Consider the following 72,089-nt stretch of genomic DNA (forward strand, 5'->3'; position numbering starts at 1 on the left):
TTTTTTGCTTACCGGTGATTTTTTCTTTTCTTTTTTTTTTGTTTTTTTACCTTTATTGGACAAACCTCTCCTTCCCCATGGGACAATGTGCAAAGCGCAAATCGCCCAGAGATGCGGCGAAGTACATTATGCACTTTGTCCCAGGTGAAAGGAGAGGTTTGTGGCAGCTCTGTGTGAAAGGGCCCTAAGACCCCTGTGTGCCTGTCCTGTGTACGCAATCCCTATGCTAATAGTGTACCTGAGTGTGGAACTTGCGGAAACACTCCCCTATGCATAGGGCAGGCTGGTCAGGACAGTCAGGACAAAAAAAGGTGGTGTCACGCCTTATTCCACCCCTGCTACAGACACGACATCTTTTTCTTGTGGAACGTTGAGTTGGGGTACCAGGATAGACAGACGGGAAGTGTCTGCCATGTAGCCGGCTCACTACATCAGGGCCTTGGGGCACGGACCCTCCTGGATACAGGATTTCCGAAATGATCTCTTCCTGGAATTTTAGGAAGGATCCTGTTCTCCCAGCCTTACTGTAGAGAACAAAACTATTGTACATCGCCAATTGGATCAAATAAACAGACACCTTCTTATACCAGCGTCTGGTGCGTCGGGACACTAAATAGGGAGCCAACATCTGGTCATTGAAGTCCACCCCTCCCATCTGAAGGTTATAGTCGTGGACAGAGAGGGGTTTCACAATGACTCCAGTTGCCCGTTCAATTTGGACAGTCGTGTCTGCGTGAATGGTGGACAGAAGGTAAACGTCCCTCTTGTCCCTCCACTTCACCGCGAGCAGTTCTTGGTCACACAAGGCAGCCCTCTCCCCCCGTGCAAGTCGGGTACTAACGAGCCGTTGGGGGAAGCCCCGGCGACTAGGTCGCGCGGTACCACAGCATTGAATTCCGACTATATGTAAGTGCCGAAAGAGGGCCACGCTTGAGTAAAAATTGTCCACGTATAAGTGGTACCCCTTGTGGAATAAGGGTGACACCAAGTCCCAGACAATCTTGCCACTGCTCCCCAGGTAGTCAGGACATCCGACCGGCTCCAGTTTTGAGTCTTTTCCCTCATAGACCCTAAAACGATATGTATAGCCTGTGGCCCTTTCACAGAGCTTATACAGTTTGACCCCATACCGGGCGCGCTTGCTGGGGATGTACTGTTTTATGCCAAGGAGCCCGGTAAAATGTACTAGGGACTCGTCTATGCAGATGTTTTGATTAGGGGTATACGCATCTGCAAATCTGGATGACAAATGGTCTATGAGGGGCCGAATTTTGTGGAGCCGGTCATAAGCAGGGTGGCCTCTTGGATGACAGGTGCTATTGTCCGCAAAATGCATAAAGCACATGATGACCTCAAAACGTGCCCTAGACATTGCAGCAGAGAACATGGGCATGTAATGTATTGGGTCTTTAGACCAATATGACCGCAATACATTTTTTTTTGTTAGACCCATGCTGAGGATAAGGCCCAAAAAAAATTTAAACTCGGAAACAGTGACTGGTTTCCACCGGAAAGGCTGGGCATAGTAGCTTTCCGGATTGGCGGTAATAAACTGTGTGGCGTAGCGGTTGGTTTCAGCCACAACTAGGTCATAGAGATCCGCGGTGAAGAACAGCTCAAAAAACTGAAGGGCCGATCCTAAATGAGCCGTCTCCACGCGAACTCCAGACTGGGCGGTGAAAGGGGGCAATACGGGTGCGGCGGAATCAGGGGATTGCCAATTAGGATTTGCCAGCACCTCTGGGAGACTAAGGGTTCTACAGGCCTGTGAACGCGGTGGCTGCGACGGGGGAGTTATTGCACGTGCCACCGTACCAGCTGGAACTGCCCTTCTGGTGCTCGCCACTTCACCAGGGACTACGGCAGTGCTGGTAGAAGGTCCAGGCTGTGCTGCGCTGCTGGTGTATGCCGCACCATAAACAAGATCAGCGCTAGCACCACTCTGCTGCAAATGAGGATCATCATGCAGGGTAGGCAGAACTCTTACATGGGATCGGGTACGTCTGGCCGTAGCAGGGACCTCTACCTCGTCATCCTCACTAGCCGTTAGAGTGCCACTGCTGTCTACAGGTTCATATTCTGAACCACTGGATTCAGCGGATAAGGCGTCCCCATCGCTTTCATCCATCACGGTCAGAATCCTGTAGGCCTCTTCAGCGGAATACCCCTTGTTTGACATTTTGGGTTCACTAAATTTAGGGGGTATTCCTCTGAGACTACCCAGGAAAAAGAGCAAACCTGCTTAGTAAAAAGGAGTGCTTGCGAAGTAAAGCTGCGATCGCTAATAAAGATCCAAAAAGCTCAAAAGTGATCTTTTATAGCGGCGCAGCGATTTTACGTTTTTTGCAGTGATCAGAAAAAAAAAATTCTGTCACTGCGGTGGGGCGGACTGAACGCAAGTGTGCGCACAAAATCAGGCCTGATCGGGCGAACACTGCGTTTTTTGTAGAACCTAAGGTGACCCTAATGTACTTATATAGATCTGATTGCGATCAGTATTGATCACTTACAGATACTATATAGTACTAGTGCTGATTAGCGACAGCGATGACGCTAATCAGCGACTAATCGGTGACTGCGGTGCGGTGCGGAGGGCGCTAACTACCTAACAAGTAGCTAACTACCTGGCGGTGATAAGGGACCCTAACAGGGGGGTGATCAATGACAGGGGGGTGGATAAGGGGGTGATCAGGGTGTCTAATATGGGTGATCAGGAGCTAAATAAGGGGTTAAATAAATGACAGGGTAATATCTAATGTGTAGTGTGGTGTTTGGTGCTACTTACTGAGCTGCCTGTATCCTCTGGTGGTCGATCCAAGCAAAAGGGACCACCAGAGGACCAGGCAGGAGTTATATCAGACGCTATTTTCAAAATAGCGTCTGACATAACCATTTCATTGGCCGATTCAAAAATCCACAGCCTGCCAGCCAATGATCGCGGCCGGCAGGCTGCAGATGAACTTGTGAACTGTGGAATCCTGTGAACGCACGCTCCTGTGAGCGCGCGTTCACAGGAAATCTCGGCTCACGCGAGATGACGCCAATCGGCGTTAGTGTGACCTGGCAGCGCCGCAGCATTGACGCCTTTCGGCGTTAGTGTGACGGCAGAAGGTTAAAACTAAAAGATGTATGTTGATGTACCAGTGATGGATTTGACATTTAAAGGGATTGTCACATCTCGCCTTAGTAATGTCATTGAGACTAAGTGACAATCCCCAGGTGACTGGGAAATAGTGGAGCTGGAAACACCATAGCTTTCTGTGCTCTGCTTTTTTTGTAGCTCCAATGCGCTGCAATGGGAGTTACTGAAACAGCAGAGCAATGTCCCTTTCTGCTGTTTTCTGGCCACCTGGTGCTGAGTCACTTAGTCTCATCTCAGTAATGGCGAGTTTGGACAATGCCTTTAAAACTGTTTCTAGTGAACTTCATTATAAATTGTTTGTACCAAGATATAAAGATATATCCTATCTAAAGGAGAGGGGATAAGGATCTGAACATTGGGGGTCTGACCACTGCGACCCTCACCAATTGCAAGATCCATTAAAGATAGTCGAAAATAGCCCAGCATTGTATTTGGCTAAGTCCACCCATGCTTGACCATCAATATTCATTGGGAGGACTCAGGACTCGCATTCTTGTTATAAGTGGCAATCCCAGTGGTTGGATCGCACAACAGATGTTTATTCTTTAACCTGTGAATAGGGTATAATGTTACATAAACATCACAAGACAAATCTGCAGACATCATGTTATAGAGCATTAGAAGCTGAGCAAAATGATATATAGTTTTGTGAGAAAAGATTCAGTAAAACTTGTAATTTATATATTAAAATCTCTATACTTTTTGATCTTACATAGGGAATATGTTATCAGTGTCTGACAGCTATGTATACACAAATACACAGATACTGTTATCAATCACTGCTTACACCTACCCCATGTACAACTACCAGTGACTGACAGCTATCCATGTATACACACACACTTACACAGAATGTTATCAATCACTGATAACACCTCCCCAATGTACAACTATCAGTGATGACAGTTATATCTGTATATACACTTACGCAGAGGATGCTATTAATCACTGATGATACTTCCCCATATACAGATACCAGTAACTGACAGCTATCTATATATACACACACGTATACAGAGAATGCTATCAATCACTAACAACACCCCCATGTATGGCTATCAGTGACTGACAGCTACCTCTGTATACACACTTACACAGAGAATGCTATCAATCACTGATAATACTTCCCCTGTGTACAGCTATCAGTGATTGACAGCTATCTCTGTATACACACTTACACAGAGAATGTTATCAATCACTGATAACAGCTCCCCTATGTACACCTATCAGTGATTGACAGCTATCTCTGTATAAACACTTACACAGAGAATGTCATTAATTACTGATAATAGCTCCCCTGTGTATAACTATCAGTGACTGACAGCTATCTATGTATCTATGTACTTAAACAGAGAATGTTATTAATCACTGATAACACCTCCCATGTACAACTAAAGTCAGAAAGTGGAGAGATTTAAATATATAAATAAATAAGTTTCGCTGAATTTTATCCCCAAAAACGATATATCAATCTGCTCAACTTCTCCTGCTCCTCTGCCTGTAGACATTTTGTGATGACAAGTTTGCTTACATTTTTTTAAATTACTAAGTAAGGTTTATCTATGGTCCCATAGGAGACTACTGAAGTAATCATGGTATATTCAACACTGTATCATTTATTTTATTTATTGTTTGTTTCTTTTTCTGTTGCTTAGATAGTACCAACATATTGTGTATAGCTCTATAGAGGTTGCCATCACATATCAGAATCTAAGTTACTTACTAGGGACAATTTTATAGAAAGCCAATTAACATATGAGTATATATAGTAACATAGTACATAAGGCCGAAAAAAGACATTTGTCCATCCAGTTCGGCCTGTCATCCTGCAAGTTGATCCAGAGGAAGGCAAAAAAAAAACTGTCAGGTAGAAGCCAATTCCTTCCCGACTCCAATCAGGCAATCAGAATAACTCCCTTGATCCCTGGATCAACGACCCCTCTCTAGTAGCTATAGCCTGAAATATGATTACACTCCAGAAATACATCCAGGCCCCTCTTGAATTCCTTTATTGTACTCACCATCACCACCTCCTCAGGCAGAGAGTTCCATAGTCTCACTGCTCCTACCGTAAAGAATCCTCTTCTATGTTTGTGTACAAACCTTCTTTCCTCCAGACGCAGAGGATGTCCCCTCGTCACAGTTACAGTCCTGGGGATAAATAGATGATGGGATAGATCTCTGTATGTCTTTGAAAACTGGAGCACTTTGCACATATATGAGTAGAACACAAAATCCATGCAGATAATGTCCTTGGGTAAACTGAAATCCACGGCACCAGTGCTATAAAGCTGTTCTTTGTTGTGTTAAATTTTGTATATACTGTATTTAGATAATAAATGGGCAAAAATATTTACAATGAAAACAAAAACTAAAACTAAATAATTTTCCCTATTGCCCAATACCATTATCTATTTTCACATTAGAACACTAGTTCTACTATTAAGGCTTTATGCAGATGACTGTATCCATATTTTGGTCCGCAATCCAGGGATTCTTAAAATATGTATGCCTTTTGTGAGATTTCCTTATTTTTCTCACTCCCATCAATAGAAAGGACTATTCTTGTCTACAATATGGACCAGACTAAGGAATGTTCTATCATTTACGGAATGGCTACCTTGATCAGAAAAAATATGGATGTGTGCTGTTCAGTGTGTTATTTGTAAAAATGTTGGTAGCACACAGATGAAAAATACAGTAGTGTGTTAGGCCTTATAACTAGAACCAGATGTTATATATGTACTACAGGATGTATGAACTGGAGAGAATGTTTTTTTTTTTATGTCAGATGGACCACAGTGATGAGATGTGTCCTTATAATTATTTAAATTTTGTTTTTGTTTTACATTTGCTGCACATTTCCTTGACCTATAATTGAGATTGATGATTTTGATGTACAATTAAAATCTAATGTGTTCAATAATTCTGCCTCGTCTAAACATCAAGCATTTTATATTTAGACCAAAAGAGCAAGTGTCTTTGACTAGAAGAAAAACTGTATAATCAATTGAGTGATTTCCAGATTCTCTCATATAACTTAATTAGTTACTGTCTCTGTAGAAGGCCTAATTTTGCCAACTGTGTACCTTATTGTTTAATGGGACAATGCCAAGTTACCCTAGCGGCAAAGTCTTTGTACTTGTTCTGTGATCAAGAGGGAGCTGAAGGTGAAATTGAGAAAAGGAGCTTTTTGGCACCGTAATCTGTGGAAAACTAGGTGTAAAAATTCAGTCTAAAATATTTGTTTTATGGGATGGCTAATGAACAGTGTTCTGAAGGTGAGTCCTCCTGAGATATGTTGGGCACCATGCCCTCTTCCTGCTGAAGAATAGTTAGCTCCAAACCATTGCTGGCAGGCATTGTGAGACAGATAGGAAACAATGCCAACCTCTTATGGCTAAATAATTTGTGTAATAGGATAATGGATCCAAATGATGCTAAACGATCTTATATTGGAGCTATTCAAGTACAGTATAATCCCCAGTCCCATTCTGAAACAAGATTTATTTTGCTTGCCACAAAATATTATCAATCAGACAGATTTACTATTGAAAATTTTCCAGCATTCTGCTGTGATTTGTAAAAAACAAACAAAAAAAATGTGTACATTCCTTGCCGAAAATTATTACTTATTTTAGACACTTTTTCCCACAATGCACCGATGAGGTACTTATTGGAAAGTAGGTGTGGGTTCACAGAGACAGGCAGTGGTCTAACTGGGACACCATACACCAAAGAATGTGCCAAAAAGTTTGGCGCATTTTTCTTTATAATACACTAAGCCAACAAATAGGTGGTGTAAAGTTAGACTAGAGAGTCTATGCACCAGACAAAGTTTATATTGTCTTAATTTTAGACCATGTCAGTAAATCGGCCCCTTTGTATGAATACAGATGGTCCAAAATGGCATTTATTTCTAGAAAAACAACTTGTATATTTTCCGGTCATAATCTGTCTTACCGTTTAGGTACCTACAGCAGCCAATCACATAGCTGCTCTTATAGTTAATGTGTCTTAGAAAAATATAAGTTCTAAACTGCTTCAGTTTTGTTGAGTTACATCTGCCCACTGAGTTAACTCTCTAATTTTGTTTTAGAGTCCACCCTGTAAAATTATTCACAACTGATGATCAAAATAAAAAAAATGATAAGAAAACATATCAATAATTATAAAATGTAGGGAGCACAAAAAAAAAATGCTTGTCAAGTTCAATATTCACAGTAAACCAGTTATTTTCATTCTGGAGCATCAATAAAGATCAATAGGTATTCAAGTCTGTTATTGTAACTAGTTGCACTCCCCATGTAATAATAATTCTGGAGCATCTATTCTTATGACTCTATGTTGTATAATTTCTCTATTATTCCTACTAGAAATTCCAACAGTCATAGGTTTTGATCTGTGAGAGTCTGAGTGCTGAGACCCCCAATATTGCTACAATGAGCTGCAAGGAGAGAAATTGCGCTGTGGGAGTGCTTCTTTCCTCGTTCTAGCCATTGGTGGGGGTCTCAGCACTCAGACTCTCACTGATCAAAACCTTTGATATGTTGCTATGACATATCCAAATTATCTCCAAAGTATAGGCACACTTTAAAATGCCATTCCTAGTTGTGTTTCCATTCTATTAACCTCTTTCTACCTGGATGATATTCCATTTTTGCATTTTCATTTTTCACTCACTGCTTTCCTGGAGTAATACCTGTTAATTTTCCATTCACATACCCGTTTGGGGCTTGTTTTTTGTTTTTTTGAATTATACTGTACATGCAATATATTGGACATACAATAAAAATCTTGTAAGGTTTTAAATGTACATGACATTCAAAGTACTGTACATTTTCCTCTATGGTAGCGTAATTTGCTGAAATTCTTTAAATGGCACAGTTGAGAATTCTGGCTTAAATCAGCTCAGCGGGCTAGCCACACACATTTTCCATCCCACTTTTCAAAATTGGAGTGGTGTAAAAAATTAAAACGGCAGAAAGTTTAAAAGTTTTGGAAAGCTTATTTTTTGACTTTTTAAGACAGAATGCTTGAGTTCAGGGCTTGAAAAATTCCCACCATCGTTTCAAAATAAGATTTAAACAAAATGAGTGAATAGAGTTGGTGATCACACAAACCTCAGTAAGCCATGAATAAATCTCACATAGTTATGATGATTTACAGTGCATCTCTCTCTTTATTTATAGAATATATATCTCCTATCTATCTATATGTTATTGTCTTTTTTTAATAATTGTATGCACACATTGAACCTGGTCCTTCTTAAATATTGTGCCAAGTCATGTTTCAGTACTTTTGGCCGTACACCAGGAATACACCAAGTTTATTAGTAGCATGGGACGCACTTCAGGCAAAACAGGAAACTGCTTTGTTGCCTGTATATTTAATACAAACCATTTGTACACAGCAGCCTATTAATTTACTGCAGATTTACTTATACCCATTTCATTACATTCCTTCTTTTATCCTTAAGTCTAGTTTGTGATAGAATTTTGCAATCTTAAAATTCTACATACTCTAGTTAGAAAAACTTGACAAAAGATTTTTCTTCATTTCTTTCATGCCAATCACATAAAACCTATACATTGTCATTTCCATGCCATCTTAAACAATTTATGTCCTCATACATCATGTGCTGCGTACTCTTTCTCTAGCGAAATGTCAGGTTTGTTTGTTTTTTTATTGTTGCTTTTGTCAATGTCAGAGGGAACTCGTTAACCATTGAGTGCATGCAGTATGTAATCTAAAGTATGTTGATCCAGTTCTGCATGTGCAAATTTATAAATAATTCATTCATTCTACAGCGTAGGTTGTTACAGAATTCCAACAACCAACTGTATAGTTTTAGAAGTTTGATTAGTGTTTCTAATTATTTATATTCATGTATTTTTTAACTAAACTGTAAGAAAAATATTGTGCTTAGTCTTTTTAGTTTTTTTTTTTAAGCACTATATTTGGTCATATTTATAATTACATATTTTACTTTTTTTTTAAGTCTCTTTAGGGCACCTAAATCTGTATTTCAGTGTATTATGCAAGTAAGTGTTACACTAACAGGCAGCCTATTAGATTCTGCCTTTGAGCAAATAGGCACCTGTACATGACAGACATGGCAATTTGTTAAATCTCCATGATCATGTAGCAGGGGTGCCAACAGGCTCAAAGAAAGACCCCATTAGATATTACTATAAGTATTGATCACAGTGTATTTAAATGGTGGGAAAGGAGTTAACCCCGATTCTGGCCATTGCAGCAGTAAGTCAGCTGTATTTTACCACTGGCACCTTGTACATTAGACCTGTATGTTAAAGCTGATACCTGCAATTTGGCTGCACAGTTTTACAGGTAAAAGCTCTGTTTTCTGGAAAATAATATGACCATTTAGGATTTTAAAAACTGCTGCAGCTATATGCCACTGCCACCATGCCACTGCTGCCCCATGTGGCCTTACCACATTACTGCAATGATCATGATCTAGAATGAACTAAACCTCCAGTGAGAAAAGTTTAAAAAAAATTGGATTATTTGATAACTAACACATACGTTATGACTTTGCTGGGACAATGATTATCAATGAGGCAGGGTGCTGATTTCATTGTTATTGTTATTATTGTATAAAAAGTGTAAAAACAATTAATATACTCATATGTGTACATAGCAAATACGTATGATTTTAAAAGTTTTCCAGTTCCTGTATTTCAAGGGTTTTACCAGTGGGAAACAAATTAGTGTCAGTGGTCTAAGAGGGATTTAAAAAGAATAAAAGAACTGATACTTGCCTAAATGATCACTCACCTCTTCACAACTCAGGTTCCTGTTGGTCCTATTTCAACACACAGGAATGGCCTGCTTAGCCAGTCACTGGCAGATACTGGTCACCACTGCAGCCTTTGGCTGACTGGGCAGTTCAAAGAACTTCCTGTGCATCTAGACAGGTCCAGATAGATGAGACCATAAGGATCTCATTGGTAGCGTTGGAAGATTGCTGAGGTGATTAATATCTTTAATTACCAATTTTTGTCCTGCTGGAAAATTCCTATAAGAAAAACAAAGGTCATGGTTAAAGTGTAAAACAGGAAAATAGAAAGGTATGTTTCACAATTTCCACTTTTGCTGATACCTGGATAATAAACGGGCCATCAGAACGTTTAATTAGCGTTTGGAATGTAGAAAAATAATTTCATTTTTCTGACTATTCAATATAAGCTGATTTTCATAAATATTGCTTTGGTTACTCAACATATCACCCCTATATAATATTACCTAAACTTTTTATTTTTGTACGTTGTAACAAGTCACAAAAGATTTAATAGTTCCCCCATAAAAGTAACTAGTAAAATTTCGAATTAAGGTAATCTGTCAGCCATTTCCATTTCTTTGAAAAAAGAAGGCATAATCAAAAGCCCAAGTGACAATGAGTTGACAGTAAGATTCTGTGGTAAATGATTCCAGAGTCTCTGGCCTGCGGAGATGCTGAAGAAGTCCCCAGCAGACATGATTAATTCCAGTTTCTCCAGCTGCCAGGGGAGCAGAGGCTAAGCAGTTTCACAGAGAGGAGCCTATTACCACGACTAGGCTGAAATAGATCTAATCAACTTGCAGGCGCTCAAAAGGAAACTTTACAGGTTTAGGCAGTGCTTTAAAATAATGACTACAAAGGATCATGGGAGTATAAAAGCATTTAGTTTTTATTATATAGCAATGAAAATATCTGCTCTGGGTAAGCCATGCTAATTTATCAGATATATCAATGCTATTCGAATGTCACCTAAAAAATTTGCATGTTATATACACATTGACATTTTTGTGATTTGATTACTAGATTTGTGGTTCTTATATTGTGTAATTCTTACCTCAAAGGTTAACACTCACTGTAAGGCTTTATCTACAAATAGTTTTATTGTGGCATTTGTTTTTGAATGTAAAACAAAAACAAAAACATTTTCATGCATTTTTTGCAGTCTTTTTTAATTCTTAAAATTATTTTTTTTTAATCTTAGGAATGATTTACATGACCGCGCTCAGTCCAGAAACATGGTCCATGTGTTGGCCTCATCATTTACTGCTGCTCCCCTGACCCAAACTGGCTACATTATAGAGTTTTATGATATAGTAAGTTCCCATTTCATTGGGATCCACTATAATAAACCCATGATCAGATAGGGACTGATTGTTTCATAAATCACCATGATGCAGTGAGTTTGGTTCAGGGGAGCAAAGGTCGGTCCGGGAGATGTGGCTGACACATAGGCAATATTTCCCAGACACAGCACAGTCATGTGAAGCTGGTCTTATAGTCTAAGAGAAAATACCCCCATCAAAAATGCATATTTAAAGAAGATTTATCAAAACTGGTATAAGGAAAAACTGGTTTAGGCTAGTTTCTTATTAGCATTAGAGCTCTTCAGCAGGCTGTTCTGCCAGAGAACAGCTGCCAGAGCTCTCTGTATCCGGCATAGCCGGATGTTATCATGTGCCCGTTGACCCCATTAACTATAATTGGATCTGGCTGAGATAGGATACGTCCATACAAAAACAGTTAAGTTACAGCATGGCCATTAAACAGTAAATTAACACTTTTTATTGCCTCTTACAGCACTTATGTCTTCCACAAAGATGTACATAAGTTTCCATAACTCATATTAGTCCATATCCCCAATTGTGTATAGGTGTACAGTCTAAGTTTCCCTATTGTAGCCAAAAACACAAGCTTTAGGGCCAAAATGCAATGTGAATTACAGTTTTCCCATCTCAATATTTAAAGCATATAGTTAGGCTATGCTACTAATGTCAGATAGGTGTGGGTTCCTACATCTCCAGAACATGGCCCCTTAAGTGAAGGAAAGCAAACCACGCATGTGTGGCCACCCTCCATTCACTGTTCTGGGACTGCTCGTAATAGCCAAGCTAGTTCTCAGCTATTTTTAGAACTCCAATAGCTATGAAAGGAGAGTCGCTTCATGGAGATAGTACTTGGTCCCAGAGGGTCCAATCTCAGTATTTACCAACATGCATTTACAGTAAGTTGCACAACAGTTAAGACTGACACTATCAGAAAAAAAATATATAATGTCTGTTCGTAGCCCAACCATAATGTCACAAACAACTGGAACTGAAGTTCTCAGTGGCACAAGAATAATTTAAATTCCTTACCTGAAGTTCAGACTAGAAAAGCACTGGGGTCCACGCATTCTTCAGAACTGCAATATTATTGGCCAGTTAACATTGGATTGTCATGCTAGATGTATCCCCAGTATTATGGGTGCTATCTGTAGCTGTTTGGCATCTAGCTGAGCCAAGGTATTTAGCAAGTGACAGCTGGTGCCTGCTATCATCAACAGTAAAGCCTTATTCACACGTCAGTGTTTGGTCAGTGATTTCCATTATTAAATGTGAGACAAAACAAGGAGAGGGTCAAAATTACAGAACAGGTGCAGATCTTTCCCTTATATCTTATGTCTGTGGAGGCTTCACTCCTGGTTTTGACTCAAAATCACTGACATGAAAATTAGGCCTTACTTAGTTATATCAATGTGCTGCCATCTGGTGGGTAATATCAGTAAACCAATATGTTTTTTGGCTTAGATTTTTTTTCCCCTTAACGAACCATGGTGAAATATCTGTATTTTAACCCTGCATAGGGAATATTCCTATTTTTAATTGAACAAAATTAGATGAAGGAGTAGTATAATAAAGTACTATCTTTTCAACAAAGTAGGGCTTGTTCACATCTGTGTTTGGGCCTCCATCCCAGATTCCGTCAAAAACACTAGAGAGAAAAGTCCTGCATGCAAGACTTTTTTCTCAGTTAATAAAGCCAACTCCCGAATGGAAACCAATAGGTCGCTGTTATAGCCAGTGGGGTCAGTTTAGTTCCATTTGGGTCAGTTTTGTGCTGAATCTGGCACTTCCACTATATTCGTTGTTTTGCTATTATAATGGAGCAGAACAGTGGAAATCAGTAGCAGTGGCGTTAACTGACCTATACATTGTTCTGCTAGTAACTTCTGGAGTAGTAGAAATATTGAGTGCTTCTTCAGCACATGTTCTACCAGCTCAGTTAATATTCACTTGATAGTGTGTGCTCCACTATCTCAAACTCTAATCCTAAGGTAAAGGGGGTGACCAGGAGAGTGTCCTTAACTGGCATTGATAGTGGCTATTTAGCATGGATAGTGTCCTTTACAGGCAATGAAATTAGTATTGCTAATAGTTATGGATAGTGCCCCTGTTAATGTGGAATTTAGCTTGTGAGCCCCAATAGCTCAAGGGACATAAATGAGTGATGGCAATTGCTGTACATAGAGCTTTATGGCTTCTTTAAATAACATCTGTCAGCATAATTAACCCTATTAAACCAGGCATAGAGACTGGTAGGGTTGGTCATGCTGATAAAAACAATACCCTTATTATGACTCTCTGTGGCCCCATTACTGAGAAAACTGTCAATTTATTTTGCATGCAAATGACCAAAGTGGAGCACTGAAGAGCTAGCAAGAGCCCTTGGAGCACCAGTTTGCCACACTCTCATCCGCTTCAGTTCCTCCACCCTTCCCCTGAATTGATAGGCTAGTCTTCAATTGCCTGCTGCTCTTGTAGCCCTAAGACCTGTTTTCTCCTGTCTACACTGTATATTTTTGTTTTAATGCTTGCTCAGTGTTTCTCCTGCTCTACTCCAAGCAATGCAGATTCATAGCGTACATATAGAAGTAAGGGCCCCATAGCAAGGATCAAACCAGGCCCCCCACACAGGACAGAAGGGTTTCTGCCTAAACCCCTTTCAATGACCCTTTAGCCATTTTTCCACTGCCCCATTTGCTAAAAGTTGTTCCTTTAGAGCAGGGGTGGGGAACCTTTTTGCTGCCAAGGGCCATTTGGATACTTGCAACATTGTTTGGCGGCCATACAAAATTCTCGACTTAAAAATTTGATGGCTATATTTGGTCAAACATATAAGTTACAGAAATTGCGCTTCAATTCAAAAAATTTAGAGCACTGTATTTTTGCAGCACAAAATGGTGCCTGCACTATATATTAACAATAGTACAGACGCCATTTTGACCAAGTATAGCAGTCAAAATTTTAAGTGGAAAATTATATATTTAGTTCTTTATTTGGCATTAAAGGGTTTCTGTCATCAGAAAAATCGTTATGTAGCTGGCTGATATTAGCGATGTGCTAATGTCAGCAGAATGTAACTGTATGACATATATCTCCCTGCCCGCCGCCGTTCGCGCTAAAAAAAATGACTTTTATAATATGCAAATGAGCCTCTAGGTGCTAGCGGGCGTTGCTGTAGCACCTAGAGGCTCCGTCCCGTCCTCTCACCGTTTGGCATGCCCTTGTAAAGGTGATTGACATCCGTGGTATCCTCCGTGCCCCGCAAATCCCACGCCTGCTGCGTCCATTTTAGTATTAGGCGCAGGTGCAGTGAGTGAAGGACCTTCACTTACTGCACGTGTGCCTAATACTAAAATGGATGCCGCAGGCGTGGGATTTGCGGGGCACGGAGGATACCACGGATGTCAATCACCTTTACAAGGGCATGCCAAACAGTGAGAGGACGGAGCCTCTAGGTGCTACAGCAACGCCCCACTAGCACCTAGAGGCTCATTTGCATATTATAAAAGTCATTATTTAGCGCGAACGGTGGCAGGCAGGGAGATATGTCATACAGTTACATTCTGCTGACATTAGCACATCGCTAATGTCAGCCAGCTACATAAAAAAAAATTCTGATGACAGAAAATCTTTAATAGCAGCCAAGCTAAACCCAGAGGGGTCCAGAAAAGGGTTCACCCAGCTTTCACTTTCCCTGCCACTGTCCCTGCCTTTTATTTTGCAACTGTCCCTGCCTTTGTCCTTTTCTCAGCCTCAGATCTGCTCTCCACCTCCATCAGCCTCAAATCAGCCTCAGATCAGACCCTCATCAGCCTTAGATCAGACCCCCATCAAAACCTCCATAACCTCAGATCAGCCCCCATTAGACCCCATAGCCTCACATCAATCCTTCATCCGACCCCCAGCCTCAGATCAGACCCTCAGCCTCAGATCAGACCTCCCCAGCCTCAGATCAGACCCCCAGCCTCAGATAAGACCCCCAATAGGCCCTTCAGCCTCAGATCAGCCCCCATCAGACCACCCAGCCTCAGAACAGACCTTCCAACCTCAGATAAGATTCCCAATAGGCACCCCAGCCTCCGATCAGACCCATATCAGACCGCCAGCCTCAGATAGGACCCCCAGCCTCAGATCAAACCCCCAGCCTCAGATCAGACCCATTAGACCCCCAGCTTCAGATCAGCCCAATCATACCCCCCCCCCCACTCTCAGATCAGACCCCCATTAGACCCACCCCACAGTTCAGCCCCAATCAGATCTCAAATCAGACATTTAAAAAAAAAAAAAAAAAACTTACCTCTCTAGCTCTGGACGGCGCTGCCACTTGGCAGATTCACTTACCCTCCCTGGTCTTCTTCCTGCCACACTGTGCTGTGACCTGACAGTGTACAGCATCAGGTCATCAAGTAATAGTGTGCATCACTGTACGTGTCAGGACACAGCATTGGGCTGGAAGAAGACCAGGGAAGGTGAGTACAGCTAGCAATGCGCTGCTCTCACCTTCCTATACCTCCCACATGACAATGACCGCTTCCATAATGGAAGCATTTATTAGCATTTTCACAATATGTTCTGGCAAGGGGCCAGGGGCCACATGAAATGGTCCCACAGGCCGCATATGGCAGAGGTTCCCCACCCTTGCTTTAGAGGGTAGATCCTGAACAAATTTTCACCTCCAGTAGAAGAGGAGATAATCCCAACTAAGACTGGGCCCCCTCTTGCCCTGAGCCCCATAGCAGTCGCATGGTCTGACGCTATGGTAATTACACCCCTGCATGAGACCTGAACAAAACCTTTTATATTTAGATGAATAAAAACTAATGCTTATAGATGCCGTGAGATTTTTGAGATGGTTCCAAATAAAGGATTTAGGGCTCATGCACACAAATGTGTGCGGCCTGTGCTGCGGACCGCAAATAGCAGTCATTAATGCATGGGCACCGGCTGTGTGCCCACCGTTTATGGATGCATACCAATTCACTTAAATGGGTCCATGATCTGTAAGATTCAGTCAATACTGCATAAAAATAAAGCATGTTCTATTTTTTGCAGTGTGGAAACACAGACTGAAATCCTACTGAAGTGCTCCATCGTGCTTCTGTGGGCTTCCACTCCATGCATCAACTACGCACTTCTCCACATCTTGCGGATTGTGGATCTATTCAAGTGAATGGCTTTGCATCTGTTATATGGAGCGCTCATGGCCGCTGTCCATATATTATGGACCCACTGTTTGCAGTCTGCAATACGGGCATGGGACACATATGTTCATGTGCATGAGCCCTTAGAATCAGAGTTCATATTGTTCCATATGTATTTGATCACTAAGTGAACAGTCAACATTATTACACAGTAAGCAATGACACATTGTTACAGCATCCTGTTCTGCTTGTACAGATATATTCACTAGCAGCAGGAGAAGCATATTTTATTTAAATGCAGTTTGTACCAAAGAATAGTGAGAATCATATTTAATAATGAAAATACATTGCTGAGACACATTCATTCTGACTTAAATACTGGTTCTTGATCAGTTTCTCAGAGACTAGATGACAAGAAGGATCGATTTTATTGTGACTCATGGGTGACTAAGGGTCACAAGCCCTTGTCTTAAAGAAATTCTCCAGAATCAGAACCTATTTTTAGGATAGGTCATCATTATAGGTCATCATTATCAGTTCAACACTGATCTACTTTTTGAAGGCTTCACAGCACTTGAGGCCTCTTCATTGTTTTTCATCAGGCCATCTAAGTCACCCATTTAGTAGCGGCAGTGCAGAGTATAGCTTTATTTTGTTCAGCATGTACAGTGCTGCCCATAATTATTCATACCCCTGGCAAATTTTGACTTAATTACTTTAATGTAAGTAATGTTTTGACGGGTAATGACATAAAAGATAATAAGAGGATGTACAAGAGGCATTATTGTAAAAAAAAAAAACATTTCTCAGCTTTTATTTACATTTGAGCAAAAAGTGTCCAGTCCAAAATTATTCATTCCCTTCTCAATAATCAATAGAATAGTCTTTATTGGCTATTACAGCAATCAAAGGCTTCCTATAATTGCAGACCAGCTTTTTGCATGTCTCCACAGGTATTTTTGCCCACAGGTATTTTTGCCCATTCATCTTTAGCAATAAGCTAAAATCTTTCAGGTTGGAGGGTCTTCTTGCCATCACCCTGATCTTTAGCTCCCTCCACAGATTCTCAATTGAATTCAAGTCTGGACTCTGGTTGGGCCACTCCAAAACGTTAATGTTGTTGTCTGCTAACCATTTCTTCACCACTTTTGCTGTGTGTTTTGGGTCATTGTCATGCTGAAATGTCCACTGGTGCCCAAGGCCAAGTTTCTCTGCAGACTGCCTGATGTTGTCGTTGAGAATCCTCATGTATTGCTCTTTTTTCATGGTGCCGTTTACTGTGATTATGTTCCCTGGTCCATTGGCTGAAAAACACCCCCAAAGCATTAGGTTCCCACCACCATGTTTGACAGTGGGGATGGTGTTCTTTAGGTTGAAGGCTTCTCCTTTTTTACGTCAAATGAAGGAAACATCATTGTGACTAGGGATGAGCGAACTCGAACTGTATAGTTCGGGTTCGTACCGAATTTTGGGGTGTCCGTGACACGGACCCGAACCCGGACATTTTCGTAAAAGTCCGGGTTCGGTGTTCGTCGCTTTCTTCGCGCTTTTGTGACGCTTTCTTGGCGCTTTTTGAAAGGCTGCAAAGCAGCCAATCAACAAGCGTCATACTACTTGCCCCAAGAGGCCATCACAGCCATGCCTACTATTGGCATGGCTGTGATTGGCCAGAGCACCATGTGACCCAGCCTCTATTTAAGCTGGAGTCACATAGCGCCGCCCGTCACTCTGCTCTGATTAGCGTAGGGAGAGGTTGCGGCTGCGACAGTAGGGCGAGATTAGGCAGATTAACTCCTCCAAAGGACTTGATTAACTGATCGATCTGCAGCTGTGGATCATTGAGCTGCTGATCCTCAATTGCTCACTGTTTTTAGGCTGCACAGACCGTTTGTCAGTCACATTTTTCTGGGGTGATCGGCGGCCATTTTGTGTCTTGTGGTGCGCCAGCACAAGCTGCGACCAAGTGCATTTAACCCTCAATGGTGTGGTTGTTTTTTGGCTAAAGCCTACATCAGGGTGAAGCTGTCACACCAAGTGCATTTAACCAGCAATAGTCTGTTCATTTTTTGGCCATATACAAAATCAGGGGCAAGCTGCGCCTGTCACCAAGTGCATTTAACCCTCAATGGTGTGGTTGTTTTTTGGCTAAAGCCTACATCAGGGTGAAGCTGTCACACCAAGTGCATTTAACCAGCAATAGTCTGTTCATTTTTTGGCCATATACTAAATCAGGGGCAAGCTGCGCCTGTCACCAAGTGCATTTAACCCTCAATGGTGTGGTTGTTTTTTGGCTAAAGCCTACATCAGGGTGAAGCTGTCACACCAAGTGCATTTAACCAGCAATAGTCTGTTTATTTTTTGGCCATATCCCAGTCTAATTCTGTCACTAAATCCATACCGGTCACCCAGCGCCTAAATACTAGGCCTCAAATTTATATCCAGCTAAATCTGTCCCTAGTGCTGTAGCTGGGCGAGTTATTTAGTGTCCGTTCAAGCACATTTCTTGTTCTGGGTTGAAATACAATTCCCAATTTAGCAATTTCATAATTTAGTGGTTTCTGCTATATCAGAGCTATTTGAAATCTATCCCTAAAAGGGTATATAATATTCAAGGTGCACATTGGGTCATTCAGAATAACTTCACACACACCCGCTACTGTGTATTTCCAAGTCTAATTCTGTCACTAAACCCATACCTGTCACGCAGCGCCTAAATACTAGGCCTCAAATTTATATCCAGCTAAATCTGTCCCTAGTGCTGTAGCTGGGCGAGTTATTTAGTGTCCGTTCAAGCACATTTCTTGTTCTGGGTTGAAATACAATTCCCAATTTAGCAATTTCATAATTTAGTGGTTTCTGCTATATCAGAGCTATTTGAAATCTATCCCTAAAAGGGTATATAATATTCAAGGTGCACATTGGGTCATTCAGAATAACTTCACACACACCCGCTACTGTGTATTTCCAAGTCTAATTCTGGCACTAAACCCATACCTGTCACCCAGCGCCTAAATACTAGGCCTCAAATTTATATCCCGCTAAATCTGTCCTTAGTGCTGTAGCTGGGCGAGTTATTTAGTGTCCGTTCAAGCACATTTCTTGTTCTGGGTTGAAATACAATTCCCAATTTAGCAATTTCATAATTTAGTGGTTTCTGCTATATCAGAGCTATTTGAAATCTATCCCTAAAAGGGTATATAATATTCAAGGTGCACATTGGGTCATTCAGAATAACTTCACACACACCCGCTACTGTGTATTTCCAAGTCTAATTCTGGCACTAAACCCATACCTGTCACCCAGCGCCTAAATACTAGGCCTCAAATTTATATCCCGCTAAATCTGTCCTTAGTGCTGTAGCTGGGCGAGTTATTTAGTGTCCGTTCAAGCACATTTCTTGTTCTGGGTTGAAATACAATTCCCAATTTAGCAATTTCATAATTTAGTGGTTTCTGCTATATCAGAGCTATTTGAAATCTATCCCTAAAAGGGTATATAATATTCAAGGTGCACATTGGGTCATTCAGAATAACTTCACACACACCCGCTACTGTGTATTTCCAAGTCTAATTCTGGCACTAAACCCATACCTGTCACCCAGCGCCTAAATACTAGGCCTCAAATTTATATCCCGCTAAATCTGTCCTTAGTGCTGTAGCTGGGCGAGTTATTTAGTGTCCGTTCAAGCACATTTCTTGTTCTGGGTTGAAATACAATTCCCAATTTAGCAATTTCATAATTTAGTGGTTTCTGCTATATCAGAGCTATTTGAAATCTATCCCTAAAAGGGTATATAATATTCAAGGTGCACATTGGGTCATTCAGAATAACTTCACACACACCCGCTACTGTGTATTTCCAAGTCTAATTCTGGCACTAAACCCATACCTGTCACCCAGCGCCTAAATACTAGGCCTCAAATTTATATCCCGCTAAATCTGTCCTTAGTGCTGTAGCTGGGCGAGTTATTTAGTGTCCGTTCAAGCACATTTCTTGTTCTGGGTTGAAATACAATTCCCAATTTAGCAATTTCATAATTTAGTGGTTTCTGCTATATCAGAGCTATTTGAAATCTATCCCTAAAAGGGTATATAATATTCAAGGTGCACATTGGGTCATTCAGAATAACTTCACACACACCCGCTACTGTGTATTTCCAAGTCTAATTCTGGCACTAAACCCATACCTGTCACCCAGCGCCTAAATACTAGGCCTCAAATTTATATCCCGCTAAATCTGTCCTTAGTGCTGTAGCTGGGCGAGTTATTTAGTGTCCGTTCAAGCACATTTCTTGTTCTGGGTTGAAATACAATTCCCAATTTAGCAATTTCATAATTTAGTGGTTTCTGCTATATCAGAGCTATTTGAAATCTATCCCTAAAAGGGTATATAATATTCAAGGTGCACATTGGGTCATTCAGAATAACTTCACACACACCCGCTACTGTGTATTTCCAAGTCTAATTCTGGCACTAAACCCATACCTGTCACCCAGCGCCTAAATACTAGGCCTCAAATTTATATCCCGCTAAATCTGTCCTTAGTGCTGTAGCTAAGCGAGTTATTTAGTGTCCGTTCAAGCACATTTCTTGTTCTGGGTTGAAATACAATTCCCAATTTAGCAATTTCATAATTTAGTGGTTTCTGCTATATCAGAGCTATTTGAAATCTATCCCTAAAAGGGTATATAATATTCAAGGTGCACATTGGGTCATTCAGAATAACTTCACACACACCCGCTACTGTGTATTTCCAAGTCTAATTCTGTCACTAAACCCATACCTGTCACCCAGCGCCTAAATACTAGGCCTCAAATTTATATCCTGCTAAATCTCTCGTTAACGCTGTCCTGTTGTGGCTGGGAAAGTTATTTAGTGTCCGTCAAAGCACATTTTTTGTTCTGGGTTGAAATACAATTCCCAATTTAGCAATTTCATAATTTAGTGGTTTCTGCTATATCAGAGCTATTTGAAATCTATCCCTAAAAGGGTATATAATATTCAAGGTGCACATTGGGTCATTCAGAATAACTTCACACACACCCGCTACTGTGTATTTCCAAGTCTAATTCTGGCACTAAACCCATACCTGTCACCCAGCGCCTAAATACTAGGTCTCAAATTTATATCCCGCTAAATCTGTCCTTAGTGCTGTAGCTGGGCGAGTTATTTAGTGTCCGTTCAAGCACATTTCTTGTTCTGGGTTGAAATACAATTCCCAATTTAGCAATTTCATAATTTAGTGGTTTCTGCTATATCAGAGCTATTTGAAATCTATCCCTAAAAGGGTATATAATATTCAAGGTGCACATTGGGTCATTCAGAATAACTTCACACACACCCGCTACTGTGTATTTCCAAGTCTAATTCTGGCACTAAACCCATACCTGTCACCCAGCGCCTAAATACTAGGCCTCAAATTTATATCCCGCTAAATCTGTCCTTAGTGCTGTAGCTGGGCGAGTTATTTAGTGTCCGTTCAAGCACATTTCTTGTTCTGGGTTGAAATACAATTCCCAATTTAGCAATTTCATAATTTAGTGGTTTCTGCTATATCAGAGCTATTTGAAATCTATCCCTAAAAGGGTATATAATATTCAAGGTGCACATAGGGTCATTCAGAATAACTTCACACACACGCTTCTGTGCATTTCCAAGTCTAATTCTGTCACTAAATCCATACCGGTCACCCAGCGCCTAAATACTAGGCCTCAAATTTATATCCAGCTAAATCTGTCCCTAGTGCTGTAGCTGGGCGAGTTATTTAGTGTCCGTTCAAGCACATTTCTTGTTCTGGGTTGAAATACAATTCCCAATTTAGCAATTTCATAATTTAGTGGTTTCTGCTATATCAGAGCTATTTGAAATCTATCCCTAAAAGGGTATATAATATTCAAGGTGCACATTGGGTCATTCAGAATAACTTCACACACACCCGCTACTGTGTATTTCCAAGTCTAATTCTGGCACTAAACCCATACCTGTCACCCAGCGCCTAAATACTAGGTCTCAAATTTATATCCCGCTAAATCTGTCCTTAGTGCTGTAGCTGGGCGAGTTATTTAGTGTCCGTTCAAGCACATTTCTTGTTCTGGGTTGAAATACAATTCCCAATTTAGCAATTTCATAATTTAGTGGTTTCTGCTATATCAGAGCTATTTGAAATCTATCCCTAAAAGGGTATATAATATTCAAGGTGCACATTGGGTCATTCAGAATAACTTCACACACACCCGCTACTGTGTATTTCTAAGTCTAATTCTGTCACTAAACCCATACCTGTCACCCAGCGCCTAAATACTAGGCCTCAAATTTATATCCTGCTAAATCTCTCGTTAACGCTGTCCTGTTGTGGCTGGGAAAGTTATTTAGTGTCCGTCAAAGCACATTTTTTGTTCTGGGTTTAAATACAATTCCCAATTTAACAATTTCATAATTTAGTGGTTTCTGCTATATCAGAGCTATTTGAAATCTATCCCTAAAAGGGTATATAATATTCAAGGTGCACATTGGGTCATTCAGAATAACTTCACACACACACGCTTCTGTGCATTTCCAAGTCTAATTCTGTCACTAAATCCATACCGGTCACCCAGCGCCTAAATACTAGGCCTCAAATTTATATCCCGCTGAATTTGAATACAATACATTGGGCCAAATAATATATTTGTTGTTGTGGTGAACCATAACAATGAGAAAAACATCTAGTAAGGGACGCGGACGTGGACATGGTCGTGGTGGTGTTAGTGGACCCTCTGGTGCTGGGAGAGGACGTGGCCGTTCTGCCACATCCACACGTCCTAGTGTACCAACTACCTCAGGTCCCAGTAGCCGCCAGAATTTACAGCGATATATGGTGGGGCCCAATGCCGTTCTAAGGATGGTAAGGCCTGAGCAGGTACAGGCATTAGTCAATTGGGTGGCCGACAGTGGATCCAGCACGTTCACATTATCTCCCACCCAGTCTTCTGCAGAAAGCGCACAGATGGCGCCTGAAAACCAACCCCATCAGTCTGTCACATCACCCCCATGCATACCAGGGAAACTGTCTCAGCCTCAAGTTATGCAGCAGTCTCTTATGCTGTTTGAAGACTCCGCTGGCAGGGTTTCCCAAGGGCATCCACCTAGCCCTTCCCCAGCGGTGAAAGACATAGAATGCACTGACGCACAACCACTTATGTTTCCTGATGATGAGGACATGGGAATACCACCTCAGCATGTCTCTGATGATGACGAAACACAGGTGCCAACTGCTGCGTCTTTCTGCAGTGTGCAGACTGAACAGGAGGTCAGGGATCAAGACTGGGTGGAAGACGATGCAGGGGACGATGAGGTCCTAGACCCCACATGGAATGAAGGTCGTGCCACTGACTTTCACAGTTCGGAGGAAGAGGCAGTGGTGAGACCGAGCCAACAGCGTAGCAAAAGAGGGAGCAGTGGGCAAAAGCAGAACACCCGCCGCCAAGAGACTCCGCCTGCTACTGACCGCCGCCATCTGGGACCGAGCACCCCAAAGGCAGCTTCAAGGAGTTCCCTGGCATGGCACTTCTTCAAACAATGTGCTGACGACAAGACCCGAGTGGTTTGCACGCTGTGCCATCAGAGCCTGAAGCGAGGCATTAACGTTCTGAACCTGAGCACAACCTGCATGACCAGGCACCTGCATGCAAAGCATGAACTGCAGTGGAGTAAACACCTTAAAACCAAGGAAGTCACTCAGGCTCCCCCTGCTACCTCTTCTGCTGCGGCCGCCTCGGCCTATTCTGCTGCTGCCGCCTCGGCCTCTTCCTCCGCCTCTGGAGGAACGTTGGCACCTGCCGCCCAGCAAACAGGGGATGTACCACCAACACCACCACCACCACCTCCGTCACCAAGCGTCTCAACCATGTCACACGCCAGCGTTCAGCTCTCCATCTCACAAACATTTGATAGAAAGCGTAAATTCCCACCTAGCCACCCTCGATCCCTGGCCCTGAATGCCAGCATTTCTAAACTACTGGCCTATGAAATGCTGTCATTTAGGCTGGTGGACACAGACAGCTTCAAACAGCTCATGTCGCTTGCTGTCCCACAGTATGTTGTTCCCAGCCGGCACTACTTCTCCAAGAGAGCCGTGCCTTCCCTGCACAACCAAGTATCCGATAAAATCAAGTGTGCACTGCGCAACGCCATCTGTGGCAAGGTCCACCTAACCACAGATACGTGGACCAGTAAGCACGGCCAGGGACGCTATATCTCCCTAACTGCACACTGGGTAAATGTAGTGGCAGCTGGGCCCCAGGCGGAGAGCTGTTTGGCGCACGTCCTTCCGCCGCCAAGGATCGCAGGGCAACATTCTTTGCCTCCTGTTGCCACCTCCTCCTTCTCGGCTTCCTCCTCCTCTTCTTCCACCTGCTCATCCAGTCAGCCACACACCTTCACCACCAACTTCAGCACAGCCCGGGGTAAACGTCAGCAGGCCATTCTGAAACTCATATGTTTGGGGGACAGGCCCCACACCGCACAGGAGTTGTGGCGGGGTATAGAACAACAGACCGACGAGTGGTTGCTGCCGGTGAGCCTCAAGCCCGGCCTGGTGGTGTGTGATAATGGGCGAAATCTCGTTGCAGCTCTGGGACTAGCCAATTTGACGCACATCCCTTGCTTGGCGCATGTGCTGAATTTGGTGGTGCAGAAGTTCATTCACAACTACCCCGACATGTCAGAGCTGCTGCATAAAGTGCGGGCCGTCTGTTCGCGCTTCCGGCGTTCACATCCTGCTGCTGCTCGCCTGTCTGCGCTACAGCGTAACTTCGGCCTTCCCGCTCACCGCCTCATATGCGACGTGCCCACCAGGTGGAACTCCACCTTGCACATGCTGGACAGACTGTGCGAGCAGCAGCAGGCCATAGTGGAGTTTCAGCTGCAGCACGCACGGGTCAGTCGCACTACAGAACAGCACCACTTCACCACCAATGACTGGGCCTCCATGCGAGACCTGTGTGCCCTGTTGCGCTGTTTCGAGTACTCCACCAACATGGCCAGTGGCGATGACACCGTTATCAGCGTTACAATACCACTTCTATGTCTCCTTGAGAAAACACTTAGGGCGATGATGGAAGAGGAGGTGGCCCAGGAGGAGGAGGAGGAGGAGGAGGAAGAGGGGTCATTTTTAGCACTTTCAGGCCAGTCTCTTCGAAGTGACTCAGAGGGAGGTTTTTGGCAACAGCAGAGGCCAGGTACAAATGTGGCCAGCCAGGGCCCACTACTGGAGGACGAGGAGGACGAGGATGAGGAGGAGGTGGAGGAGGATGAGGATGAAGCATGGTCACAGCGGGGTGGCACCCAACGCAGCTCGGGTCCATCACTGGTGCGTGGCTGGGGGGAAAGGCAGGACGATGACGATACGCCTCCCACAGAGGACAGCTTGTCCTTATCCCTGGGCAGCCTGGCACACATGAGCGACTACATGCTGCAGTGCCTGCGCAACGACAGCAGAGTTGCCCACATTTTAACCTGTGCGGACTACTGGGTTGCCACCCTGCTGGATCCACGCTACAAAGACAATGTGCCCACCTTACTTCCTGCACTGGAGCGTGATAGGAAGATGCGCGAGTACAAGCGCACGTTGGTAGACGCGCTACTGAGAGCATTCCCAAATGTCACAGGGGAACAAGTGGAAGCCCAAGGCCAAGGCAGAGGAGGAGCAAGAGGTCGCCAAGGCAGCTGTGTCACGGCCAGCTCCTCTGAGGGCAGGGTTAGCATGGCAGAGATGTGGAAAACTTTTGTCAACACGCCACAGCTAACTGCACCACCACCTGATACGCAACGTGTTAGCAGGAGGCAACATTTCACTAACATGGTGGAACAGTACGTGTGCACACCCCTCCACGTACTGACTGATGGTTCGGCCCCATTCAACTTCTGGGTCTCTAAATTGTCCACGTGGCCAGAGCTAGCCTTTTATGCCTTGGAGGTGCTGGCCTGCCCGGCAGCCAGCGTTTTGTCTGAACGTGTATTCAGCACGGCAGGGGGCGTCATTACAGACAAACGCAGCCGCCTGTCTACAGCCAATGTGGACAAGCTGACGTTCATAAAAATGAACCAGGCATGGATCCCACAGGACCTGTCCGTCCCTTGTCCAGATTAGACATTAACTACCTCCCCATAACCATATATTATTGGACTCCAGGGCACTTCCTCATTCAATCCTATTTTTATTTTCATTTTACCATTATATTGCGATGCTACCCAAAGTTGAATGAACCTCTCCTCTGCCTGTGTGCTAGGCCTAAATATATGCCAATGGACTGTTGCAGTGGTGGCTGACATGAAGCCTGATTCTCTGCTATGACATGCAGACTAATTCTCTGCTGACATGAAGCCAGATTGTCTGTTACGGGACCTCCCTCCTCTGCCTGGGTGCTGGGCCTAAATTTATGACAATGGACTGTTGCAGTGGTGGCTGACGTGAAGCCTCATTCTCTGCTATGACATGCAGACTGATTCTCTGCTGACATGAAGCCAGATTGTCTGTTACGGGACCTCTCTCCTCTGCCTGTGTGCTAGGCCTAAATATATGCCAATGGACTGTTGCAGTGGTGGCTGACGTGAAGCCTGATTCTCTGCTATGACATGCAGACTGATTCTCTGCTGACATGAAGCCAGATCCTCTGTTACGGGACCTCTCTCCTCTGCCTGTGTGTGTGCTGGGCCTAAATATATGCCAATGGACTGTTGCAGTGGTGGCTGACGTGAAGCCTCATTCTCTGCTATGACATGCAGACTAATTCTCTGCTGACATGAAGACAGATTCTCTGTTACGGGACCTCCCTCCTCTGCCTGGGTGCTGGGCCTAAATATATGCCAATGGACTGTTGCAGTGGTGGGTGACGTGAAGCCTCATTCTCTGCTATGACATGCAGACTAATTCTCTGCTGACATGAAGCCAGATTGTCTGTTACGGGACCTCTCTCCTCTGCCTGTGTGTGTGCTGGGCCTAAATATATGCCAATGGACTGTTGCAGTGGTGGCTGACGTGAAGCCTCATTCTCTGCTATGACATGCAGACTAATTCTCTGCTGACATGAAGACAGATTCTCTGTTACGGGACCTCTCTCCTCTGCCTGTGTGTGTGCTGGGCCTAAATATATGCCAATGGACTGTTGCAGTGGTGGCTGACGTGAAGCCTCATTCTCTGCTATGACATGCAGACTAATTCTCTGCTGACATGAAGACAGATTCTCTGTTACGGGACCTCCCTCCTCTGCCTGGGTGCTGGGCCTAAATATATGCCAATGGACTGTTGCAGTGGTGGGTGACGTGAAGCCTGATTCTCTGCTATGACATGCAGACTAATTCTCTGCTGACATGAAGACAGATTCTCTGTTACGGGACCTCTCTCCTCTGCCTGTGTGTGTGCTGGGCCTAAATATATGCCAATGGACTGTTGCAGTGGTGGCTGACGTGAAGCCTCATTCTCTGCTATGACATGCAGACTAATTCTCTGCTGACATGAAGACAGATTCTCTGTTACGGGACCTCTCTCCTCTGCCTGGGTGCTGGGCCTAAATATATGCCAATGGACTGTTGCAGTGGTGGCTGACGTGAAGCCTCATTCTCTGCTATGACATGCAGACTGATTCTCTGCTGACATGAAGCCAGATCGTCTGTTACGGGACCTCTCTGCTCTGCCTGTGTGCTAGGCCTAAATATATGCCAATGGACTGTTGCAGTGGTGGGTGACGTGAAGCCTCATTCTCTGCTATGACATGCAGACTGATTCTCTGCTGTCATGAAGCCAGATTGTCTGTTACGGGACCTCTCTGCTCTGCCTGTGTGCTAGGCCTAAATATATGCCAATGGACTGTTGCAGTGGTGGGTGACGTGAAGCCTCATTCTCTGCTATGATATGCAGACTAATTCTCTGCTGACATGAAGACAGATTCTCTGTTACGGGACCTCTCTCCTCTGCCTGTGTGTGTGCTGGGCCTAAATATATGCCAATGGACTGTTGCAGTGGTGGCTGACGTGAAGCCTCATTCTCTGCTATGACATGCAGACTAATTCTCTGCTGACATGAAGACAGATTCTCTGTTACGGGACCTCCCTCCTCTGCCTGGGTGCTGGGCCTAAATATATGCCAATGGACTGTTGCAGTGGTGGCTGACGTGAAGCCTCATTCTCTGCTATGACATGCAGACTGATTCTCTGCTGACATGAAGCCAGATCGTCTGTTACGGGACCTCTCTGCTCTGCCTGTGTGCTAGGCCTAAATATATGCCAATGGACTGTTGCAGTGGTGGGTGACGTGAAGCCTCATTCTCTGCTATGACATGCAGACTGATTCTCTGCTGTCATGAAGCCAGATTGTCTGTTACGGGACCTCTCTGCTCTGCCTGTGTGCTAGGCCTAAATATATGCCAATGGACTGTTGCAGTGGTGGGTGACGTGAAGCCTCATTCTCTGCTATGACATGCAGACTGATTCTCTGCTGTCATGAAGCCAGATTGTCTGTTACGGGACCTCTCTGCTCTGCCTGTGTGCTAGGCCTAAATATATGCCAATGGACTGTTGCAGTGGTGGGTGACGTGAAGCCTCATTCTCTGCTATGACATGCAGACTGATTCTCTGCTGACATGAAGCCAGATTGTCTGTTACGGGACCTCTCTCCTCTGCCTGTGTGCTAGGCCTAAATATATGCCAATGGACTGTTGCAGTGGTGGCTGACGTGAAGCCTCATTCTCTGCTATGACATGCAGACTAATTCTCTGCTGACATGAAGCCAGATTGTCTGTTACGGGACCTCTCTCCTCTGCCTGGGTGCTGGGCCTAAATTTATGACAATGGACTGTTGCAGTGGTGGCTGACGTGAAGCCTGATTCTCTGCTATGACATGCAGACTGATTCTCTGCTGACATGAAGCCAGATCCTCTGTTACGGGACCTCTCTCCTCTGCCTGTGTGTGTGCTGGGCCTAAATATATGCCAATGGACTGTTGCAGTGGTGGCTGACGTGAAGCCTCATTCTCTGCTATGACATGCAGACTGATTCTCTGCTGACATGAAGCCAGATTCTCTGTTACGGGACCTCTCTCCTCTGCCTGTGTGTGTGCTGGGCCTAAATATATGCCAATGGACTGTTGCAGTGGTGGCTGACGTGAAGCCTCATTCTCTGCTATGACATGCAGACTAATTCTCTGCTGACATGAAGACAGATTCTCTGTTACGGGACCTCCCTCCTCTGCCTGGGTGCTGGGCCTAAATATATGCCAATGGACTGTTGCAGTGGTGGCTGACGTGAAGCCTCATTCTCTGCTATGACATGCAGACTAATTCTCTGCTGACATGAAGACAGATTCTCTGTTACGGGACCTCTCTCCTCTGCCTGGGTGCCGGGGCCTAAATATCTGAGAATGGACTGTTCCAGTGGTGGGTGACGGGAAGCCAGATTCTCTGCTATGGAACCTCTCTCCAATTGATTTTGGTTAATTTTTATTTATTTAATTTTTAATTTAATTAATTTCCCTATCCACATTTGTTTGCAGGGGATTTACCTACATGTTGCTGCCTTTTGCAGCCCTCTAGCTCTTTCCTGGGCTGTTTTACAGCCTTTTTAGTGCCGAAAAGTTCGGGTCCCCATTGACTTCAATGGGGTTCGGGTTCGGGACGAAGTTCGGATCGGGTTCGGATCCCGAACCCGAACATTTCCGGGATGTTCGGCCGAACTTCTCGAACCCGAACATCCAGGTGTTCGCTCAACTCTAATTGTGACCAAACAATTACATTTTTGTTTCATCTGACCATAACACAGAAGACCAGAAGTCTTCTTCTTTTTCCATTTGAGCTTTTGCAAAGGCCAAGCAAGCTTTTGCTTGCCTTATCTAGAGAAGTGGCGTCCTCCTTGGTCTGCATTGTGCAGTGTCTGTTGGATTGTCTGCCTTGAGACATTGCCATCAGCAGAGCCCAGATTCACCAGGATGGCCTTGGTGGTGATCCTTGGATTCTTTTTCACCTTTCTAACTATCCTCCTGGGCAGCACAGGAGTCACTTTTGGCTTCTGACCAAGTCCTCTGAGATTTTCCACAGTGCGGAACATCTTGCATTTTTTGCTCAAATGTAAATAAAAGCTGAGAAATGTTTTTTTCCCCACAATAATGCCTCTTGTACATCGTCTTATTATCTTTTGGGAGACACCTATGTCATTTCCTGTCCAAAAATTACTTGCTGCTTGAATAAAAGTAACTTTAAGTCAAAATTTGCCAGGGGTATGAATAATTATGGGCAGCACTGTAGGTAGATGGCCTAAGCAATCAAGACCCTGCAATAATCACATGAGCACCACAACCTCTTCAAACAGCTGATCAATGGAGCCGTTGGAAGACAGAAGGTGGACAACCACGAATCTGATATTGATGGCCTCTCCTGAAGACACCTCTCTGCATTTATGTATAGAAAGAGACTTGGCAAGCTACTCTACTACCTTTAAAACTTGAAGCTGAAGCTCATAAATGGGCTAAGTAAAAGCTGTACATTATATGGTTCATTATTGTGCAGAAGTTATATGTTTTCTAAAATGAAATCCTCCCTGGAACATCATTTAGATGCTGGTCTATTTATATATTTAGGAAAGATTACTTTCATCTCTTTATTAAATGAGATACACTTGTATAGTACAATATTACATCTGTAAATAATAACCAGCAGAGGAAAATGTATTCATCCAAATACTAGATATATAAATCTAATAAAGGTAATTGATATAGATCTAAAAGTTTTCAGCATGCCACATGTGATAGAATACAGGAGTTAAGCTTCAAGCAAATTGCCCGTGGTTAACGGCTGGATAGCCTTCTGTACATCTGTGGTGAATATGCTGTTTTGCTCCACTTTGTGTTTTTGAGTATATTTTGCAGTGAAGTTAAATATTCTGAGTATATAATAATTATTCTAAAAATGTGAGTAGATTTTAATTATTGAAAGGAGTTATCCAGGTGCTTTTAAAATAGATGGCCTACTCTTTGCAGGGGCCCTGACATACAAAAAGAGCTGTAGCCTCTTTACTAGTTACATTGGACAAAGCTGCATCATCTTCGGTGCAAAAGGTCGAACTACAGTAATCTAAGATGAGGACCTATCCCAAATACAAAATAGTTGTCTTCTTGGACAATTCCTGTTCATTCAGTCTATCCTGTTAGAGAATATCATAAGAGACTATTCACACAACCGCACCACAAAAAGGTACAATGTTCTTGCACCTTATAGCTAGTGATGGACAAACATCTGCCGGGAAGGTTTGCGAACGAGATCAAATGTTCGTGAACCGCAAGTTCTCGGCGGGTCCTATTCATTTTAATGGCAGGCGAACCTGAAAAACCTTCAGCTCATATTTGCAGCCAAGAAATAATTACTAGAAGTGCACAAATAGTCCCACAACATGGACAGTGACATACCAGATGTATTATTCGAATTTGCAATCTACATTCATTATTGTTTTCAATGCAAAATATCGGCAATATAATTTTCACGTACGCGCATGCGTAAATGCACTATACAGTTTTCAAATGCACTATAAAGAAAGTATATTGGTATATAACACGCCGCTTCAATCAGTTTTTTTTGTGGGACGACTGGTATATCACACCAGTAGAAATTATTTGTTCCAATAACGCTTGTCCCTCTATATACCTGCAGTATCGCAGCAGAACCGCACACAACTGCCGCACAATACAAATGCACTATAATATACTTTCTAACATAGAATGTATATTATAACATTGTACAAGGAAGGCAATCCATTAGAATATACATAAAGATAAAACGTAAACCTTTAATAATTTTACTATGAGGTCCATTCACACGTCCGTAAGTGTTTTGCGGATCCGCAAAACACGGACACTGGCAATGTGCATTTCGCAATTTGTGGACCGCACATCGCTGGAATTATAATAGAAAATGCCTAATCTTGTCTGCAATTGCGGACAAGAATAGGAAATGTTCTATTTTTGGGCGGAAACGGAAGCACGGATGCGGAAGTGCCAAACCGCAAATGCGGATCCGCAAATGCAGATGTGGACAGCACATTCCGGCCCCATTGAAAAGGAATGGGTCTGCACCCGTTCCGCAAAATTGCGGAACGGATGCAGACCCATTTTGCGGACGTGTGAATGGAAAAGATATCCCTCAAAATGAAAATAAATTAAATTATTAAAGTTAAGCAAAAAACATAGATGTGGTAGGCAATAACAAGTGCTCGGCGGCACTAAATCAGGTGCTCGGCGGCACCAAATCAGAAACCATATGTCCTACCACAATCCGGGGGTTCAAGTGCACATACACGAATCCCGGAGGGAAAGCAAAAAACATCTATCCCTGGGCTAGATGATGATGTGGTATTGAAGGACAGGGTGGGAAAAGAACTTTCCCTAATATTGCCCTACAGGGGGGTGCTATTCTGGCCCTGATAGCCTAACCACAGAACACCCGCCCTGATAAGAGCGACCCTGTCTGGAACCTTACCCTATATAAAATGGCCCTAGTAAGCCCCTAGCCCCTAGGCCCCTGACTTCTAGGTGATCACTATATAGATCTATGTGGTTTTGACTTATTATAAAAGTATATTATAAGTATATCGCACCCCTCTGTGTATCACACCTATCGATAGCACACCTATACCAGTCCTTAAAAATACTTTTGTGGCCCTATTAGCTAGCGTTTGGTGTCCCTAACAGCCTGTCCCTGCTCCACACAGCAACCTCTCCCTACACTGGCAAAATACTGAATGTAAAATGGCGGCCAAATCAGGTTTATTTATAAGGTAGGGGGTATGTCCATGTGCTGAAACATCTCAATTGGCTGTCCTGTACCACCTGATGGATGTGTCATGGGTCAAAGTTCTTCAAAATGTAAAAGAATATGGCGGGTGCAAGTATCTCCATATGTTTGCATGTTCGGCGAATCGTGAACACGCAAAGTTTGCAGCGAAACGACCGCCGGGCAAACCGCAAGGCCTTCTCTACTGATAGCCTCTCCCCCCTACTCCAACCTGCTGCTATGGCTATAGTTACTCCCATGAAAGTTATGTCTCAACAGCTTATATGACAAAACAAAGTTGCCTGTCACAGTAGCTACCTTACTGTGATGTCACGGTAGGATGTATCACAGTAGAATACTTCATTAAAACCCGCTTATGATGTCACAATCTGACAAAAACACAGTTATGATTTCACAGCAGATTATATGACAGTAGAGCACTTGAGATGTCACAGCAGATTATATGACTGTAGAGCACTTGAGATGTCACAGCAGATTATGTGGCAAAAAAATATGTTCATTTCACTTGCACTATGCATTTATTTGATATGTTAAAAAATGAATTGCATAATGGATTTATTATTTTCTACTATATAGAATATCATATCTATGTATATCTCTCTCCTTATATGCCAATATACTACTATATTAACAATAGGAGGCACCATTTTATGCAGCCCTTCTCTCTATTAACCATATACACACAGCACATTATTCATGGCATGTTTCAGGGCAGATCTGTGTTCACTCTTTGCATTATTGTGTTATGTAGTAAGGAACAGGATGTGCTATCGAATAGAGAACCATGTTTATGTAGCCTAGCGTATATACAGCCCCCACATTTTTGTAATTTTTCTTTAATATCTTTTCATTGGACAACACTGAAGATATAACACTTTGATACAATGTAAAGTAGCCAGTGTACAGCTTGTATAACAGTGTAAATATGATGTGCCCTCAAAATATCTCAACACACAGCCATTCATGTCTAAACTGCTGGCAACAAAAGTGAGTACACCCCTAAGTGACAATGGCCTAATTGTACCCAATCTTTATGTAGAGCAACAATTCTTTTTTTTCAGATCCTCAGAGAGTTCTTTGCCATGAGGTGCCATGTTGAACTTCTAGTGACCAGTGTGAGAGACTGTGAGGGCGATAATACCAAATTTAACACACCCACTCCCCATTCACACCTGAGACCTTGTAACACTAATAAGTCTCATGACACCAGGGAGGGAAAACTTTTGTAGCCAACGGTTTAGACATAAATGGCTGTGTGTTGAGTTATTTTGAGGACACACCAAATTTACACTGTCATACAAGCTGTACACTGACTACTTTACATTGTATCTCCAAAGTCATCTCATCTGCACTTAGATCTTCAGTGTTGTCCCATGAAAAGTTATAATAAAATATGTACAAAAAATGTGAGGGGTGGACTCACTTTTTTGAGATATTGTATATACATATATACACACATAACATGACTGGAGTATGTGATATGGGATGTTTCTGTGATCCCCACTGTATCATGCTGTGATGCTGCGTGTAGTCTATTTAGGAAGGAGCAGGAGTTTTTTGAGTGCACAGGAAGTGATGTGTTTGGTGTTTGGGAATACATGTGAGTGCAATGAAGCATTAAATTTAAGGTTTTCACCTTTCCCAACAAAAAAATACCGGCCAAGATTACATGGCTAAAATGGGTGTGGTTTGGGGAAGTGGCTTAAAGAGAACCTGTCACAAAGATTTTGTGTATAGAGCTGAGGATATGGGTTGCTAGATGGCCGCTAGCACATCCGCAATACCCAGTCCCCATAGCTCTGTGTGCTTTTATTGTGTAAAAAAAACTGATTTGATACATATGCAAATTAACCTGAGATGAGTCCTGTACGTGAGATGAGTCAGGGACAGGACTCATCTCAGGTTAATTTGCATATGTATCAAATCGGTTTTTTTACACAATAAAAGCACACAGAGCTATAAGGACTGGGTATTACGGATGTGCTAGCGGCCATCTAGCAACCCATGTCCTCAGCTCTATACACAAAATCCTGGGGACAGGTTCCCTTTAACACAGGGTTTTATTTGCCACCAATGGTTTAATAAAATAAAAAAAAACTACAAAAAACTTTTTTTCCCCCTGTGTATTTATGTATTTATTAAGTATCTATTTTAAAGATGTCTCTGCAGGGTTTCGAACCCATGACCTTCTGCATTGAAGGAAAAGACTCTAATCACTGGGCCATGGAGTTCAATGCTAGCAAATATACGATTTTCTTTAAAAAACACATTACTTGACTCAATTTGTGTCATATTGTGGGGGGTTTTTTATGTTCTTCGTTAAAATTCTCAAATAGACGATTTTCTATGGCTAAAAACCTCAGTAGTATTTTCCCCATGTATTATAAATTCATATATACAATGTACTGGAATCTAAAAAGCTTATTTTTTTCCCTGGTGGGATACTCCTGTGTATTTAACATTTATTAATTCTCTATTTTAAAGTTTGTCCGGCTGAATCCTGGCACTAATGCTGGAAACTTGCCGATCCCTGCTGGTCCCATTATAGTCAATGGACTCTGCTGGGGAAAGGTAGTTTCTGGCTATACTGGAGCAGCCTCCATGAACAGTTTTTCACTAGTGGGAAACTAGCCTAATTAGATTAATGTAATAATTATCTTTCTGCTGTGCTCAATGTCATTTCATTGGTGGATTAACATATACAATGCACTACAAATGATCACCATTTTTACCCCCAGAAAAAGCTTTGGGTGCGAAATGTATGTTGGGTGTCTGATGCTGTACTTTGCTTGGTATATTTTGTCTTTTCTAATTTCAATTGCATGTTATTACTTATTTGTTGCTGGCCCCAGGATTAGTCCAGAATCCTCATTTTTGGTATGGCTATGAGAATAGCTGGCAGGGTACTAAATGTTCTATAATATCAATTAGTACCTTAGTGTCCCCACGTTATCTTATATGTTTTTTAATTGTATTTTATCATTTATATAATAAAGCCATGATTTTATTCATTAATTGTTGGTCTAGTGCATTATTTGTAGGTTTTTCGTTTGGTGTAGCACTAGGTGTTTATTTACCTTTGTGTATAGGGATTATGCTCATTGGGTTACTGCTCATTGGGTTACAAATCTGAACCTATATTATGTAGTTTTAAGTTGTTCGATACCTGACAGGTTTATTTGTGCTCGGACCTGTGCTGGAGATATGTTTAAACTATGTCCTTAAAAAGATAGTTTGACTTTAATTATTAAAAGTATACCCACAAGTAATGAGTTTTTAAATATTAAAACTACTCTACTTTCTACTATTGTCACTGCTGCAAGCTCTTAATTTACAGAGCAATTACGATAGGACCCTCATTTATCAGTACATGTTCATTTGTTGGAAATGTAGTCAGGTTTTATTAATTGATGCAATAGAAGTACAGGCTGAAAATGAATGTGTGTGTCAGGTAGGTCATGCCAGCAGTAGTGGGTGGGTAGCTATCAAGGAGCAAGATGTGAGATAAATAATAACCTTGATTTTATGATTACACTAGGGATTGCTAAATTGGTAAGTGCCACAGGGTGCACAATGTTTAGCTGAGCTGTAGGCGGTTTATTGTGTGATTAGTAGTGTACGATGCATGTCTCACGCAATATTAAGCCTTGTGCATATATGATCTGCACAAGAAGATTATACAGAATTCTACAGCACAAGCAGCATTTTAGCAGACAGTTACAGGTGACTAGTTGTATATCACATAGCATTTTATATTGTAGATCTAATATTGTCTCTGTAATATTTCAGTTTTTATCAAGGGCATATACTAGAATTCATATGGTGCGGAGAACATATCATCCATGCAACCTGGGCAACTAACAAAGGGCGCTGTAGATAAAGCAACCTACTATTACCTTAAAGGCAATGTCCTACTGTCTATCAGGGAATGAATTAGTACATTTCATAGCTCAATTAATGGTGGATTGTCAAAGAAACATTAGATGCTCCAAATTAGTAGGCTATTGAAGAACACAGAGGTCACTTACTAAAGACCTGGATTTCACATGTCAGTCTTTGCAAAAAACTTGCAGGAAAGATCCAACCAATTTAGGCCTCATGAACACGGCCATTGCCTGGCCGTGGCCGTATTGTGGCCCACAAACAGCGGGTCCGAAATATGTGGGCACCAGCCGTGTGCTCCCCGCATCACGGATGCGGATCCATTTATTTGAATGGGTCTGCAATCCATAGCTGCGGTGCGAAACGGAGCCACAGAACCCCACGGACTAACTACAGAGTGCTTCCGTGGTGTTTCTGTCCATGCCTTCGCACCATGAAAAAAATACATGTTCTATTTTTTGTGGTGCGGACGGATCATAGAGCAATTCAAGTTGAATGTGTCTCGATCAGTCCCGGCCCCCGCACGGACGCGGTCCCCAATGCACGGAACGACCGCACAATGGCCGTGTGCTTAAGGCCTTATTAAGAGGTATGCGCCTCTGTTGATCATGCACCAGAAGTAAATTCTACTCTACCAGGCTTGCCTACTCCTGATAAACCCCGCCCACATTTTGGATAAGTGGTGTGAGTGTCTCGAAATCCAAAAACTCACAACGTTTTTCTTAAAACTGCACTTGCAACAAAATGTGCAAATCTTGTCCACCAAAAAACTGGTATAGAGCTTTAGTGCATGATGCCCAATGAGCCCATATACTATTGTTGCCTTGTGGAAACTCTGTTTTCTTTCTCTGTACCCAGGGCCGTTTCTTGGGGCGGGCGGGCCGGGCAGCCGCCCCCGGGGCGCTGTCAGAAGGGGGAAGCCGGAAGGGCATAGCAGGAGATGAGCGCTGCGCTTCCATTGTGGAAGCGCTCACTCATCTCCAAAGTCATCTCATCTGTATCGCCGTCCTTGGGACGGCAATACAAATGTCTGTAATGCGGCAGGGCAGGGAGAGGTGTGTACCCTCCCTGTTCCTCTGATAGGCTGCCAGCACTAGGCCGGCAGCCTATCAGAGGCCGGTGCCTGAGCCAGCGAGGGACACAGGCCGGAAGAGGCTGCGTCGCATCCTGGAGGGGGGCTACTGGCACATAAGGGGGGCTACTGGCACATAAGGGGGGCTACTGGCACATAATAGGAAGCTACTGGCACTTGATAGGGGGCTACTGGCACATGATAGGGGGGCACTCAGGCTACTGGCACATGATGGTGCGGGGGTCTTATTACTGGCATATGATTGGTGGGCATCTGTGGGGGCACATCTTACTGGCACATGATATGGGGGCACATCTTACTGGTACATGATTGGGGGGCATCTATTGGGGCACTTATTACTGGCACATTATTGGGTGGCACTATAGGGACATCTACAGAGGCTAAAAAGAAGGGGTATTTTATATAGGGGCTCTGCATAGGGGCATTTTATACTGGGACACATTATGGTGGGTACTATGGGGAAGGGGGGGAGTACTATGGGGTCATCTACGGGGGCACTGAAAAGGGGTATTTTATATTGGCACATTATGGGAACATTAGCTCAACTGGGGGCATTACAAGGGGGTATGTTTTGCACATTATAAGGAGAATTATTACTACTGGCGTGGCACTATGGTGGGCTTTATTACTCCCCCATGGTATGACCCCCTAGTTGCAGCTCCAGCCTCTCTCTGCTCTGCTATCCCTCTGCCCCTTAATCCTTATTATGAAATCTTTCTCATTAGGATAAAGCACATCAGCTCCGCCGAGCCCCCAGCCAAAGTGTTGAAGTGGTGTCCGAGATCCCCAAGGGCCAAGCCAAGTAATTGTAAGTTTTCATGTGAAATATGTTTATGTTATACACACATAGCATACACTGTGCCACACAATATACAGTATACCTCTACACTGTGTAAGGGTTAGGCTCCATTCACACGTCCGCAAAATGGGCCCGCATGCATTCCGCAATTTTGGGCCTAATATAGGTGCTGGGGTGGACAGTGCAGTTTTACCTGGAAACTGCACTGTCTGTACCTGTAACCTTTCTATGGCAATGCTTCTAGGAAAGGAATACCTCCAAAACACAGTGTTTGATGGAGCGTTTCACTTTTTATATGTAATCATTTTTATATCCATGGAGGCATATGGAGTTATAATAGAGCTTCATACACTGTAATAGATGCACTTAGACGGCTAAAGGCCTCTGTGCAAAGAATCTGCCCATGTCTTCATAGCTGACAATTGTGCCCATGTGATTACAAAGATGTGAATGTCGCTGGGCACATTTCTTCAAGGAGTTAGTTAATATAAGTTAATAATTATTGTGAATAGCATAATTTTTACACTCTTGTTGGAAGGTAAACCTGTGACCCAGTCTGAGGTGTAGAGCACAATGGATCAGGTTTTCATTAAGAATATCTCTGTACTTTGCTCAATCAGTGTTTCCTCAACCCTGACCTGTCCCAGCCACTGAAAAACTTCAGTACGGATGATATTGTCCAGTGCCTGGTTTCCTCTAGTCATGATGCTTATAATTGAGGCCAAAGTTCAATCCTGGTTTCAATAGACCAGAGAATCTTGTTTCTTGTTTGTCTGAGAGTCCTTTAGATGCTATTTATAAAAGGGTTGTCCGGGTTCAGAGCTAAACCCTGATATATCCCCATGTTCACCCCTCCAGCCTCCCTGACATGCGCACTGGAGCATATTGCGTAGGGCAAGGGCTTTTATGTTTATATTCCTGCACTGCTAGGCAGAGGCTTCCGCCTAGCAGTGTTCCCGGTAACGTCACCAGCACTGATGTGGAGGCTTTAGCGCTGCCCTAGCCGTTTTACAGGCTAGGGAAGTGCTTAAGCCCGCCCATTAGTGCCAGTGATGTAATCAACACAACGCAACTGATGGTCCCAACCCCATTTATAAGGCAAGAAATCCCACTTAATAAACCTGACAGGGCACACCTGTGAAGTGAAAACCATTTCAGGTGACTACCTCTTGAAGCTCATCAAGAGAATGCCAAGAGTGTGCAAAGCAGTAATCAAAGCAAAAGGTGGCTACTTTGAAGAACCTAGAATATGACATGTTTTCAGTTGTTTCACACTTTTTTGTTATGTATATAATTCCACATGTGTTAATTCATAGTTTTGATGCCTTCAGTGTGAATCTACAATTTTCATAGTCATGAAAATAAAGAAAACTCTTTGAATGAGAAGGTGTGTCCAAACTTTTGGTCTGTACTGTATATAAAGCTGTCCATAACCTGTCCCATCCCTACATATCTGAGCTACTTTCCCGATACATCCCAACACGCACTCTCCTATCCTCACAAGACCTCCTCTTCTCCTCTTATCACCTCTTCCCACAATCGCCTCCAAGCTTCTCCCGTGCATCCCCCATTCCCCCATACTCTGGAACTCGCTACCCCATCAGACTCTCACCTACAGTGGAATCCTTCAAAAGAAACCTGAAAACCCACCTCTTCAGACCAGCCTACAAGTGACCCTGCTGCCTCTATACCACCATGACCAGCTTCACCCGCACCTACTGTGTCCTTCTCCCATACCATGTAGAGAGGTAGGGCCCTCTATCCTTCTGTACCAGTTTGTAACTCGTTTTGTTTATGATTAGTACAATTGTCTGTATTATGTATGTATACCTCTTCTCATATGAACAGCGCTATGGAATGAATGGTGCTTTAATAATAAATAATGATAATAATAATAATAATATTAATAATAATAATAATAATATTATATAGGCACTGTCTCATGGCATTTTCACATGATTCACATTTCAATGGTAAATTATGCAAGTTCCATCCTGTTATTACTGGGGCGGGAGGATGTTGACTGATTATTTATTGTTTAGACTACCTCCAATGAACCATCCATTAGCATGAAAATTCTGAAGACAAAAGACATTTCAACCAGTAATAGAAGAAAGACTGGAATGATGTACAGTAACACACATCCTTGAAAATCATAAGTCACCTTATTACCTGAGAAGTTACATCTGTTCAATTTAATCTGAACAGTTTTCACTTAGTCCTGATTTAATCTCAATTCATGTAATAACTAAAAGGTCCCTTTGAGGCAATGGTTTTCTGTTGTACGGGAGAGAGGAAAAGACTCACAGGAGACAGGAGTCATTGCATAACACAAATTGATTTATTGGAAGATGGAACTACACTGACAGAGAACTAACTGTATGAACCGCTCTGCAGACTTAAAATACGCTATTGAAAATACTGTTGTCTTCAGCATTTTACAGACACAGCCACTATGCTTCCAATTCTCCCTGTAGACCAACCACAGCCAACATAATCTTATATGTCTTTTCCTAATATTAATGAAAATGTTGGCAACTCAAAGACTCCTTCCATCTGCCATACAACTCTTTAACTCTTTTAACTCTTTTACTGGAGCCTAGTCGACATTTATTTTCATGTTTTCCCCGGTCCAATATTTTTAAATTTGAGTTGTGGTCTTACTTGTCACAAGCGTGCCACACATTTAAAAGCCTGTGTAACATTTTCTAAACTGTTGGGCAAATATGCCAGGACATACCAGGCATACTGATATTGTACATAGGACTTTTTACTTTATTTTTAGTTATTTCAGGTTTTAATGAGAACGCTCTGGTATATATAACTTGAACTATATTCTATCACACATCTTAACACTAATTTTATGTAACTGTTGCAGGTCATGCCCCCTTCCCACCCTTGCCATGGCCTCTTTCTGAAAAGTATTGAGGGAGGCATAAAACTGGGAGATGCAAGAAATTTTTAAAAAGCCACAAACACATAGGGGCACATTTATTAAGACCGATGTTTTAGACGCTAATCTTAATAAACCCCCAAGCTGGCGGTGGTTCCGCCGAAGTTATGAAGAGGTACCGATCTCTTCATAACTTTGGCGAATCCTCCACCAGTTCTAAACGTAAAACAGCTTCCTAGCTGTCTTACATTTAGACCTTACATTTCAGACCTGCCAGCCCGTCCCGTTCCCCGCCCACACCTACACTACTTTTTAAGACCTGGCGTGAGCAGGGAGAAGTCGCAGATTGTTGCACAACTAGCTGTTGCGCCACAATCTGCACCTGAAATATGCCTAATATTGGCGTATTTCAGCTTAATAATTATGACCCCCATAGTTTGCAGCTTTTTAATGCCACTTTTCATGCACAATAGAGATTATAAATCTCCCCCGTAATATTTACTGAATGCACCAAAAAGATCTGGATTTGTCCAAAACATGACAAATTGGAATCTACAATCGCAATGATATCTTAAGTAAGATTTGTTCATGAACATTTTGAGGAACATGACAAAGAGTTTAAGGTGTTGACTTCCCTTCAAGTTCCCTAGATCTCTATGTGATCAAGCATCTGTTTGATATGCTGGAAAAACAAGTCCAATGCATGGAGGCCTCACCTCACAGCTTACAGAACTGAAAGGGGCTGTTCAGTGGCTTCATATTGATGGCCTATCCTCAGGATAGATCATCATTATCAGATCAGTGTGGGTCCCACAGTGTGGGTGATTCCTCTTCAAAATTACCTGTGTGCCATCGGCTTTGTAGACGTCCTAGAGTGTAATTAAAATTGTGCTGTCTCTTTCAGTTTAGTTGGTTTGTGGGGCATTTTTATCGACCCTGAGGTGAAATTCATCCCATGAGAGGATAACCATGGTCAGATTGATCACACTGGCTCAAGCTGGATAATACATTTGTGCAGGGATAGACACTTTTATCAAATTTTATACCAACTATGAGTGGGCTTACTTAGCTGCATAATTGTGGTGCACCTTTAGCATAAATTGTAGTGTCTTAGACCATGGTTCTTTCCTTGTCAAACTAAGTCACACCCTTTGTCAAACTAAGTACACTGGATTTTCTAAAACTTGATGAACCAAATTCCACCAATTTGTGCCAAGACGTCTAGGTGCACTCACATTTAGTAAGTAGACACCAATGTGCTGGCTCCATGTTTGTTCACTAAATACTATAGCTTTAAAGAATGTTTTTAAGATCACTGCTGTGCAGTACCATGGCATTGGCTTTATTAAATCAAGTGATAAGATGATAACATAAGATAGAGTTATATAACTTTTCTGATTTGTATATGGCTTGTTTTCTGTGTAAATTTCCTACCTTACATTTGGAAGCCAGCACTTTTTTCTCAAAATGGAAATGCTGCTATACTTTATCTTCTTGAGCAGTTGTGCCCCTGGACCCACTACTTTATTTTCCTGGTTTGATCTATCCTGCTCCTTAAATACAATTGAATAAACCTTGATATGATATCTTCAATTTCATGATACTTTAACCCATGAACTAGCCTTTATTTCATCAAATAACAATACACTAATATATTATAAATATCACTGTTTTATATATATTGGAGCTTTATACATAGGACTTAGTTATGGAAAAGGTCATGCTATACTTTCAACCAGTTTTTTTTAGTAGGGGCCAACTGGGAACCTAAAGTGGCACTGGAAATAAACTAAAAGTGGCCCATGTTGTAAGTTGGACCAAATTAATAGAAGGCAGAGCTAACAAAAGTGGGTAGTGTCAACACAAGTAGGCAGAGCCAGATATACCATTTTGCGGTAGAAAATACCACTGTAGCAAAGATGAATACCAGTACAAAGTTCTGTCCTTCTATTCCAGTTGCCTCAGGATGAATTAAGAACTATATTAATTTCCCTTTCACGTATGTAGTGCAGGTGTACCTCACACCAAAAATGGGAATATGTCACCCACTGAACTAACAGACGGATTAACTATATTATTTTTACCTGTCACATATTCAGTGCACCAAAAATGAGTATATGTCACCGGCCGAACTAACAGTCAGATTAACTGTATTAATTTCCCTGTCAGGTATAAAGTGCACATGTATCTCACACCAAAAATGGGAATATGTCACCCACCAAACTAAGAGACGGATTAACTATATTAATTTTCCCGTCATGTGTGCAATGCAGGTGTACCTCACACCCCAAAAATTGGTATATGTCACCCATCGAACTACGTAACAGATGGATTAACTATTATATTTGTGTCAGGGGTACAAAGATGGTACATTGCACCCACAAAAAAATCACTATAGGTCACCCACAAAACAAATGGCCAGATCCCTAACACTCTCCCTCACTTCAGCTGCCTGCTTCCTGTCCCTGCACTACTGAGAGCTGATGGGCGGTGCTACACGTGATCCAGCTTGAATAGAGGCTGGGTAACATGATGCACTGGCTAATCACAGCCATGCCATTACTAGGGATGTCTGTTATGGCTTCTAAGGGCACACAGCTTAAAAGCTTGTTGATTGTCTGCCCTGCAGCCTTTCAAAAGCTTTCTTAAATGCCCGAACACCGAACTCGAACCCAAACTTTTCCGGCAAAGTTCGGGTTCGGGTCCGGGTACCCGAACTTGCAAAGCTTGGTACGGACCTGAACGCTCAACACTATAAATAAGGTCTGATTTTTATGTCTACAAACAGGACCACTTTTCCCACTGGGCTATGTTTAGTATTGCAGCTTAGCTACATTCAAATCAGTGGGGCTAATGTTCCATTGTTTTGCTCCTATGAGAGTATATTAAATTAACCAATGTGTAACACTCCTTTCATATAGTTTTCAAATGTCTCCCAACACACCCCATTAATTATAATGTGGTGTTTCAAGTTCCTTTCAAGAATGCTAGCATTTTACAAAAGTAATTCAACATGCTACACTACTTGCGTGATTTTAAAACTGAATCTGTGATTGAAGCCACAAACACAGATGTTAACAAAAACTAGGCTGTGATACTTGAGATCTACGGAGAAGAGTAATACAATGTGACCCTTTTTCTAATGTCAAACCTTCCCTCTAATGAACGAACTTGAAGAAAGAGTAAATTTTAACATTAAAACTTGAAGCTGCATTTTTAGCCACTGAGAATTATGGCCCACAGAGTTATACACTAATGATTAGGGTTGAGCGAACCCGTGGAAGTTTGGGTTCGGACGAAATTCAGATCAAATTTCGGGTTCGGGAACCGAACTTCACCCCGAACCCAGACCCCAGACCCCATTTAAGTCAATGGGGACCCAAACTTCACTTTATTATTTTCCGTTACAACACATGGTGAGTGCGGTGTCATCACCGCAAGGCCTTTTGCAGGTCTTGAAGAAAATAAGATACCGACTGCGCGATAAAGTGGATAAGGTGATTTTTTTTTTTTTTTACCCCTCAATAGACATTTTATTTAGCATTATTTTCTGTTATAACCATGTTATAACAGAAAAAAATAAAATCAACCGAACACCGAACCCGAACTTCAGTGAAAAAATCCGGGTTTGGGTCCCTGTACCCAAACTCGCAAAGTTCGGTACAAACATAAAATATAAACAGCTGTACATAAAATATATATTCTATAGTATTGGGCATAAAAAAGAAAAAAAAAAAAAAAAAGAAACTCATTAGAATATTACTGGGTCTGTTGGACAGCAGGAAACATAAAAATCAGCACACTAATCTGTGCAATTTTTTATGCCCCTTATGAATGGTTAATGATTGAATATGTGATAAATCAGCTGCAAGTCTTGTTCCTTTGCACACATGACTGCTAATGTCAGAAATATGTGGGCTTGGCTATTTTGGAACTAATGATTATAATTGATACTAGTAGCACAAGGTCTGTTTTCCCAGAAGAGGCCATGCTCTGCATTATTAGTCCAGCCCATAATTAAATATCATTCTTTTAAAATATGTTTCAAGTTCCTTAATGAGTCAAATGCTGGAAAGGTAACCTCTATCGCCTCCGAGTTTTATTTATCTATTATTAAACATTGTTACTGAGCTCCAGTCTATCACTAGATTGCTAAACCTGCATCATTTCCGTTTTATAATTGCACAATTAGTGCCAGAGCTTGCTATCATATATCAGCTAGGCTTTGCTAGGAGGAAAACAGGAAAAATAAGGTGTCTACAAAGACACTTCAAATGCATCTTATTTTCATTAGCAACCAGATTTTGCAGAATAGAAGCCTATTTATCATGATCTGTTTTTCCACCAGAAGCCACCCCTGTAACCTTGGCCTTGCAATTTTCATTATGACCTTGAGCGAAGTTGTTGAGGATCACATTTGCCCATCTCTTACTTGCTTACCTAATGTAAAATCCATTAATTCAGTGTGTGGAGTTAAGCAGGTTTTTTATACTGTATATATATATATATATATATATATATATATATATATATTATTGATATATATTATTGATAATATTGGTATTTATATTTATACACATAATACAATATATATATATATATATATATATATATATGTATAAATATATATAATTATCTACACACACCATGCCCTCCATCAACATACATGTCCTTAAGCTGCTGTAAGAAGTGTATTAAGCAGCTGAAGAAAATCCATTCACATTCTGCTGTGTTGCTTTCTTCTCAAGTCATGAACCCATCACAGACTGTTTCTAGCTGTAGGTTGCACAGTGAAGATTTACAATGCCAGTTATTCATACATCTGCCTTCTCTTTCTCTCCTCCTTCCACTCCCCCCTATTCCTTAATCCCTTGGGCGAGGGCAACCTTGATACTGAGACTCATAAAATTCATGCAGGCTTATCATCCTTGGTGAAGGCTTCAGGCACTCATTACCGCATCCAACTGCCTGCTCACTGCCATGACAGAACTGGGCCCATGGCTTATATTTTTAACAACAAAACATACCAATTTGCTAAACAGAAGGGGATGTTAAAAGCCTTAGAAAATGATGTGTTTATAATGATCAGCCTATTTAATTACTTGCTGACTAGTGATATTAAATTGGTTACCAGAAATACACAAATAATCACATTGAGTCTTCTTATTGGGGTATGTGATATATATATACATTCTATATTTATATATAATATATAGATATTATATATTTACCCTTGCAAACCCTGCTGACATAAAGCAAGGTTAACCCTTTCTGCTTGGCTATGAATAATTGCATGCTTTAGCATAATACATTCAGGCTAGTGCGTGCACAAGTGATTTTGTTTGCTTCTTATAATCCAGTATTCCATGTCTATTGAATCTGGTGAAAGTGCGTTTGTATTGTGGAACTGTAAAAAAAAGTTCTCAGCACTAATGCAAAGATTGATGTATATAGCTATTATTACTGCATCATAGAGCGCTCACTGCAGATGTAGTCAAGCAAAGTGCATAATAAGGTTGCATTTCCATTTTGGTGAGATTTACAAGTTCATTGGACTCAGATGACAGCACTTGTGACTGAGCACGATGATAATGTGGTTAACTATTATGTTTAGGGCTCATTCACAAGCTCATATATCTGGCCCATGTTCTGCCTGCACATTTCTTGCCAAAAGCAGGAACAGCTCTCAAGGGAGAAAAGTAGGAAACTCTTCCCAAAGGAATACATACTTACGTGATCTGACTTTTGCAAGAAATATGCAGATGGAACATTGATCAAATCACAGCCATGTGAATGAGCCCTGTTTTTTTCCCTTCTTTTTATAGCTATTACTTTTTGCTTTTGTTTCTTATAAAACAATCTAATTTTATTTGCAAACTTTTTAACATTGTCGTCCAAGGGAAATGATTCTGAACATCTTTTATTAAAATATAAGCAGACCCTTAAAGGGAGTCAGTGACCACCTTTTTCCATTATAAGCCACCCCTGGTGCCCTATAGATCACATTTATTGTATCCCAGACAAACCTCTTTGTTGATATATAGATCTTTGTTTCCCCAATAAAGATCTTTATTCAGACATGCAAGTTAGGCCGAATGCACACGGCCATGTTTCACGGCCGTGTGCGGGCCGTGGAACCGCGGCCTGGATCCATGCCGAGAGCAGGAGCGCACGGCGTCATTGGTTGCTATGACACCGTGCGCTCCCTGCTGCCGCCGCAATACAGTAATACACTGATATGATCTATACCAGTGTATTACTGTACTGTGGCGGCAGCAGGGAGCGCACGGCGTCATAGCAACCCATGACGCTGTGCGCTCCTGCTCTCAGCAGGGATCCAGGCGAAACACGGCCGTGTGCATTCGGCCTTAGGCTACTTTCACACTTGCGGCAGTGTGATCCGGCTGGCAGTTCCGTCGTCGGAACTGACCGCCGGATCCGCGGATCTGCCGCTGACTGAAAGCATTTGTGAGACGGATCCGGATGCGGATCCGTCTCACAAATGCATTGCAAGGACGGATCCGTCTCTACGCTAGTCATGCGGACCGACGGATCCATCTTGTACATTTTTTCACATTTTGAAAAAATGCCGGAACAACGGATCCAGCATTCCGGTATTCTGAATGCCGGATCTGGCGCTAATACATTCCTATGGTGTTCAGGCAATTCTTTAGTTTTTTCCGCCGGAGAGAAAACCGGAGCATGCTACGGTTTTCTCTTTTGCCTGATCAGTCAAAACGACTGAACTGAAGACATCCTGATGCAAACTGAACGGATTACTCTCCATTCAGAATGCATGGGGATGAAACTGATCAGTTATTTTCCGGTATAGAGCCCCTGTGACGGAACTCTATGCCGGAAAAGAAAAACGCAAGTGTGAAAGTACCCTTATTCAGAACCTAAGCTGCAGTATCCTAGGGCCTCGAAGCCCAGCCACTCCTATTATAATCGAGACCTACTACTCTCATCGTCATCTTTACAACTCCCTCCACTTCTGACGGCAGAAACCCAGTGCTTGAAAGGTCACGCAGATGCATATCACTAATCTGTTTGCACCTGCACTCTCTACTCCCTTCTGTGGGCATTGGCTTCATCAACTGTGGTACGCATGCGCTGGAAGGGATGGTGGCACCAATGCAACATAAGGAGCCGAAGGCACAAGTGCAAACTTATGAGTGATATGTGCCTGCACAAGATTTCAACCACTGGGTTTCTGACCTCAAGAGTGGAGGGAAGTGTAGAGAAGATGGGAGAAGTAGGCCTCAATTCTAATAGGAATGGCTGGGATCTGATGCTCAAAGTTACCGCCCCATTGGCTATTTTCAGCTAACTTGCATACATGGTTGCCAACCGTCCATAAATTCACGCGTGCAGTTTGTTTGTCTGCCCCCTGCCGTATGCACTTGGATTGTGACTTTACTGAATAAAGCATCAAGTTTGAATTTCACACTGGTGAGTGCGGTTTATTATTTCTTCATTTGAACTTGTGCATGTGAGCTTGTGCTATTCTTAAGCTGTGCACCACCGGGAGTGTGATTTATCAGGAGGCTAGTGGGATTGCCGTCCTTCAGTCGCTGCATCTGAATGTTCACAGCTATGCCGCCTTGTTATCTACATTACAATAGCTTTATATGCAGAGTGTGCCAATATATTTGCGATTGCGAAATTTGCACTACTGATGCGAATATTTTGGTGCAATACGTGCAACTTCACATTTTAACAGGTCTAACTAATTATTAGCGATTGGTGCACTAAGTATTGTCGTGAACTTGTGACATCACAGCACTATGTATGTATGTATGTATGTATCTATGGACAGCAGAACCTATCATCTACACTATATCACTATCTAACCTACACTGACTATCTCCCACTAACTATCTGTATTATATGTAATAAGGCCGATTCATTGGCCTGTATTTGTGGGAGGGGCTCTGCCACGCTATTTTAGGGTCACTCTCCCCCCTCCACTTTGTACGGTCGGTTTCAGCACACGTTACCAGGTGAACGTGGCTACAGCAGACTACAACACTACAACATTCCCACACTGCCCCTCGTGCGTCTCCGGATTGTGCCCCACAAGCCAGGTAAGTAGTCGCCTCAGTCAGCGGCCCCGTTTGTTCAGTCAAGTCGGTGACGCCGGCTCCCCAGGTAAGGGGGAGTCACGCTGCACCGGAGCGATCTGCCTGGCAGCCCCAGCTCCCACGCGGCAGTGTAGGTAGGATGCAGGGGTCAGTGTAATCCAGAGTTTCGTCGCTCGGTTAATGATTGGCATGGGCCGCTGTGCCATTAGTGAGGCAGGGTTTTTTCTTTTACTCAAATTTTTTCCCCTCTCCTGTATCAGCTGGCTTGCTTGCTCCCAGTCTTTGGCAGTCTTTGGCAGTCACGTTTCCCAATCCTTTTTGGGTTCTTGCGCCCCTGGTGGCCACAGCTGGGTTTGCAGGCCGGGGGTTTCGAAAGCCAGCATTGTTGCAGGCAAGAATACTGGCGCCCTCTGGTGTTTCACTCCTGCTATTGGATAAAAAAAAAAATATATATATATATATATATATACAGTACAGACCAAAAGTTTGGACACACCTTCTCATTCAAAGAGTTTTCTTTATTTTCATGACTATGAAAATTGTAGATTCACACTGAAGGCATTAAAACTATGAATTAACACATGTGGAATTATATACATAACACACAAGTGTGAAACAACTGAAAATATGTAATATTCTAGGTTCTTCAAAGTAGCCACCTTTTGCTTTGATTACTGCTTTGCACACTCTTGGCATTCTCTTGATGAGCTTCAAGAGGTAGTCACCTGAAATGGTCTTCCAATAGTCTTGAAGGAGTTCCCAGAGATGCTTAGCACTTGTTAGCCCTTTTGCCTTCAATCTGCGGTCCAGCTCACCCCAAACCATCTCGATTGGGTTCAGGTCCGGTGACTGTGGAGGCCAGGTCATCTGGCGCAGCATCCCATCACTCTCCTTCATGGTCAAATAGCCCTTACACAGCCTGGAGGTGTGTTTGGGGTCATTGTCCTGTTGAAAAATAAATGATGGTCCAACTAAACGCAAACCGGATTGGAATAGCATGCCGCTGCAAGATGCTGTGGTAGCCATGCTGGTTCAGTATGCCTTCAATTTTAAATAAATCCCCAACAGTGTCACCAGCAAAGCACCCCCACACCATCACACCTCCTCCTCCATGCTTCACGGTGGGAACCAGGCATGTGCATCGCACAAAAACACGGTGGTTGAAACCAAAGATCTCAAATTTGGACTCATCAGACCAAAGCACAGATTTCCACTGGTATAATGTCTATTTCTTGTGTTCTTTAGCCCAAACAAGTCTCTTCTGCTTGTTGCCTGTCCTTAGCAGTGGTTTCCTAGCAGATATTCTACCATGAAGGCCTGATTCACACAGTCTCCTCTTAAAGAGGACCTTTCACTAATATAGAAACTAAAAACAAACTATACCTGTGGGCAGAGCGGCGCCCAGGGGTCCCCCTGCACTTACTAGTATGCCTGGGCGCCGCTCCGTTCGCCCGGTATATGCCCCGGTGTCTCAGCTCCGTCTGTAGTATTGGACTGATTTTTTGTAGGAGGTGTGTCCCTTGCTGCAGTGCTGGCCAATCGCAGCGCACAGCTCATAGCCTCATAGAATTTCCGAAGTACCTATATTCGCGATAAAAATTTGAAATTCGAATATTCGTGATCAACACTAATGTTAACCTGCAAAGAAATCTAAAATAAGTCTTCTGCTGAATAGGAATAATCACTACATCAGAAACTACTATGATGTTTTTTGGACACAGATTAGTATTCAGCTTTATAGCTAAGTGAATAAGGTCATTCCCACTAATGTACAAGTTCAGGAGTTCGAATCCTGGCAGAAACATTTCAGAAATAGAGATTAAATTAATATACTGTATATACTCGAGTATAAGCCGACCCGAATATAAGCCGAGGCCCCTAATTTTACCCCCAAAAAATGGGAAAAATTATTGACTCGAGTATAAGACTAGGGTGGGAAATGCAGCAGCTACTGGTAAATTTCAAAAATAAAAATAGATACCGTACCAATAAAATTACATTAATTGAGGCATCAGTAGGTTAAAGGGAATCTGTCACTAGCAATATAATGTACCTTTTTTTCCATCTGTGTTGTTCTTTTCATTGTGAGTCTTGTCATTTCTTCTAAAAATCAATTCTTATGATATGCAAAGGATGCTGTAAGGAGCCCAGAGGGGCGTTTTTCTTCTCCACGGTGCCCAGGAACGCCCCTCTGAAGTGCCGTGCCCGCCTAAATTTTAAAACTAATAACGCCTCCAAGTTCAGCTAAATCGCCTCCCAGAGGCCCGGCTAAGTGCTCAACACCCCCCCCCTCCTCAGCGCCGCGCTCTGCTTCAAACACCCCGATCCTCCTCTCGCCGGCATCCCAAATCCCGCGCAGGCGCAGTGTTGAATATTCATGCGAATTTTTATGCGAAAATTTGAATGCGATTTTTGCGAATTTTTATGCGGAAATTTGAATGCAATTTTTTTTTTTTTTTGCGCATTTTCGCCGGTGTAAATCGGACTCGAGTATAAGACGAGTCCGATTTGCCAAAAAACTCGTCTTATACTTGAGTATATACGGTATTTAATTTTTTTTCAGTAATTGTAAAAAATGTATGGCACAAAATAAATGTGTAATTACCAAAATAAATAAATAAATAAATATATATATCTTGACAAAGGCCTCATTGAGTAGGATGAAACTTTGCCTGGGAAATAAATTGGGTCATCACCCTCTCACTAGAATTTGGAGTGCTGCCTCGTTCTTTAGACGTATTATACAGTGGAGGAGAAGCCTGTCTTCCCTGAGGAGTTGCACCCTATTCACACTGTCTGACTGTGCTGCTCTGCTCTATCTGTGTTGTTTTATTTATATATATATAATCATACTTCTGATAAATATAAATGCATAATATGTGAAAAACTATTACTGATGTTTTATTTAATATATAATATATTCTAAATATATAATATATGTAAATATATTACGGCTAAAAACATATATATATATATATATATATATATATATATATATATATATATAGTAGGTGGGCTCGGTGGAACACCCGAGCATCTCAAAGTGTTCTACTCGAGCACACAAGCACTTTGGTGCTCGATCAACACTAGTCCCCAGTCAGTGCAGTAAGGTGTAATAGGATTGTTCCTATTACCCAGGCTGTAAACTCCTGTACTGAACCCTGCTCAACATAAATGCTGTGGAATGATTCCTCCCTATCCTTTCCCTACACCTTGAATAATCTTTCCCTGCACTTGTAAATCTTTTTTTTAGCACAATTAAGTTTTTCCTAGCACTTTCCCTAGCGCCTGCTGACGTTTCTCCCTGTACTAAGTATACTGGAAAATGGCAGAATCCAAGATGGCTGAGGCTATTTATAGGGCTGTGACATCACAGGGCTGGATGCTAATTGGCTGCATGCATAGCATTAAGCTTGATCTCACCTTCACAGAGTTTCTTGCTTCACGTCCACACATGTGCAGCAGCCATTTTAGGGGAAAAATGTGATTCGTTACCACGAAGTGTAAGGAAATTCAGATTCGGTGCAAATCAAATTTTTCCTGAAATTCTGATCAAATTCTACTTCATCAACTTCGAACAGCTCATCTCTACTCTCTGTAAATGCTAGACCTGTTCTTCTCAGTTTACTGAGTGACAGGCCTGCATTACTTTAATGTATTATCATTTGTTATAGGTTTGCAATTTGTCTGTAAAATGCTGTCTGTCTGTGATTTTAAGTTAAGTTATCGAGAAAAAAAATGAAAATTCTGGGTGACATAACTGGTACGGAGCTGTGCCTGGTTTCAATGCATGCAGGCTGATGATCTGCCACTGATAGCTCATCAAAATAGAAGTCCTAGAAAACCTCTTTAAAGTGATATTCTTGACTTGTATAGACAAAAACCACAAAGAAAACCGCAACAGGAATGCACCTCCAATTGAATAAAATAAATAGAGCATTTTTATTGTGAAAAACACACAGACATTTAACAATTGTATACAATAAAGGGTGTGCCAGTACAAATAAGACCAGGCACAAACAATAGATCACCAGAGTCCGTAAATAAGGAACACTTATGTACTGTCCAGGACAATATCAGACAAATCCTGATAATGCAGCATCAATAAATGTAGCACAATACCTTCAAATGAAAATAAAATGAAATACGCTCCGAACGATTAGGTGAGCATTGTCAAAGAAACTGCCCCACGCATATCGTCGGGAAAGCCCAGCTTCCTCAGGGGTAAAGGCTTGTATGTGTGTTCAGTCTTAAATATGTTAGTCCATAAATATAATAGGCAATCAATTGTAATCACCTGTGAAGGTATGCTGTACGAAGAAGGTGTGCGTGCCCCTGGCATCCCAGATAGAGCGATGCACATGCGCTAGATTACCGCTGAATGGGATACTACATTAAAAATGTTTTACATAATTTGTCACTTTCTCTTTTATACGCTTTTATATTTTTAGACGCACACTTTCCACACAACAATTCACATTTTATATAACAATACTTTTTCTTTTCTTTTTTATAATATAATGATAGGTAGAGATGGCCTTGCGATTCACCCGGCGGTCGTTTTTGTGGTGAACTTTGCATGTACGCGAATCGCCGAACATGCGAACATAGGGCGATATTCGCGCCCGCTATATTTTTTTTACCTTGTTAAGAATTTTGACCTATGACACATCCATCAGGTGGTAGAGGACAGCCAATTGAGACGTTTCAGCACATGGACATACCCCCTACCCTCTAAAAAAAAAAACTAGCTGGCAGACATTTTTATTTTTTGCCTGTGTAGGGAGAGCAGGGACAGGCTGTTAGGGACACAAAACGCCCACTAATAGGGCCACAAAAGTCCTTTAAGGACTGGTATAGGTGTGCTATCGATAGGTGTGACTTACTGAGGGGTGTAATATACTTAATATAATTGTGCAGCAGTTGTGTGTGGTTTTGCTGCGATACTGCAGCCACACAGAGTGCCAAACGCTATTGGAACAAATAATTTCTACTGGTGTGATTTACCAGTTGCCCCCCCAAAAAAAACTGATTGAGGCAGGGGTGTTATATACCAATAATATACATTGTATATAGTGCATTTAGGTAATGCAGCATTTGTTTGCGGTTTTGCTGCATTACCGCATATATTCTACAGAGAGTGACAAACGCTATTCAAACAAATAATTTCTACTGGTGTGATTTACCAGTTGACTCCCCCCCCCCCTCAAAAAAAAAACTGATTAAAGTAGGGGTGTTATATACTAATAATATACTTTCTATATAGTGCATTTGGGTAGTGCAGCATTTGTTTGTGGTTTTGCTGAGTTAACGCAGCTACACAAAGTGCCAAATGCTATTGGGAACAATAATTTCTACTGCTGTGACTTACCAGTTGCCCCCCCAAAAAATTGCACAAGTTCTCACAACAATACTTTGTGCACCAATCACTAATATCTCATGAGACTTAATAAAATGTCAAGTTGTGTGTACCGCGAAAAAATGTAAATTGTAAAATGTAAAATGTAAAAAGGTATTGCATCATTAGGGTTTTTTACAATGGCGCTTTTATTTTTAAACACTCGATCTGCATATACAGCGATTGTTATAACATGCATGTGAAATGTAATCAAATACACTGTTTTAATGTCAAATTACAGTGATCAGAAATTCTTCCTTAACGTCTCGAAAATTGTTGCCAATCATCTTTTCTGATCGCATCCAACTTCGGTCTGGTGGAAACCAGTGGCCGTAGTAGGCCGCACCTATTTTGCGCATGTGCATACACGAAAATTACATTGCCGATATTTTGCATTGAAAAAAATTATGAATGGAGATTGCAAATTCGAATAATACATCTGGTATGTCACTGTTCATGTTGTGGGACAATTTGTGTACTTATAGTAAGTATTTGGTGGTGGCTACAAATATGACCTGAAGGTTTTCCAGGTTCGCCTGCCTTTAAAGTGAATGGGGCCCGCCGCAAACTTGTTCACTGTACTTGCACTTTAGCCCTTTGGTTATATGTGTCCAATTATAGTTCCCCGCTCCTGTCCCATGACGTTATTGCTCCAACTGCAGATCCTCATCTTTTGCTACAAGATGGATCTTTTTATGAACTTATTAATGGACTCCTTATCTTTATTCTCCTTTGTATTTTTTATTTTTACTCCAATATGGATGTCATCATGAACCAATCAATCTAGATTTATCATTATTTTTTCATGAATTTACTAATTGCTAAGTACTTATTTATTTATTTCTCACAACAGCCTCCATAAAAATAATAAAAATATATTCTTTGCTTGCTCCCGGCACTCAGGACATAGCTTTGCTGCGCTCCGCTATATTCTTAGTATTTATCAACTTGTAATAAAAAAATATTTGGAGTATTTAAATAATAGTTTTAGCACTGATTAACATAATTGAAAAAAAAAATATAAATCCATAATGTAATATTCACCATTAGGGCCCTTTCACACAAGCGAGTTGCGAACGCGAACACATTGCGCCCGCACTGAATCCGGACCTATTCATTTCAATGAGTCTGTGTACATGAGCGTTGTTTTTCATGCATCACTTATGCATTGCGTGAAAATAGCAACATGTTCTATATTCTGCGTTTTTCATGCAGCCCTGGCCCCATAGAAGTGATTGGGGATGCGTGAAAAACGCATCGCATCCGCAAGCAATTGTGGATGCAAAGCGCTTTTCACTGATAGTTGCAAAGAGATGTTGCTTGTAAACTTTCAGTTTTTTTATCACATGGGTGAAAAACGCATTAATGTGCATTTCACTCACACAAAAAAAAAAATGAAACACTGAAAGCAGTAACAGACAAAACTGACTGAACTTGCTTGCGAAGTGGTGCAAGTTTTCCTGAACGCACCCTGAATGCATCCGGACCTAATCCATATCGTTTGTGTGCAGGAGGCCTTATTAGTTCTGATATTTATATTTTTATTTCTATAATAATGTATTGAATAATTGCAATTTATTTTTTATTTTTTATTGTACATTTTTTATTTTCTATTTGTTACGCTCCTGGTGATTATTTCTCATTATGTTATAGTTAAATTGTACTCACTTATTATATCTAATCATGCTTTATGTAGTTATTTGTATTTATTTGATCATGTCAAATCTTCTCTTCTATTAGTAGTGTCTCTAAAATCATGGGTAAGATGGCTATTTCTTCTGAGATAAATATATATATATATTCATCGGCTGTTTCTGTATCTTGTATTTTGAATGTTTGTGCATTCCATCTTACTTCCTTTTTATGGAACGCATATGCGTTCCATATATGAAATTAGTGTTGATCACGAATATTAGAATTTCAAATTTTTATCGCGAATATAGGTACTTCGAAAATTTGAGAATATTTAGAATATAGTGATATATATGCGTAATTTTGAATATTCAATTTTTTTTTTATCAGTACACATTATCCCTCCCTGCTTCTAGCTTGTGGGCCAATGAGAAGGCTGCAGTATATTTGACTTTAGGAGTAGTGTTGTTTGCAAATTTTCGTAATGCAAATTTTTCAGAAGATTATAGCACTATATTAGCTAAATTGCTCTATATTTGATTTTTTTTCCGAATATTCGCTATATTGCTATAACTTTGTTTTTTTGAATTTTCGTAATATTCTAAAACAAGAATATATAGCAATATAGCGAATATTCCCCAAAAAATTAAAATAGAGCAATTTAGCTAATATAGTGCTATAATCTTCTTTGTCTAATAGTTGTAATTTTTTTCTCATCTGAAGTTCAGTTTGGAAAAAAATTACAACTATAAAAAAAATTATAGCACTATATTAGCTAAATTGCTATATATTTGTTTTTTTTCGAATATTCTCTATATTGCTATATATTCTTGTTTTAAAATATTACGAATATTCGAATATATTCGAAAAAACTTTATAGTTATAGCAATATAGCAAATATTCCCCAAAAAAATGTGAATATTCGAAAAAAAATAATATAGAAAAATTTAGCTAATATAGTGCCATAATCTTTTTTTTTATAAATTGAAATTTTTTTCCAATCTGAACTTCAGATGAAAAAAAAATTACAACTATAAGACAAAGAAGATTATAGCACTATATTAGCAAAACTGCTCTATATTCTTTTTTTTTTTTGAATATTCGCTATATTGCTATATATTCTTGTTTTAGAAAAAACGAAAATAGAGAAATTTAGCTAATATAGTGCTATAATCTTCTTTGTCTAATAGTTGCAAGTTGAAAAATTCTCAATAAAAAATTTGTATTACGAAAATTCGCATTAAGAAAATTTGCATATTACACAATCATTACCTTGCCAATTTTAATGTCTTATTGATCTGAAACATGTTGAAAGTATGTGAGTTACAATATAATTAAAATACAAGTCGAATATTCAACGAATATTCTACAAAATATTGGCGAAATATCGCGATTCGAATATGACCCCTGCTGCTCATCACTATATGAAATACGTATTAAGTTTTTTGTGGCCATCATTTTTTATGTAGTATCTAGTTAAGCAGTAACCTAGCGTATGCGCATCGCTCTGTCTTGGACACCGGGGGCACAAACGCCTCCTTCGTACATCATGCCTTCAAAAGGGATTACAATTGATTGTTTATTATATTTATTGACTAACATATTTAAGACTGAACATACATACAAGCCTTTACCCCTGAGGAAGCTGGGCTTTCCCGGCGATACGAGTGGGGCAGTTTTGTTGACAATGCTCACCTAATCATTCGGGACGTATTTCATTTCATTTTAAGGTATTGTGCCAAATTTATTGATGCTGCATTATCAGGATTTTTTTTAATATTTGATTCAATCTGATATTGTCCTGGACTGTACATAAGTGTTCCTTATTTGTGGACTCTGGTGAGCTATTGTCTGTGCCTGGTCTTATTTGTACTGGCACACCCTTTATTGTATACAGTTTTAAAATGTTTATGTTTTTCACAATAAAATTGCTCTATTAATTTTATTCAATTGGAAGTGCATTCCTATTGCGGTTTTCTTTGTGTTTTTTGCCTATTATAGTGTATAAACACTTCTCTTTATGGTTAGTGTGCTCCCTCTGTCTACAATTATTATATCCTTGACTTGTATTTTAATTATATTGTAACTCACATACTTTCAACATGTTTCAGATCAATAAGACATTACAATTGCCAATGTTACCGCAATGAATGGAGAATCATGTACAAATACGAATATATATATAAAGAATCAGAAGTGGTGCACTCACCTGAGGCAAATAGAGGATGCACGGAACAAATATATAAAGAATAGTATAAGTAAGGTGCATCACTTGGCTGCTTTACATTAGAAACTACTGAATTGTACCTGGTGAATAGAAGGTAAGCACAGATTGTTCATCTTTGAGGGATCTTGTAGTGTAAATAATCAAAAGGCATAAAATATTTAGGTGAAATCAAGTACCAATCCAGTACTTTCATCCTGAATATCATAATATTGCAGATTTTCATGAAATTAACATTTTCAGCTTCTTGCTCTAAAAATGAACAATGATGAATGAATAAGGCAGATGCTGAACGCGGAAATATCTGTGCAATGCGGAAAAATTTAGAAGAAATATTATGCAACAGGTATCTAGGATATTAAAAGAAAACAAGCCCCATAATATGTAAGTACTATGATACTGATAAAGCCATGCAGACTGCAAATATGTTCATTTTTTTCAGTGAATTTTCTACAAGATAGAAGATAATTTGAAGTAATTTTTCTACAAGCATGCCAATCACTTCTGAAAAGTAGTTATTAGAATGAAGCAGTGTTTTGATGAATTAGGGGAAATTTAGCACTGAATGCTCTACAGTGCATTATCTACTTTTACTGCTGAAAGAGCCAACAACAAGAGGATCATCTTCTGATCAGAGCGTACTCCTTTGCAACACACTTAAAATTCACAACCAAATTGTATATATACTTCAGCAAGCAACTTTATGAGTTTTAAAATGGTTTCCTTCGATTCATGTTATCTTGTCAGCAAGAAACTTTTTACGGGAAAAGTATGTTTTATGATTAGTGCGGGATACAGCATAATATGATTTAAAGAGGCAGTGCCATCATTTAAAAAAAATATAACATTAGCATCCTTTATGTGAATATTCTATGTTGAGTTTAGTTTTTTGTTACAAAAACAGGTGTATGGTTTTCTGGATATAAATTTTGAAGTTCCTCCATGTAATCTACTTCCTGTCCTGGCAGCACGGATCTGGCTCTATAAAAATATCAAATGATCCACCCTGTCTGGTCAACAACTTAAAAGAAAATTAATAAAAATTGTGCTAAAAAAAACTATTTTTTGTCACCTTTCATCACAAAAAGTGTAATAAAAAGTGATCAAAAAGCCACATGTATCCGAAAATAATACTAATCAAACTGTCATCTTATCCCGCAAAAAATTAGATGCTAACTGAGGCTACTTTCACACTGATGTTTCAGGGTCCACTTGTGAGATCACTTTCAGGGCTCTCACAAGCGGCCCAAAATGGATCAGTTCAGCCCCAATGCATTCTGAATGGATAAGGATCCGTTCTGCCATCCAAAAACCATACGGCGCTCCTTTCCTTCTGTGCCCTGCTGTGTTCCCGTACAGCAGTTTACGACCACATGTAGGATGTTTCTGTAAACTGCAGAATCGGGGTAATAAATATTGAGTTTTATTTGGCTGTTAACCCTTGATGTGTTACAGGAAAAAATGAATTCAAATGGAAAATCTGCCATAAAAGTGAAATTTAAAAATGCAATCTACTTTTTCCTTTAATTCTTGTGGAATGTAACGCTCCAACGGGTGTGGACCCACTGTGCCACTTACCGGTTTAGCTTTGGGACAAACTTGGGAGCGGAATCTGGGTGTTCCCCTGGTCTTCACCCTTTATCCTGCTCCAAGATGCGGAAGCTGGTCTTTTGCTGCAGGGGAGACACCAGGTCACTACCGCAAGAGTAGTCCCGGTTAAGTGGCAGCTGGCCAAGCAGGCCGGAACGCCCCGATGCAAGCACTAGGGATACAGGCAGGTGGAGCGAGCTGTTGCTGGATGGAAGAAGCACAGCAGCAGAGTTGATGAAGCAGAGCTGAGTTAGTGATTAAGCAGAGCTGGAGCTGTTAGGCCTCTTTCACACAGGCGTCATGTTTTTGGCCCGGATAAGATGCGGGTGCGTCGTGGGAAAATGTGTGATTTTTCCACGCGAGTGCAAAACATTGTAATGTGTTTTGCACGGGTGTGAGAAAAATCGGCATGTTTGGTACCCGAACCTGGACTTCTTTACAGAAATTCGGGTTTTGGTTAGGTGTTGTGTAGATTTTAATATTTTCCCTTATAACATGGTTATAAGGGAAAATAATAGCATTCTTAATACAAAATGCATAGTACAATAGGGCTGGAGGGGTTAAAAAATAAAAAATAATTTAAGTCACCTTAATCCACTTGTTTGCGCAGTCCGGCTTCTCTTCTGTCTTCTTCTTTGAGGAATAGGACCTTTGATGACGTCACTGCGCTAATCACATGGTCCATCACATGATCTTTTACCATGGTGATGGATCATGTGACTAACCATGTGATGAGCATAGTGACGTCACCACAGGTCCTTTTCCTGTGCACAGCAAAGATGAAGACAGAAGAGAAGCCAGGCTGCGCGAACAAGTGGATTAAGGTGAGTTAAATTATTTGTATTATTTTTTAACCCCTCCAGCCATATTTTACTATGCATTCTGTATTAATAATGCTATTATTTCCCTTATAACCATGTTATAAGGAAAAATAATAATGATCGGGTCTCCATCCCGATCGTCTCCTAGCAACCGTGCGTGAAAATCGCACCGCATCCGCACTTGCTTGCGGATGCGTGAGATTTTCACGTAACCCCATTTACTTCTATGGGGCCTGCGTTGCGTGGAAAACGCACAAAGAGGAGCATGCTGCGATTTTCACGCAATGCACAAGTAATGCGTAAAAATCACTGTTCATCTGCACAGCCCCATAGAAATGAATGGGTCCAGATTCAGTGCGGGTGCAATGTGTTCACCTCAAGCATTGCACCCGTGCGGAAATCTTGCCCGTGTGAAAGGGGCCTTAGAACAGCAGAGCTGAATAGCTCAGGTGCAGCAGGTGTAACAAGCTGAACAGCAGACAGAAGCGTGGTCGACAATCCAAATCATACACTTTAGAGCAGCGAGGTACAGGAGGATCAGGCAGCGATGAGGTCAGGATACAAGCTAAGGTCGGAAGCAGGATAACAGCACAGGAACTACGAGCTGGAACCTTCGCTGTAGAAAACCACAATATTGCTCAGGCATCACAGGAAGAGGGAAGCACCCTTATAAAGGTGGTGCCTGGCCAGGATTGGAGAGAAGGCGGAATCAGGGGCGTGCATGAACCCTTAAAGAAACAGGATGCGTGGGGCTCCTACAAGGTGCAACTGAAGCTGCAGCGCCATTAAATCGCCGAGGACCAAACTCGAACCCAAACTTTTACTGAAATGATCGGGTTCGGGTCCAGGGTAAAAAAATCATAAAGTTCGGTATGAACCCGGACGTTACAGTTCGGGTTCGCTCAACCCTATCGGTGACAAAATCCGTGGAAATATGAGACCATTGTCTACTATGAATGGTAAGCGGTCGTAACTCACCCATCGGACAGGACCTAGGAGTCTTGGACCTGGCACAAACTTCACAGGAGGATACATATGACTGGATATCTCTAGAAAGAGGGCCACCAGTAAAACCTGGACACTAGTTTCTTGGTGAAGTTAATACCTGGATGCCCACTAAAAATAGAATTGTGGCACTCACCTAGCAGCCAGAGACGCAAATGACCAGGGATAAGCAACTTATATTTAGATGATTATACTGGAGCCAAGTGTTGTCCCGCAGTGATCTCGGTCATCAGAGGAGACAGAAGCCACAATGATACCTGCCGGCAAAATTGGTTCTGGTAGGAGTATCAGGAGACTGAAAGGCACAAAAACTCCGGGATAGGGCATCAGCTTTAACATTTTTACTTCCTGACCTAAAAGTTATGCAAAAATTAAAACGTGTAAAGAATAATGCCTACCTAGCCTGTCTTGGATTCAACCGTTTAGCAGATTCCCAAAACATTAAATTCTTATGATCAGTAATTACTGTAACCTGATGTTTAGCCCTCTCCAAAAAATGGTGCCATTCTTAAAATGCCCATTTAATAGCAAGTAATTCTCGATAACCAATGTCATAATTTATCTTGGTAGAAGAGAATTTACGAGAAAAGAAAGCACAAGCTCTCAGGTTAGTGAGAATTGATGACCCCAGGGAGAGTACTGCCCCAACTCCATCCTCAGAAGCATCAACCTCCACCACAAAAGGCTGCTCTTGGTCAGGTTGAATAAATACTGGGGAATTAACGAAAAACACTTCTTGAGTGTTTCAAAAGCCTTTATGGCCTTTGGTAACCAATTCACTAGATCAGCTCCCTTCTTAGTTAGGTCCCTGAGAGGCTTGGCAATAATAGAAAAGTTCTTAATAAATTTCCGGTAATAATTTGCGAACCCCAAGAAGCGTTGTAATGCTTTACGAGAGGCAGGTCTCATCCACTCCAAAATGTCCTATACCTTCCCTGGATCCATCTAGAAGGATTGGGGTGTGAGAATATATCCTAAAAACTACATTTCCTGTACTCTAAAAACACACTTCTCACCCCTCACAACAATCGGTTCTCTCGAAGAACCCCCAGTACCTGTCTATTGTGATCCTACGTGAGAATCCCAGTCAGGCGAATAAATCAGGATATCATCTAAATAAACAATTACGAATTTTCCAATAAATTGTCTAAAATATGTCATTGACAAAATTTTGGAAAACTGCCGGGGCATTACTCAACCCAAACGTCCTCACCAAATATTCATAATGACCCTCTGGGGTATTAAAGGCCGAACCTGACAAATTATAAATACGACCCCTAGGGTACTTAGATCCTGGACCAAGGTCGATGGCACAGTCATAAGGTCTAAGAGGGGAAAGGAAATCAGCCTCAGACATAGAAAAAACATCAGCAAAGTCACTAATGTAAGTGGGAAGAGAGTATGACTCTGCAGAGACTCCAACCTGAATAACAGGAAAACAACATGAATCACATTTCACTCCCCACTTCTCTAATTCACCCGTGGACCAGTTGATGACTAGATTATGAACCTGGAGCCAAGGTATACAGAGAAGTACACTCCATATGACAAACCCCCACAGTCCAGGTTACTTCCGGAGTACAATATTCTACTTTCCAGCCCAATAACGGCGTGGAATCAATAGCAATTATATGAATAGGGTTAGTAAGGGACAACATGGGCACACCAAGGGAAAGAACAAAGTTATGGTCAATAAAATTAGCAGCAGACCCATAATCCACAAATGCCTTCCCAAAGTCCTTGCTGGAGCCAAAAGAAACAACCACCGGCAACAACACTTTCTCTTTAACCACCTTGGGAAATACCTTATCCTTCTAGGAGTCAGAACAGTTACCTGTCTAAATAGGTCCTCTATTCCTCCCAGAAGGAGGAACTTTAGGACATTGTCATTCTCTGCAGTAGAAGCAGGAACCCTTTTGATGTCTCAGATCCCTCTTGGTCATTCTGAGCTGCATGGGCTCTTCTGGATGATTCTCCAATTGGACTCTTGAGGGTGAGGGGTCGGGTGTGACCACCACCAGTGAAGAAGTCAGTAGTTCTCTTTGTCTTTCCCTAATTCGTCGGTCCAGTCTAGAAGCTAGAGTCATAGTCTGCTCTAAAGTGTCAGGAAGGGGGTAACTGACCAATCTTTCAAGTCTTCTGAGAGTCCCAATCGAAACTTACATCTAAGCGCTGGATCATTCCAACCAGAGAAAACGCACCATTTCCGGAATTTGGTGCAAAATTCCTCCACTGGTCTGTCTCCCTAACTAAGAGACCTTAATTGACTCTCAGCTACGGCCACCTTATCAGGTTCATCGTACAGTACACTTAAGGCCTGAAAAAATGGTTCAACATTAGCTGGATAAGGGGAATCCATGGGGAGAGGGTAAGCCCATTCTTGCGGGTCTCCCTGCAACAAAGAGATAACAATGCCTACCCTTTGTTGCTCAGAGCCTAAAAAATGTGGACGCAAACAAAAATAAAGCTTGCAGATTTCTTTAAATGTCAGGAAATACTTTTTATCTCCTGAAAAATGGTCAGACAGTTTGACATGAGGTTCAAGATTTTGAGCAGAGGAAATTGCTACAGGTGGGGGTTGATGCAATTCCTGCTGCTGTAGCCTCTCTGACAAATCCTGTACCATTTGAGCAAAACTATGTACCTGATCCATAAGGACTCACATAGGGTCCATGGTTTTAGGTAAGGCCTGTGATTCTGTCATGACATAGGGGAGGGATAAGTGCTGCCCTAAACTCCACCCCACCTCTTTCCCTGCCTACTTGCACGGCACGTCTTAACCGACGGCGTACAACTTGGTGGCAGTCTCTTGCTTAGATACGTGCAGGGGCCTAAGAAGATAAGAGGAATACCCTAACAGAGTCAGGCAAGCCAAAGTCAAAGCCAGGAGGTCATCAGGTACACAGGGAGCAATACAATAACGAGGTCAAAACACAATCCGGAGTCAGGAGCCAAGAGGTCACGTCAAATCCAGGGAGGTCACAAGGTCGAGTTCAAAAACAGAGCCGAGGTCCAAGAACACAGAAATGCTCAATAGGAAACTACTGGTGAGGGTAGCAAGACCAATCACAGGCAACCTGTAGCCAGAGGTTACCTGTCTAAATAGGTCCTCTTTATGGGTCATGTGACATGGCCAGCGTCATATGACCCGTCCCCCGCAACTCGTGCTTGTTGCCTAGGGGATGGAGGATGCCCGGCCACGCCAAGGAGGTCCTCCCCGCCCTCTGGTTGCTAAGGAGATGAGGATGCAGGCCGCGTCCTCCCTTCTCTTCTCTAGCGGGATGCCGGCGGCGGCGCAGAGGGGAAGCTCGTCGCTGGCTCCCCGTTACATTGTCTCACTTCAGCATTTGGCATTTAACATGTAGAGAACGTTAATACAAGTCACTTACTAATGTATTGTTATTATCCATATTGCCTACTTTGTTGGCTTGATCATTTTCTCCATCACATTATACACTTCTCGCTTCAATGGTTACGACCACCCTGCAATCCAGCAGTGGTGGCCATGCTTGCAGATTATAGAAAAAAGCGCCAGCCTCTCTGGTGGCCATAACCATAGGCATGCACATAGGCCAGAGCTTTTTCCTAGAAGGTGCAAGCATGACCACCACTGCTGAATTGTAGGGTGGTCATAACCATGGAAATGAGAACTTTACAATGTGATGGAAAAATGAGTCAATCCAGCAAAGGAGGCAATCACAATAAATTTGTAAGTGCCTTGTTTTTAACTTTCTCTACATGATAAATGGCATTTGCTGAAGTGAGGCAACCCTATTAACTTCCTTCTGTGTTTGGACATTTAGCACAGCAAACAGCCTTGCTTAAGTTTCTCGGTCAAATCATTCACTGTGGCTAAAGAGGGAAAGGGGGTTAGTGACTCAATTAGAGCATTAAACATCACCATGATAAGTACAGTACATAAGCACAAAACATTAGGTTTAGCATACAAGTAATACACACTCAGGGGTCATTTATCAAAAGTGGTGGAAAGGAAAACTGGCTTAGTTGCCCATAGCAACCAATTAGATTGAGCCTTTTATTTTCTAAAGGGCCTCTGAAAAATGAAAGGTGGAATCTAATTGCTTTCTATGGGCAACTAAGCCAATGTTCTTCTGCACCACTTTTGATAACTGACCCCTCAGTTTCTTCTCAGTTTAAGATATGTTAAAGAACATTTGTCAACAAAAATTTGATCTTTTTTTCTGAACATGATTATGGAGTGGCCATCTTGCCTGAGCTGTTCTTAACAGCATTTACACAGCATTAAAAAAAATTGTTTTATGGTAGCTTCATGTGTCATAGACACGATGGACAGGAGGGGGCTCTATTGTCATACATGGTAGACAATAGGGGGAGTTTTGTGTACTGTAACAGTACACCAAAAATTATATTATCTACAGAATGATTATCTACTGAGGTTGTGTCCTTGCGCCAGAAGGTATTATTTTTGGTGTACTGTTACAGTACACAAAACTCCCCCTATTGTGTTCCATTTCATTCCTCTGGAGAATTGGCTACTCCACCTACGAGGACTGAGAGATACCGGCTTCACCGACCCCCTGTTCTCACGAGTGTTGTGCCTACGTATGCACAACACCAAAAGGTGAGTAAAACCATTGATGTCTAACTTCCATACATTTTTTAACAATCATACTACCCTATGAGCGCCTTCCCATCTTCTTTCGCCATATTTGCTTGACATATATGGGAGAATTTTCTAGGCATGCTCTGTGATCTGTGCAGAGGTCACTGTACAAGGAATACTGTGAAAGGGCTGTGTACTGGCTTGTACACACTATGATACCTTTTGGCGCAAAACCACAATAGCAAATGTCGTCTTTTAAGAGATATTTATTTGTTCAGATAGTCATCTGAACAAATAAATATCTCTTAAAAGACGACATTTGCTATTGTGGTTTTGCGCCAAAAGGTATCATAGTGTGTACAAGCCAGTACACAGCCCTTTCACAGTATTCTACATCACTCCTTTGGAGTACTGGCAACTCCTAGGATTGAGAAAGATACCGGCAGCACACCTCATCCGGATTGTACCCCTATTCCTCCCGCCTTTGCAAGTGCTGTGCTTATATAAGCATAGCACCAGAAGGTGAGTACAACTACTGATACAGCACTCTCTCTAAAACGTTTTACCAAACAATACTACCCTATGAGCGCCTTGTCTCTCGTTTATCCCGCCAAAATTACTGTACAAGGAAAGAATAGATAAGCTTTCATAATCACCTATTGTGAATGGAGGGTCCTGTCTTATCTGTACACAGAGATTATATCATTAGAGGCAGGATTAGAACGAGTTAACTGCAGTAAAGTAATCTGTAAAAACCAAGACGTAGTGCCAATTATTAGACAAAAAGCAAAATTAACTGCTCAATCGTTAGAAAACAGGGGTCCAAAGAACACCATTTTTTCTCCGTCTTGAATATTATTTATATTATGCCCTATATGCAAAGCAAATAATCTACAATAACTATTGTATTTGATAATTTGTCTACTTTAGGCTAGTGCTACATAGAGAATTCTGGTAAAATATTATTCTAATGACTAATTCAAACGTTAATACACAATTTTCAAGAGGTCTAGGTGATTTTAATATTACTCTATAATATATATATATATATATATATATATATATATATATATATATATATATATATATACACAGTGGATATAAAAAGTCTACACACCCCTGTTAAAATGTTAAAGGTGGAAAAAGTTCTGAAATGAATTATCTGTCTCATTTTTTTACAGCACAGAAACCTGACATTTTAACAGGGGTGTGTAGACTTTTTATATCCAATATATATATATATATATATATATATATATATATATATATATATATATATATTCAAATAATTTATAAGTCTCATCCTTTAAGCCAAAATTATATTTTTTTTTATTGTGGCATGACTGGAGCAATTTTGAAGAAATGTTCAAGCTAGTAACATTCCTAGCCGGCAGGTACGCTTCGCTGCAGTGCCACCAGCTTCTGGTTGCCAGGAGACAGGCCGGAATTAGAGCCGATGTTCGCACGGCACGTGTGAACATCATGGGTCATGTGACATTGGGCGCGTCATGTGACCTGGCCTCTAATTTGTACCCTGACTCTGCTTCCTGTCGACTTGACGAGATATCCTGGTTTTGACCCCTGGCTACCCCTGCTTTAGTTTCTCTGGTTCTCTTAAGGTTTGATTTGGACTCTCCTGACATAAAACTTGGCTTGGAACGTTTCAGGTTTTTTTCCTTCCAATTTCTGTGCCATTCTGTCACTGGTCTTTTATTTGTCTTCCTCATTTCCCTTTCCTGATTCGCACCCTGCGCTTATTTAGGGCAGATCATTCAAATCAGTAGGGACAATGCACATTTAGGGCAGTTTGGGCCGCCATTTAGGGCAGATCATTCAAATCAGTAGGGGCAGTGCTAGGCTGGAGTTCCCTACCATAATATATATATTTCTGCCCTTTGAGACACACCTGCCAATAAGATGCACTTAGGTTTTAGAGGAGAAAAATAAGAAACAAATATTTTTTTTTATCAGACCTCATATCAGACCCCCCAATCAAACCCCACAATGTTAATCAGACCTCAGATTACACTCCAATATTAATCAGAACTTAGCACAGACCTCTAAAGTTAATCAGACCTCAGCTCAGAGCCCCAATCAGACCCCCAATGTTAATGAGACCTCAGATCAGACCCCCAAAGTTAATAAGACCTCAGCTCAGACCCCTCAAAAGAGCTCAGATCAACCCCAATCACACCTCACATCAGACCTTTAAAGTTATTTAGACCTCAGCTTAGACCCCCTAATCAGACCTTATATCAGACTCCAATGTTAATAAGACCCCAATCAAACCTCAGATCATACCTCCAATGTTAATAAGACCCCCAATGTTTATAAGACACCTAATCACCTAATCAGATCAGACAAAAAAATAAAATAATCAACTCTCCTCTCCTGTTCCAGACGCTGACATCAGCACTCCTGAGATCCAGTGCTCTTCATGCTGCTTTATGCTGTGAGGTTACAGAGCATACCTATGTCCTCATACTGTGCGCAGGTCAGAGCACAGTGTGCAGTGTCGGCATATGAAGACCAGGGAGAAGTGAGTACAGAGCCAGCACATGGAGTGATGTATTCACTGCTCCCTGGACCTACTATACTAATGAATGCTTTCATAATAGAAGCGCTCATTAGTATTTGCCTTACAAGATGTAGTGATATTATATGTATACACACAGACAACATTGTTGGTACTCTTTTGTTAAAGAAAGAAAGACCCACAATGCGCAGGAAAATAACCTGAAACTGACAAAAGTAATAACAAATAACAATTTACTGAAAATCAACTATGAAATGAAAATCAGACATTGCTTTTAAATTGTTGTTCAACAGGATAAATTATAAAACAAACTAATGAAATTGGGATGACAAAAAACCTAGACTAAATTGGAACCTGTTAACCCAACATAAATCAAGAGGAGGTATGGCGGTACCTGACTTTAGACTATACTACGAAGCCACCACATCGCCAGAATAGTACAATGGTTAAGGTCAGATAAAAACAAACTCTGGCTCCCACTTAAAAATCTATTAGCTACATCCCCCCTCAGATCGCTGCTTTGGAGGAAAAAAGATAAACCTATCTCCCAACTCACATCAAACGCTATTACACAATCCTCTCTATCATTATGGCACCAATATATGGACGCTTTAAGCCCCGCCCTATCCCCCTTAATGACGTTAACGGACATCTCAGATTTATATTAAGAGAGATATAAAGACACAGGTCTCAAGTTGAAGGACATCAGCTCCATCACACTATATTCTTTTCTCAACCAAGAACAATTGGAAGACCCACTGAGCCTCATCCCGATGCACTCAATACATAAAGCCCACATACGCTCGCTAATGAAACCATACCTTTCCCAGACCACTAGCCCTAGAGAGCTAACTCAATTTGAAAAATTAGCAACCTCCGCCACCCCTCCTAAACATTTACTCTCTCAGATTTATAATATCTTGCAACAATTAAAACATCCAAACATTAGAGAATTTTTAAAATTTTCAAAATATTGGGAGGAAGATCTTGACACCACCTGGTCTACCGCAGAAACCAAACAAATATACCTCAAATCCCATGGTATCTCTAGATGCATTCGACTTCAAGAGAATTCATATAAAATAGTAACTAGATGGTACCGTACGCCAGTAAGACTAAAGCAGATGACCTGTCTGAACTCTGATACCTGCTGGAAATGTAAATGTTCGAGAGGCACATACATTCACATGTGGCGGGAATGTCCAGTGATCAACCCATTTTGGACCCAGGTACTCAGCTCAATCAAAGAAATATGCGCCCTAACACAGGATCCAACTTTGGCTTCTATTTTTCTCAATATCCGCTTAGATAATATCCCACCCGAGAAAAGAATCCTCTTTCAACACCTTACTGCCGCAGCCAAATCATTAATTCCTCAACACTGGAACCAGCCAAGCTCCCCCACCCTCCCACAATGGCTCCACAAAGTTAATCACATTTTTCACATGGAAGAGTTATCAGCTTGGGAATTGAGAACCCATGATAGGTTTCTTAAAGTTTGGGATGGTTGGGTTAAATATCGATCTTCTACCTCAACTATACAACTTCTATCCAAATCAAATTAATCTCATCATGGGTGTTCACGATCATCACCACACACTAGAGGTCCTCTCCCCCCCCCCTCCTCTCCTCCCCCCCTCCCCCAACCCCCTCCACCCCACTCTCCGACGGAAAAAATAAGCATATATCTCTGGAGTTACAAGCCCAATCCTCCTCCGTCAACAACATTGATCTACGGTTCCCCCCTCCCCCATCTTATTTCAGCTTGTTATGATCTGCATAATATGTTTTTATGCTGTACATTGTTGTAATGATACTGACTGTCTATTCTCTTCTTTATTTCGTATACAAAGTACGTTTACTGATGCCTATTATTCTATTTTAAAAAATTCAATGAAAAGAAAAGAAAATAGGCAGACTGCTTGATTGCAAGTTTGAAGACACCAGTGATGCTAATTACAGGACAAACCATAGTTTAACATATGGCTATGGTCAAATTATTTTCAATCTTTTCTAGTGGTACCATCATTTTTGTCCAGACCAGTTTCATTAGTTTTTTTATTTTTATTATTCTATTGAATCACAATTCAAAAGCAATGTCTGATCTTCATTTTTGACTTTCAGTATTTTTTATTTATTATTACTTTTGTTTTTTTTCATTTTTTAACAGAAGGGTACAATTTTTTTTCCATGCATATATATATATATATATATATATATATATATAAAAGATGCACTAGAATCAAGAATAGACTAGTGACATCTGATGAAATTTGTGTCACATTGACTAAACAAACATTCTTGGGTCGACATTCCTGAGGCTTGTG

This window comes from Bufo gargarizans, chromosome 3 (assembly GCF_014858855.1).
Source record: "Bufo gargarizans isolate SCDJY-AF-19 chromosome 3, ASM1485885v1, whole genome shotgun sequence".
NCBI lineage: Eukaryota > Metazoa > Chordata > Amphibia > Anura > Bufonidae > Bufo > Bufo gargarizans.